Source organism: Sorex fumeus, unplaced genomic scaffold (assembly GCF_029834395.1).
Source record: "Sorex fumeus unplaced genomic scaffold, SorFum_2.1 ptg000006l, whole genome shotgun sequence".
Classification (NCBI taxonomy): domain Eukaryota; kingdom Metazoa; phylum Chordata; class Mammalia; order Eulipotyphla; family Soricidae; genus Sorex; species Sorex fumeus.
This window is the reverse complement of record NW_026606063.1, coordinates 62988524-63059704: the sequence shown is the minus strand read 5'-3', so window position 1 is coordinate 63059704 and position 71181 is coordinate 62988524. Positions and strand designations below refer to the sequence as shown.

Below are 71181 nucleotides of genomic sequence, written 5' to 3'. Positions count from 1 at the left end.
TGAATAAATGGCCACTGATTACCAACCAACTTGGTGACCCTGGTTCCTTCGTGTGTCTGTCGTGGTCGGCCACTGGGGGGACGGTGATCAGTCCCCAAAGCATCAAAGGGATCCTCAGGTCACAGCACTTGTAACAGTGACACTCCCCTCTCCCCGCCCCCCGGGAATAGCAACACTAACCAAAGTGGGAGACTGGAGGTTTTCAACATTTCTAGAAGTATTGACTGGCACCAGTCCATGGATTTCTGGTTAAAAACCAGTGCTTTTAATAATTTGGAGTGAATTTGTGAAGGGGGGGGGGAAGACAACTCAAATAACTACTTCCTTAAGAGTTTACCATAGAAATTGTATGTGTAAAATGCCACAAGTTTGTGGATTCATCTTTTCTTCCTGGAACTTTTCAGAAAGTTGGCTTCACATGTGATACCACTGTGTAACTCTGACTTAGACCTGTAAGCAATTGCATTAGATGAATCTACAGTTCCTTAGGTTGTCTCTGTTGGTGACTGTTAGGAAGAAATGTCAGTCATGTTTTTTTTTTTCAAAGAATTTTCTAACTTAATTGACAAATATTGACTTTATTTTCTTTGGGTTCCAACTGAACATGTGAATACAGTTTTAGAGTATTAGTACTTGGTGCTGGTCATCTACTTCAGAGAGTTAACATTCTCAAACTAATTCTAGGCTTCTGTAGTTCTTACTGGGCATGAAGTAAACTCCTGAGGGCAACCATGCCCATCCCTGCCTTGCTGTTTCTCTATGCAAAGAGCAAATACTTGATCCATTTTAAAAAATGGATTCTTTTATTTTGGTGGTGCTCAAGGCTTATTTCTGGCTCTGCATTCAGGGACCACTGCGTATGGGCTCGGGGTACCATCTGGGATGCCTGGGATTAAAGCTGAACTGTCCTTCATGCAAGGCAAGTGCTCTCTCTCCAGCCTCTCCACCATTGTTTTAAAATGCCCTGATACTCATTAAATCAGGTTATCTTTTTCTTTATTATTATTAATGAATCATCGTGAGGTACAATTACAGACTTACAAACTTTCATGCTTACGTTTCAGTCATACAATGATTGAGCACCCATCCCTCCACCAGTGCCCATTCACCACCACCAATATCAATATTCCCAGCATCTCTCCCACTCCCATCCCCGCTGCCCCCCCTCCCCCCCGACTCTATGGCAGGCACATTCTCTTTACTCTCTCTCTCCTTTTGGGTGTTGTGGTTTGCAATACAGGTATTAAGTGGCCATCATGTTTGGTCTATAGTTTATTTTCAGCACGTATCTCCCATCCCGAGTAGGCCCTACAAGCATCCTTTACTTGGTGGTCCCTTCTCTGTCTCAGCTGCTAAAACAGATTATCTTTAAAAGAGACTTTTTTTTTTTTTGGACTGGGTCACACCCAGCAATGCACAGGCCCTACTCCTGGCTCATGCACTCAGGAATTACCCCTGGCAGTGCTCGGAAGACCATATGGGATGCAGGGAATCGAACCCAGGTCGCTGCATGCAAGGCAAACACCCTACCCGCTGTGCTATTGCTCCAGCCCCTAAAAGAGACTTTAAAGAAAGGTTTTTATTTATATTTTTAGACCTTGAACTTTTGACTTTGGGCCAGCTCTTAAGATCCAGCTGACCCTGCTGCCATATTTTTTGTTTGCCTGTTTTGGTGCTGTACTAGAGATGAAAGAGAGACTTTTTGGGTTTTGTTTTCATTCAATTTATATTAAAACTGAAATAGGAGTCTTATTCACATTCTTTATTGTTCTAGCAGTGTTTTTAATTTTGTAGTATATTTTTGTCTTTTATTTAAAAAATTTTTTTTATTGAATTACTGTGGCTGGAGTGATAGCACAGTGGTAGGGCGTTTGCCTTGCACGCAGCCAGCCCGGCTGAGCCGGGTTCGATTCCTCCGCCCCTCTCGGAGAGGCCGGCAAGCTACCAAGAGTATCTCGCCCGCAAGGCAAAGCCTGGCAAGCTTCCCGTGATGTATTCAATATGCCAAACACAGTAACAACGAGTCTCATGATGGAGATGTTACTGGGCCCGCTCGAGCAAATCCATGAACAACAGGAGGACAGTGTTTGTTTGTTAGTTTGTTGAATTACTGTGAGATAGACCTTTGCAAAACTGTTCACGATCGGATTTCAGTCATACAGTATTCCAACACCTATCCCTCCAGTATTTCTTTTTTTTTTAAATTTATTGAATCACCATGAGATAAAGCATTACAAAATTGTTCATGATTGTGTTTCAGTCATACATTGTTCCAACACCTGTTCCTTCACCAGTGTAATTTTCCAAGCACCGATGTTCCCAGTTTCCTTCCCCACCCTTTCAAGTCACCCCCACCTCAGCCTGCCTCTGTGGCAGGCAGGCACCTCTCTTCTCTCTTAAAAGAGAGACTTTAAAAATAGACTTCCAGGGGCTGGAGAGATAGCACAGCGGGTAGGGCATTTGCCTTGCACGCGGCCGACCCGGGTTCGATTCCCAGCATCCCATATGGTCCCCTGAGCACCGCCAGGAGTAACTCCTGAGTGCAGAACCAGGAGTAACCCCTGTGCATCGCCAGGTGTGACCCAAAAAAGCAAAAATAAATAAATAAATAAAAATAGACTTCCATTATTTTAATTTATAATCTTTCTTTTTATGAGTTCACATTGAGCATATTTGGGTACCACGTTATTTCCGGGTTTTGGACCACACCTGATAGTGCTGCTCAGAGATCACTCCTAGCTCTGTGCTCAGGAATGACTCCTGACAGGAATCAGGGGACCATATGGGTTGTCAGGGATTGAACCCAGGTCAGCTGCGTGCAAACCATACCCACCATACTATTGCCCCATACCCTGAAGGTAGTTATTGAAAACAGAAGACAGAACATAATTCTATGTTGCTAAGATATGGGTCGAAACATTTTTAAATAGTCACTTTAAACTTTTTAATTACAGGTATGCTCAGACTTTTGACAACTAATGACAAAATACGGGTAACATAAATATCTCAAATATCACACTACTAGAGACATCAACAGCCCAAGTTCTCAGTGTGTCCATTCATTCAGTGAACTTTTATCACATACCTCCGTAGTGACAGAACAGTATGAATGAGCAGCTGGGAGATGTAAAGGCAATGGATGGACCCTGCCTGAGAAGAACTCATCAGGCTACAAAGGAGAGGATGCCAGGTAGGGCAGTGTCCGCTACTCTCCCTTATCTCTGTTCTTGTCATCTACAGGAATCGAATACAAATGTTAATAAATAAAATCCTTTGAGGGGTTAGAGCTACACTTACCTTGCAAGTAGTTGATCCAGGTTTAGTCTCTGGTGTCCCCAAAAGGTCTCCCAACCCCACCAAGAGAGATCCCTGAGCACCAAGCCAGGAGTAAGACCTGAACACTGCTGGATATAGCCCCCAAGCAAACCGAAATAAACCTTTAGCACATTGCTGGGATATAGCTTTGTGGTAGAGTCTTTGAACGTGTGAGGCACTGGGGTTTGATCCCCAGAGCCAGAAAAAAAAAAAAAGAAGAAAATGGTGTTAACACAGCATTTAAAATTTTTTAAACATTATTATTATTATTTTGCTTTTTGAGCCAAACTCCGCATTGCACAGGGGTTACTTCTGCCTCATGCATTCAGGAATTACTCCTGGCGGTGCTCGGGGGGGACCATATGGGATGCTGGGAATCAAATTCAGGTTGGTCGTGTGCAAGGCAAACACCCTCCCTGCTGTGCTATCACTCCAGCCCCTAACACATCATTTTTCTCCCAATAAGATAGGCTGAGAAAACTGAGTAACTGTTCTGTTCAAGTCTCTACACAGAACAAAATTTCAACTGAGTTCTAACTTTCAAGTTCAGGCTCCTTCCAAAGCAGCTGCTTCACCACTAAAAATGGTACCTTCTGGTGTGGGGAATGGGGATACTACTACTAGGAGTGCAAATTTCATACTACTTTGAATTTTGAATTATTTTCTTGGGTATAGCAAATCATCACCATTATATACTTAACTCCAAAGTTAAAGATTTTCGGGCCTCAGGTCATATCCTCTCCAGAGCGCTGGCTGGAATGCTGCCCCAAAAGCAGCAGTCAGATTAGCCCAGTGGCTGTGATCACCCCGCTCATCAAATTAGACCATCCAAATACCTGCCTCAGCTTAATGTTGGGGAAGCCATTTCACCTCAGATGATGTTCTTTAACACTCCAAGGGAAGAACTGGACCATCTATTTCCTTCCAGCTCTGAGCCTCAGTTTCTAAACAAAAGTAAAACTGTAAAACACTGCTATGTCTCTTGTCTTTTCCATTTAGCATCTTATTTTAAAATGCTCTTTTAGGCTTGCTCTTCAAGTCCTTGCTCTCCCTTGAATGTGTCTCACTTGCGTGTCTGTCCCCCCACCCTCCAGGAGCCCATATTCATTTGAACACTTGAGTCCTCTCCTCCTCTCCATCCATGTTTAAGTTTATTTCAACAAAACCTATCCTGCGTCACCAAAAATATAAAACTCTTTCAAAGTCTCGTTTATGGCATTGTCAGATTGTTCATATTTTGTGGCCAATACCCAGTAAAACGACATCATTGAGGGGCTGGAGAGGCAGTATAGTGAACAGGGCACTTCCTTACATGTAAATGACCTGGGTTCCATCCCTGGCACCCCATATAGTCCCCTGAGCACAGCCAGAAGTGATCCCTGAGCACAGAGCCAGGAATAAGCTTTGAGCACAGCTGGGTGTGCCTCAGCCCCATAAAATACAAATAACAACAAGGATGCAAACCCTAAGTCCTTATTAGAACACATCTATACATTGGTTTTTCTTGTAGACATAGATGTTTATGTGTTTTAAATGTGCACAGTATTTGGGGTTGTGTATCTCCTCCACAAGGGATGATAGCAGTAAGTAAACCTTGTAGACGGCTGTCGAAACCAGCACAAGACCTGCGTGCAGGCTCTGCATACAGGAGACCTGGGTTCCATCCCTGGAACCACATGCCTCCTCACTGCCCAGCAACTCCGGTGGCAACCCGTGAGGGGGCCAAAAAAAAAGTTCATTATCATTATAAGGGATTATGTAATAGTAGCTACAACTGTTTGTTTAAAATGGTCGTTGTTTCCTTTTCGTTAAAGTGGAGGAAATGGACTTGGACGTCTGTGTGCCACTTGCTCCTTCCTTGACCCTCATCAACTGCCCTGGACCTATTCGCTGTCCTGCAGAACAAGCATTCGGGGACCTGGACCGGGCAGGGCTGTGCAAGGGTACAGAGGCACGCAAGATGTAGTCTCTGCGCACGGTGAATTCTTGCCCGTTTCTGGCGGCGTTTCTTGGCCTGTGATTTTCGTGGGCGATTTCGGTGCACACATGCGCAGGTTGAACATCTCTGGCCGCGAGTGGACGGCGGAGCAGCACACGACAGAGTCGAAAGCAACATGGACCGAGATCACCCGGGAGGTGACAAGGGGCCATATCGAGGCCCCCGCCTCTCCCGCAAGGCTGCGCTTTTGGGGACTCCTTTTGCGTCCGCCATCCCAGGCGCGAGTGCCCCGGCTTTGGCATTCCCCTCTCCTCCAGCAACACTCGCGGTGTCGTTGTCGTCTCCAGGCCAGACCTTCCCACTCCGTCCCTTTCGCCCCTCGACGCCTGCAAGCCGGGCCAGCCGCGAGCACCGAGGCAGACGCGGCGCGGCGCGGCGCTGCTGGATGACGACACAGCCCGGCGCCCTCCGAACACGTCACTTCCAGAACGCTTCCCGCGCGGAGCCTTGTGGGTAGCCGGCCCGGGTCTCCTGGAGACGACGATGGCGGGGTATGTGGGCGGTCGCAGTTGCACGGACTCGGAGCTCCTGCTGCACCCTGAGCTGCTGTCTCAGGAGTTCCTACTCCTCACTCTCGAGCAGGTCGGGCGCGCGGGGTCGGGTGGGCCTGCATTGGCGGAGGTGCAGGGACCTGAGGTCGCCCCGAGCTGTCCTCGGGCGGGCTGGGACCCTGCGGCGCGCCTGCTGCGGGTTCGGAACGGCGGCGCCCTTGGAATGTCAGCCCTCCCGGGTCCGAGTTCCTCTCTCCTGGCCTGCGTGGTTTCGAGAACTCCTGGGGAGACGCGCCCGTCGGAAGGGCCCGGGGCGGGCGGGCCGACGCGGGGTGGGGGACACCTGAAATGTGCCCCCTGTCCACCTCCCATCTAAAAGAAAAAAACAATAAAGTATCCCCCTTCCCCTCCCTGCCATGGGCGGGATCCGAGCCCCGTGGCTCCCGAGGCTTGTTGCAGGGCCTCGGGACCTCCAGGAGACTCGGCCCGAGTCCGGGAGGGGAACGGGCGGTATACTTATTTTTTTTCTTTTGGATGCACAGGGGTTACTTTTGGCTCATGCACTCAGGACTCACTTCTGGCGGTGCTCGGGGGACCATATGGGATGCTGGGAATCGAACACGGGTGGGCCGCGTTGCAAGGCAAACGCTCTACGCGCTGTGCTATATCATAGCGCCAGACCCATGGGCGGTAGTTTTGTTGTCGCACGCGAGTTCTGCAGCGCGGCCGGCTGATCTCGGCGCCCCGCGGAGTGGGTGAGTGACGTGCGGCCCCGCCGTCTCTGTCGACAGACCCGCGGGTCCACTCCCGGGGCTGCAAGCCTGGACCACCGCCCCGGGCAGCTCTTCTCGGGGTTCTGTGTATTCCGGCCGCCGCGGCGCTTCTTAACCGATGTAGCTGGCTGATGGGTTTCCCGCCTTCATACCGGGGCCTTGCGTGGAGGAGATTGCTTTTCCCAGGCTGTCAAGTCACCAGTGAGAAAAATCGGGGACTGGGGGCTTCCGTTTCAGTTGTACTGAATGTAAAGGCTTCCAGGCCTTGTCTGTGCTGGAGCCAGTGACCGCGCCCGGCTCCCTTCCCGGCGTTGCCAGCGTTTCCTGCTTCTATCTGGGCTGCTCGCATGATGGGGATCCCCTTGGAAGATGGGAAGCCGTGAGGACCTACAATAGGAAGGTCTGCACGATGTGCGGAGGACCCCTTGAACGATGGGGGCCGGGGTACAGTAGGAAGATTGGACTTGGGTGAGAGGCCACAGGCGTCATCCTGGAAACCCACCGCTCCCGCCGCATTAGGGACCTGTCAGTTACTGGAGGTGACCTCCAGTCTCCCTGCCTTCATCCGCATCCCTGCAGCAGTTCCTGGATGCTTTTGTCAAACTCATATTGTTAATGCCATACTGTTGGCCTGGTCAGGTTCCCCCCTCCCCTTCCTCCTGTCCCCCTCCCCCCTACCCAGTCCTGGGTCTCAGAGAGGCTGGCAGAGCGTGCCCAGCAGTCAGTGCTTTCCCAGCAGCAGGCAGGACTGAAGGCTGACAACCTGTGAGGGGTGTGGTCGTGTGTGGCTTGAGTGCCTATCTGGGCCCTGTTACTAGATGAGGGATCCTTATGACAAAGGATGCTGTTTTGAAATCACCTTTGCTTTCTATCCCACAGAAGAACATAGCGGTTGAAAATAACAGAAGCATAAACAAGGACGAGCTTACTGATCTTTATGTTCAGCATGCAATACCATTGCCTCGGAGAGATTTGCCAAAGAACCGATGGGGGAAGATGATGGAAAAGAAAAGAGAACAGCAGGGGATAAAAAATGAGGATAAAAGGTAGTTCGTTTGTTTCTTTCTTTCTTCAGATACTCTTGAGTGGTTTGGGCTTTCATCTTACATTGATAGAGTAGTTTTGTTTTGGGGCGTCACACTGGGTAGTACTTGGGGCTTATTCCTGGTGGAACTGGAGGGCCTTTTGGGGTTCTGGGGAATCAAACCTGAAGTGGGCCATGTGAAAGGCAAGGCTCTATCTGCCATACTGTTTTTGGCTCCTGACTGAATAGTTTTGTCTCTCTGTTTACTCAGGCAAAAGTTACTTCAGCAGCTGTTTATGTAGAATTTCCTGCTAGTGTTTTGAGAAATACATAGTAACAGGTGAAGTAAAATCTGTTTATGTAACAGTGAGAGAAAAGTAAAGGGACCTGGCAGAACCTAAGTAAATCAAACTTGCAGAGAGTAACATCAGCAATCTGCCCTGGAATGCAGAACCCTGCACAGCCACCCCAAGCAAATAGCTGCAGGGCTGGAGTGCCCAGGGAAATGGCCAAAGGGTTGAAACTAATTAGGAAGGATGTTAGTTGTTTGGAAGTTCAATTACAAGTTGAAATGGAGGAGAATATTGTGTAAGAACAGTGACTCCTACGTGCTCTTAGTGAAGATGGTGGCTTCTTCCCTTAAAGCAGTGAGAAGGTTTGGGCAGATCTATGTGAAGATACTAACTGGAACCAGCTGCATTACTGAGAAATTACTGAAGATCGGGACACGGTGATAGTCGGAAAGGATTGCAATTAGAACTGCTGAAACCCAGCCAGTAGGTAGTTATGAGTTTGATTCAGGTGCCAGACTTGATGCTAATAATTAGTTGAGAACTGATCTATAGAAAGTGGGACCCTGAGACAATGGTAGTGGGAAGCAAATTCTGACTAGTAAGGTTGGAATATTGTATGCATGAAACTATCTTGAACATTGTTGTAAATTATGGTACTTGAAAAAGATACGTGTGTATAAAGAATATATGTAAAAGATACATATATATATATATATATATATATATAATCAGGGTCATAGAGCTAGTACAGCAGGTGGGGTGCTGGCCTGTGTGTGGCCAATTTAGGTTCCATCCCTAGCACTCTATATGGTCCCCTGAGCCCTACCATTAGTGATCCCTGAGCGCTAAGGGTGTGGCCTAAAATAGCAAAAAAATCATTTGAGTTCTGTATATCTCTTTGTAGAAAGGGCCAGTAAGATTGCTGAATTATAGGAATAAGACTTTAAGTCTTAATCATAGCACAGTGAAAGTTGTAGCGTTTCAGGTATGCCATTGAAAAGTTTTACATTTCAGATTTTTTTAAAAAATTTTTTAATTTTTCTAAATTTTATTGAATCACCATGAGATAGTTACAAGCTTTCATGTTTGGGTTACAATCACACAATGATCAAACACCCATCCCTCCACTAGTGCATATTCCCACCGCCAATCTCCCCAGATACCCCGCCTTTCCCACCCTCCCCCTGCCTTTGTGGCAGACAGTATTCCCCATACTCTTTCTCTACTTTTGGGCATTATGGTTTGCAATACAGATACTGAAAGGTCATCATGATTGGTCCTTTATCTACTTCTGCACACATCTCCCATCCCTACCGGTTCCTCAAGTCGCCAATTTCTTAGTGATCCCTTCTCCATTCCCCCTGCCTTCTGCCCTCTGCTCATGAGGCAGGCTTCCAGCTATGGAGCAATCCTCCTGGCCATGTCTATCCACTTATAAGCAAATTTCATGACTTTATCTCTCCTAACAGCCGCATAGTACTCCATTGTATAGATGTACTAAAGTTTCTTTAACCAGTCATCTATTCTCGGTCACTTGGGTTGTTTCCAGATTTTGGCTATTGTGAACAGTGCTGCAATGAACATTTAGGTACAGCTGTCATTTCTACTGTGCTTTTTTGCATTCTCGGGATATATTCCCAGAAGTGGTATTGCAGGGTCGTATGGAAGCTCAATTTCTAGTTTTTGAAGGACTGTCCATATTTGTTTTCCAGAAAGGCTGGACTATTGGGCATTCCCACCAACAGTGAAAGAGCGTTCCTTTTTCCCCACATCCACGCCAGCACTGGTTGCTTTTGTTCTTTTGATCAGAAATTTTTTTTCATAAAATAGAAGCATATTAATTTGTTTAATATCATTGGTTAATGACTGGAGTGTCCTAAGAGTGGGCTAGTTATTTCCTTTCCTGTTTTATTGCTGGTGGATGCAAGTGACCGATTAACAACTTTCGGAGGCCTCTGTTTGGGAGGCACTATCTTCGCAGTCCCTGTTGCCATGGGAAAGGATGTAGTAAGAAAGACTGAGGAGAATCATGGAGTTTTAAGTGGGTTGGTTTACTCTCTGCTTATGAAGGGAAAACTACCTCAGTAGGGATATTACTACCTCATTATGATATATACATTTAGTCTTCTGGAAATTAAATATATGTACATCCTGATCAAAGGATCAGGAGCCCAGTCTGCTGCCTGTGAGCCTGGGGTCACATACTGATTGGTCTGGCTACTGTGTACCTTCTCCAGAGTGGAAAGAGGCAAGCAGAGAATCAGAGACGAGCAACTGAAATATGTGTTCGAGGGAGAACACAGGTTTGAGGAGCAGGCCTGGCTTGATTCTTTCTAAGGAAATACTTTTCCTTTTTGGGGCTACTGTACACAGTTTTGAGAGGCTACTCCCAGTGCTCACTGGTCCCTCCCAGCAAAGCCTAGAGTACTGGGAATTGATTACCCAGCTCCTATTTACAAAGCATGTGTTTCAACCCAGTGAACTCCCTCCTGCCCGTGATGATATTTCTTTCTGGTCTGCGTATTCAGGCACATTGACCCAAGTAAATCTTTCAGGATTTTTTCTATTTCAAAGCAAATTTTTAAAAATGTTCTCTAAATAGTTAAGGATTCAGTCAAGATAGAAGCTGGTGGATTTAAAAAGTTATTAATTACCCAGATGCCGGCCTGGGTTCGATACCTGACACTTCATATGTTCCCCTGGACCCCTCCACGACTTATCCCCTGAGCACTGTCTGGGGTGTGTGTCCCCCAAACAAAAAAAATAGAATATTAGATTAAGCTCCAGAGTTGGTTGGTGGATGTACTGTTGAGCTGCATGGAGGACTCCAGATTTGATCACCTGTACTGCATAGCTCCCCCAAGTGCTGTGAGGTATGATTGACAACCTCCCCCCCCCCCCCATAAAAAAAAGAATTGGATGGTGTTTTCAAAATGAAAGTGGTGTATGCATTAAAAGGTGACTTTTAAGTTTCTTGTCAGCAAATACTTAAACATTTAAAACACTAGAAGACTATTGCTTTATTTCAGAGAAACATAGAAAATTTTATTTCTGTAGTTCTACTTAGATGAGTTACCAATAAATCTAATTTTGGTCTTCGTTGTTTGATTTTTGTGTTTGGTGCCTCATATCTGCAAAGGTTATGTTCCCCCCCTGATCTCCGTCCCCTGCTCAGGTTGGTTTCCAGCGAACTGGTTCTTCATTAGTATGGTATTTTTCTTTGGTTTTAGGAGTGGCTCTGTGGACGGATTAAGGAAAAGACCCCTGATTGTATTTGATGGAAGTTCGACCAGTACAAGTATAAAAGTGAAAAAGACTGAGAACGGAGATAATGACCGACTCAAACCCCCGCCTCAGGCAGGCTTTACCAATCATGCCTTTCAGAAATTTGCAAATTCCTCCTCCTTGATTTTGTCTTCCAATTTGCCTATGAACAATAAGATGGAACACGATAATGACAGTAAACAGAATCATGACTTAACACACAGGAAAAGTCCTTCAGGACCTCTGAAGTCACCACCTTTGTCCCCAGTTGGAACGACTCCGGTGAAGTTGAAACGAGTGGCCCCTAAGGAAGAAGCTGAGGTGGTAATAAGTGCGGGATGGGCTGTGGGTTACATGGTGCTGTCCGTCTCAGCTGGTGGCGGGGTGGGGTGGGGGCGCGCAGCTGTTTCGTGAACTTTGGATGATCTATCTGGTTTTTACATGTAGTTTCTCTGTGTTTCAAGCCCTTGGTGATAGGATCATTCTTTCAAAAGTGCATTTTGTTTATTTTAGCTTTAGATGTGTAGAGAAACACTTTGGCGGGGTCAGAAAATTAAGAATTTATCTGGAGTCACACACTTGTTAACTTTTTGAACATTGTAATTGGCGGGAAGTGGGGCACTTTGCAGCAGTGCTCTGGAACTGCGGCCACTCCTGGCGATTCAGGCCCAGCTGTACAACCTGATGTATGTGCAGCCTGGCTTTTATACAACCTGGCGTTTGTACTACCTGATATTTATACAGCTTAGCATTTGTGCTACCTAACAGTTGGTGCTCTGGCTGGCCTCAAGGTGCTGGGGGCCCCCAGGACTATGCCCGCCAGTGCTCCTGGGGCTGTGAGTGGGGAACCTGATCCCTGATCTGTGTGCTCCACCCATGTAAATTAGCTCCCCTTTTTCTACATATATTTCTCTACATATATTTATTTAAATAGCATTTTTGAGTTTGACCATAACTTTTTGTATTTTGTACTTTAAACCACACTATAAGGATCTACTGCCTCATGGCCTCCTGATGGAGGAAGTTGTAGTTAGTTGAGGTAACTTGGGGGAGGGAGATCTACTAAATTACTGTGTGTGTGTGTGTGTGTGTGTGTGTGTAGAGTTTTAAAATAAATTTATTTATTGAATCACTGTGAGAGCAGTTACAAAGCTTTCGGGTTTAAGTCTCAGTCATATAATGATGAAACACCTGTCCCTTAACCAGTGCACATTTTCCATCACCAAAAACCCCAGTATACCACCCCCCCCCATCCCACACCCTCCTACCTGTGGGGCAGATGATTTCCACATTACTCTCTCTCTACTTTGATTACTTTCAATATTTTGACGCCAGACCCACCATTATTATTTGTGATTTTACCCCAACACTCAGATCTGCCGAAAAGGCAACCGTAGACTATTTGGACTTCTGAAATCTTAATAATTAAATCTGGAGGGGTTTCTGCCAAAAGCTGCTGGGTTCCGAGATTTGTTTCTGAGTCTTTGGAATTATGGCTTAAGCAGCTTGAGTAGCCAGAGGGCCTGTTCATGGGCAGTGACTCAGTATTCAGGGTCTCGTTGAGGCGGGGGAGTAAAGCATTGAGGCAGGGGAGTATAGGGCTGATTCCACCTCCATCCCGTGAGGCTCTGTGTGTCTCGTCACTGTGGACCCCTACCTGGCTGTCCGTTGGCCTGTGGAAGATGGTAGACCCCAAGCCGCTAGGCGGAACAGGCTGTGTATTTGATTTTTACTGTGCTCCAAAGTTGTGCCATGGTTCATGTAAGCACTTACATACATGATTTCATAAGGTAAGGTAAAGGCCCTCCCGTTGTTCATCGATTTGCTCGAGCGGGCCCAGTAACGTCTCCATTGGAGACTTTGTTGTTACTGTGTCTGGCATATGGAATACGTCACGGGGAGCTTGCCAGGCTCTGCCGTGTGGGCGAGATACTCTCGGTAGCTTGCCGGGCTCTCCGAGAGGGGCGGAGGAGTCGAACTCGGGTCGGCCATGTTGGCTGCGTGCAAGGCAAACGCCCTACCACTGTGCTATCGCTCCAGCCCCATTGGAGCGATAGCACAGCGGTACATGAACATGATTTCATATGTTGGCAAATTTGGTAGTTATTTGAAGAGATGATTTATCTATACTGTGATATAGACCGATTGATATGTACAGATGTAGTCTCCCCAGGGTTCTTCAGAAAAGTGATCTCACTTTAAAATATGCAGCAGCTTTGTAGCCTTCCTTTTCTTGTTCTCTCAGTCTCTCCTGTAATGAAAATATCTGACTGGATGGTCAGACAAGTCATTTGCTTCTTCAGTGCTCTCCAGCACTGGGAAGTGCAGAGGCAAGGCTCTGGCACACTCATTGTCTGGCGGTGTCTTCCACTGCCAGGTCTTAGCCAACTCTTCACTTACTGGGGACCACATGGTGGAAGGGACAGGAACTCGTGTCTCTTAAGGGACCTCAGTCCCCTACATCCCAGCTTTGCCTTCACCTCTCCTGGGCCTTCAGACACGTTGGTGTTAATGATTAATTTTCTTTGAAGTGTTGCTGGGGATTGAACACATGCAGGGCGAGTGCTATACCATTCAACCACATCCTTTGGTCCCCAGTTTGTAACTTTTGAGGCGTCACAAACAGTCCACAGCATTCCGTGGTATGCTTTGACATTATCATTGCAGATCATATCAAAGGGATCAAAACAAAACTGCTGACTATTTCACCAGAGTTATTTGTGTGTGTCAGGGTGGAGGGCCAAAGAGAGGGGGGAGACTGGGTCTTGTTTATACAAAAACTCAGAATTCTACTGAGTTAAATCTCTGACCTTCAAGCTTATTTTTTAGTTAATTGGATCCTTTCACCAACCTTAGGATTTTGGCATAATAGTTACTCCTATTTCATAGATACAAGTTTAGAACATTAAAATAAATTCATCCAGGGTTCCAAAGTTAGTAAGTGGCCAGACTGCAGTCTGAACTGAGGTCTGTTTGACTCCATATCATGTACTGCTTATAACACCAGGCTTTCTCCATAGTCGGTAGCCCCAAGACGGGCGCAGATGTGTGTGGGGGGATTAGGAGCCAATAGAATGGGCCAGAGAGGGCACAGCAGGGTAAAGTGCTTGCCTTGCACATGGCCAACCCAGATTTGATCCCTGGTGTGACACATGATCCCCAATGAGCCCCATCAGGAAGTGATCCTTGAGCACAGAGCGATTAGTAAGCTCTGAGCACTTCTGGGTGTGACCTCGAAACAACCATAAATTTTTTCATATTAAGATCTTGGATGGTGAGAAGCCGGAGCAATAGTACTGCGGGTAGGGAATCTGCCTTGCATGTGGCCAGCCCGGGTTCAAATCCTGGCATCCCAGGTGGTCCTCTGAGCACTGCCAGGAGTAATTCCTGAGTTCAGAGCCAGGAGTAGCCCCTGAGCTTCGCCGGGTGTGATCCAAAAAAGAAAAAAAGAAATCTTGGATGGTGAGATTGGGGGAGATGTGAGTCAGGAAGAAGGAAGCAGGTCAGGAGCTATCAGTGGTTCTTAGCTCCGAGTAACCTAAAAACCCAGACAAAGCATTACTCCCACTCTGCTTGGGTTTATTTTATTGATACTGTGATAAGATTCAGTCCGCATATTTGTAAGTGCCCAGGGCAATTATAAGTTGGAAACATCTGACAATGACTGTGAGAAAAATGGGAGCCAGGGCTGGGGAGATAGATGGCTCAAGAGCTGGAGTACGCATGCTGCCTAGTGTGTGGCCCCAAATTCCTGTGTCTAGCCTGAATGGCACCCCAAGACTGCTAGCTGTGGCCCCGGTGCCTCCCAGTACCTCCAGGCCCAGGCAGCATCAAGCCTCAGACCTTCCAGCCTAGACCTTAGTCACAAGTGGCCCTGGTGTCCTTTGCTGAGGAGGAAAACCTTATTGAAAATGGAAAGGAAATTATGAACCTGGGGGATTTCCTTGTTTATCTAATTTAAACATTCTTCCCCACCAGGGGGCAGCACTGCTCTGCTGGTAATGCTAGTAAACTTGGGCCCTTTTTTTTTTTTTTTTTTTTTGCTTTTTCGGGTCACACCTGGCAATTCTCAGGGGTTACTTCTGGCTCTGCACTCAGGAATTACTCCTGGCGGTGCTGGGGGGACCATATGGGATGCTGGGGATCGAACCCAGGTCGGCCGCATGTAAGGCAAACGCCCTACCCACTCTGCTATCACTCCAGCCCCTAAACTTGGGTCTTAACTAAGTCATTTCAGTTATTTCCTGACAATTTGTTTCTCTGTTCATAAATTGATTTTTATTTATGTCTTTCAGAACAACCTGAAGCCCCCTGAGGCAAAGAAGAAGATACAGCATGTTACGTGGCCATGAAAGAAAGTTTCTAGAAGTGAAAAAATAATTTTAACTGTTGTTTTTAAAGACAAATTCACATATCTGACAGTATTTACAAACATCCTGATTTTTGTGGGAAATTGTTAAGTTTATAATTAGGTTCGAAAATCATTTTCCTTTCCTTGTCCCTTTCTTTAAAAAACAGCCCTCTGGCTTTTTCTGCCCCGGTGAAGAGTTTCGTTCGTGAACACATGACTCCAAGTGTGTGTAAAGCATCCAGTGGATTTTAGGGATTCTCTTTAGTCTGCTCCAGTCATTGGGGAAATTGGAGATTTGCTTTTATTTGAGTAGTTGACAATTTTTACCTTTCCTAAACATTATCAAACAGTTGTTCATCACAATATTTTAGTAAGTGCGGCCACTGATCCTAAAGGTCCACCAAGAAAAATGTATTTGTATTGCAAGCAGAAAAAAAGATGCAAACCACACAGACAAAATTGCTGTTCTTTAAGTGCTTACATTGCTTCCCATAAAAATCAAAAGGGAAGTCAAGTGTTTACTCTCACTCCTCCAAATTCCTAACAGAATTGGAGGTCTTTTGGAGCTGACTGGTCAGTTTTGTATGTAGTCCACCATGTATTCCATGTAATAGCCCATCAGTGGTCTGTGTTCACATTCTGTGATCCTGGGGTACCCTTCCCAGGAACTGGAACTTTCCAAAATGAAGCTGGCTTTCAAATTGTCAGGTAAGATAATCATGGCAGAGGTCATAAAAAGTGGTGGCCGAAAATTGAGGAAAGGAAGAGGAGGTCAGAATTCTAGAACATTCAGTTCAGGAAGTAAATGTTCAGTAGGAAAACTCTGTGATCTGGTATGTGTGAGCTGAGGAGCTGCTGGGCTCTTGTCACCAGAGTTGAGGACAGAAATGCAGGGCCAGCTGGAGGAGCGCCTGCCAGTGGCTGAGGAGAGTTTTGGGCATGCTGTCACACGCTGCATCTACTAAGGTGTGGTGGTACCATTCCAGCTGTGCATTAGAAGGTGCTGGGAAATTGGTATTGCTGGCATTCACGAGTTTTACTGTCTTTTCTGCTTTATGTTCTAACCAAGTACAAAAGATACTTTACACCTCCTGTAAGCCTGTGATTTTCAAGTTGGTGTTTGCCTATGAAGTAGTTTAGAGGAGTCTGTTCCGCTTTCGATTTGTTAAAGCAGCATGTAGATCATGGTTGGAGCTTAATGATTAAATGCAGTCTCTTCATGCATGAGACTCTGGGCTCAATCCCAGCACCAAAATAATAATAATAATAATAATAATAAAATAAAGTAGCATTTCCATTCAGCTAATAGCCTTACCAAAAAAAAAAATCATTCAGCCTTGCAGGTAAGTACTGTGTTGTACTAAAACTTTAACCCCATAGTTTTTAGCCATTCTGCCTTTATCCACACTGTAAATCTGTACGTAGGAGACAAAATTGATACTTACTAACTGTTGCACCAATTATTGTCATAAATTGGTAAATATTATTTGCACAGCTGATGTATGTCATATTATTGAAGGACACTGTGATTATATACATCCATGTTAAACAGTTTTGAAGTGCAGATTTTAGGGTAGAATCATGAGTTATATTTTATATTTGGTTGTTCCCTCTGCTTCCATCCCTATTTTCTCTTAGTTAAGGGGAGAGTTAGCTATCTGACAATTTTAAGTCAGTGGAGACTGACTTTAGTTACTCAGAATTAATTTTTAATTTGTACATTTAACTTACAAAGTAGGTTGGTAAGAACAGCTGAACTGTGTAACATTGTTGCTTCAAATTGAAGTTTATATAACTAACATTCAGAATCAGTGCTCATATAGCAGCATATAACTGAGTGAGCTATTTGAGTATGGGGTATGGAGCAGTGAGAAACTGTATTATGTGTTTCTTGGCAGAGGATGTTGTGATTTCTCCCGGTAGATTGACACCACTTATGTTTCTCAGCATAGCAAAGCCCGCTGAGGGCTGGGCATCTGAAACATAATTGGGGTGCTTGCATGTTGCTGTGTTGCTTTGGTCCCCTTGTAAAGGTTAGAAGGAGGACTTGATTGGAAAGGTCAAAGCTTTGAGTTACTATTTATTCGTTATCACGGATGAATATTGTACCCCTTGATTCTCTATTCCTGTACAGCCAGGCTTTAATTAACGTGGTAAGTAAATAAAGCCTTTTGGTCACTGAGTGTGGATTCCAGGCTGTGCTTGGCAGGCACTCCACCCCCACCTGCCTTTGCTGGCAATCTTTATTCTTTTTTCCTCTCCTTGTGTCTTATTTTCCTTTGTCCTCTCTGCCCCTCGTTTTCACTTGCTTCCTACCGTTCTGTGGACCCCAAGCTTCAGTCTTAGGTTGCCAATTCCATTGCTTGACCCTACCTGTTCACTGAGGGGTGTGGAGGGCCATTCTCTTAGATCTGAAAGGTCTTCGGCTGCTTAGAATTATGGGAGACCTCAGGACCCTGTCACAGGAGGACACTACGTGGTGTGAGGACAATGCAATTGGTCAGAATAGCTTATTAACCCCGACCGCTCCCAGACACTTTGGCACGTTGGAGCAGTTACTACTATGAGGCATAGTACTTTGACTAGTATCGAAATTCTTCAGCATTAATGATTTGAAAATATATTTTGGTTGACTTATATTTTGAGAGAAGATTCTAAAGCTGATCTAATAGAGACTCATTCAATAGCAATGACCTTTAAAAAACTTACATTAAGTAAAACTGCCAGTAGATTAAATTGTATGTATGTAAGAGCCTCCTCTATTTACTACTGTGGAATTTCAGTAATTTTTAGAGGCTGCAAAATGGTTAAATGTTTTTTTAGGTGTGCTCTTTTATTAAATGCTTGTGCAGGTTTTATAATTCGCTACAAAGAGATTTAACCTTGTACATTTTTGTATGTAAAAAGTTGTAAGTAGCTTTATCCTTATTTAAATAAACGAAATAAAATAATTGAGTAAGTCTGTCATTCATAAAAATGTGGGGAAAGCCACTCTTAATGACTTGCCCTCTTTATTCAAACAAGTAATTTTTTTTTTTAGAGCAATAGCACAGTGGAGGGCATTTGCCTTGCAAGCCGCCTGCCTGGCCGAGCTGGGTTCGATTCCTCCGCCCCTCTCGGAGAGCCTGGCAAGCTACCGAGAGTATTTCGCCCGCACGGCAAAGCCTGGCAAGCACCCGTGATGTATTCGATATGCCAAACACAGTAACAAGCCTCACACTACTGGGTCCACTCGAGCAACTCAATGAACAACGGGAAGACAGTGCTACAGTGCTAGTAATAACAAGTATTTCTTTATTAGTTAACAGTTATCACTATACCAATGAGATTTTGAAGGTAAAGGACTATATCCATAATTTAAACAAGCAATATTGAAAGTATCTTCTGAGGGTTTGGCATTCTGGGCCCAGGGTGATTGGGATCATGATGGATCCAGAGTCCAGTCAATCTTGGGGGCCTGCTGGAAAGGACAGTCCCATCCATGTGTTGGAGCTGCCATCACTGTCACCGGTTTTGCAAAATCTAGAACCAGAATCCAGCTCCTGTGACCATTCCTCACTGGGACAAACCAAGATCTTTTTTTAAATTTATTATTGATACTTACTAACTGTTGCACCAATCATTGTCATAAATTGGTAAATATTATTTGCACAGCTGATGTATGTCATATTATTGAAGGACACTGTGATTATATACATCCATGTTAAGCAGTTTTGAAGTGCAGATTTTAGGGTAGAATCATGAGTTATATTTTATATTTGGTTGTTCCCTCTGCTTCCATCCCTATTTTCTCTTAGTTAAGGGGAGAGTTAGCTATCTGACAATTTTAAGTCAGTGGGTACCCATCCCTCCACCAGTGCCCATTCTGCACCACCAGTGATCCAAGTAGCCCTACCCCCCACCCCCCCTCTGTGGCAGGGCATTCCCTTTTGCTCACACTTTCCTTCAGAGTCTTGCAGTTTGCAATAGAGGTATTGAGTAAGATCTATGTTTGGGGTGATTTTCAATTAATTTCTAAGTTGGCATTTTAGTGATAGATAATGCAGCTCTAAATTGACTGAATTAGAAAAGCCTTGGGGTAGATGCCTCCCCCCTTCAGTCTGGACAGAAAGGACAAAAATGCTTATTTCTTTTTAGATTGTTTTCGGGTGCTTTTTACTAAAAAAAAAATAGTGGCCCTACTCCGTCATTTATTAAACTCCATTGTCTTATCTAAGGCAGGGGGAAAAATTCTGTATTAATGGTGGTCCTACAAGAGAAGACAAGTGAGCAGTGAAATGCTGGGTTATCATAGTGACAGAAAGTCAAACCGAGTCAAGGATAGAGGAAGGCTGGGTGCAGAGCTACTTGAAAAAAGTGCATAGAGACCTGGAGAGATAGAATGGGGGCAGAGGGCACTTTACACTTGGCTGACAACCCATATGGTTCCACAAAACCTGCTAAGAGCGATCAAAGTATGGGGGCTGGAGTGATAGCACAGCGGGTAGGGCATTTGCCTCGAACGCAGCTGACCCGGGTTCAATTTCCAGCATCCCATATGGTCCCCTGAGCACTGCCAGGAGTGATTCCTGAGTGCAAAGTCAGGAGTAACCCCTGAGCATCACCAGGTGTGACCTGAAAAGTAAAAAAAAAAAATTTAAAAACATGGAGGGTTAGGGCTATGATCTAAAGTGCTGGAGCACACACTTCCACATGTGAGATCCCTGGATTTAACCCCTGGCACCAACCCTGAATCTTGTTGAGAGCATTCCCTGAGCACCTAGTTAGGAATACCTCCTGAGCTTTGCTGGGTGTGGCCCCCAACCAACCATCTGCCCAGGTTTAAAAAAAAAAATGGAAATTTGAAGGGCTAGTGAAGGAGACCAAGCCCTCCCCACCTCCCCCCCCCCCAACACACACACACACACACACACACACACACACACACACACACAAATAAATAGAGGAAATGGGAGAAGATGACTACAGCTTTTCGTAAGTCTGGGAGCTTAGTCATGATGGTTGTCTTGGGTGGTTTTCTTTACCTGCCTCTGCTATCTTGGCTTCATCTTGCCAACTGCGGTCAATCATCCCAAGGACCTTTCTCCACAAAGAGGTGGAAAGCTCTTCTTTCCCTGAGGGAAGCCATACAGCTGTCATCCCAGAGTGTTACCACATAGCTAAGGTTGGTCTAAGTACACTTGCCAGCTGAGTGAGGGGAAGGAGAGCCCACGAGGAGTGGAAGCGGGGAGCAAACAGGCTGGCAGACCTGGAGCTAAGATTAACCCCCAGTGTGGTGGCAAATGCAGGGATGTGGCCTGGAAATAGTTAACTAGTGACAGAGTCAGCGCTAGAATTAAGTGAAAATTCCCGGAATCTTCAAGGGAGCAGCACACTGAGTGGGAGATAGAGAAGGAATGTCAGGGATAGAGAAAGCCCCACCGTTTGTACGTACTGCCACAATTGGGTCATGACTGAAGATGTTCGTTTGCAATGCTGAAAGAAGACAAACCTTAAAATGATCTAGTACAGTGCAACAAACACTTTCACATTTATTCTTTATTGAATTCTTAAATACCGGTAAGTCTTAACTACAGATAGTGAATTTCTTCAACTGAAATATGTGAGTACTCTCCAAATACACAGCAGGAAATGGCATATGTTTTGTTAAAGATGCGACATCTCACACTTCACACCGCTGATATACCAGCAGTAGCAACCACATTGGATGGGATGTAAAACAGAAGGCAATCAATCTTGTTTAAAATATTTACACGTAGGGCTTAACCTGTAACAACAATCTCTTATACAAGGGCTTCATTGCTCCACGGTGAGATCAACAATCTTCGCACACTTTCTTCTAAGGAAATCTATTAGGGCCTTTTACCGGGGCAGTCTTGGGTTGTGGTTGGGAAATTAGGAAGTAATAGTGGTGGGATAGGTGTTGGAATATCGAACGTAATAAATCATTGTGAACAACTATAAAGCTAAAATTAAGTTAAAAAAAAATAAAGGTGCAAAAGTGCCTGTTGTGGGCCTCTTGGGCTGCATGGCACTCAAATAAGCAGCCCTAGGTGTGTCCAGTTGAGGCCCTTCACAAGGTGGGGCCTCCCAGCCACTCGATAAGCCTTGGGCTACATAGCACTCACATAAGCTCACAGGGTGGGGCCTCCCAGCCAATTGATAAGCCCCTGCTACTAGTACCTGGTCCCTGAACAGGCTGAGTGTCAGAGTCAGGATGTGCTGTGCTTCTCTGGCCTGGCAGATCTGTCCCTGGAGTGCTTGTGGCATCTGGTGCCAGGTCCATACTTGGGTGTCCTGTATACGAAGCTCATCTTCAACTCTCCCTGGTACCCAAATGAATTTCTGGTTCTTTTTTGGTTTTTTTTTTTTTTTTTTTGCTTTTTGGGTCACACCCAGCGATGCACAGGTGTTACTCCTGGCTCATGCACTGAGGAATTACTCCTGGTGGAGCTCGGGAGATCATATGGGATGCTGAGAATCAAACCCAGGTTGGCTGCGTGCAAGGCAAACACCCTACCCACTCCAACGCCTCAAATGATTTTTTCCCTGCTTCGTGTTGCAGCAGAAGTCTAGGGCCTATGCTCGATCACTGAGCCACAAACATGGTCCCTCACACTAATTTTTAAGAAAACCAGCAGTGAGGGTCTATAGGAAGGGAACACCTACCTTGCCAGTGTATGGTTGAGTGTTTGGGTTCCGCATGGGTCAGGTAAGAGTCTCCTCCCACCCCCCACCCCCAAACCATCTCTAGCCATACCGCACAGCCGGAGGTGCAAGCACCATCCACACAAGAAAGGGTTGGGTTGTTGATGAACATCTGTAACTGGAAAGATGGTGAGTGCCATGGCCCATGTAGGACCCCTGATGTGCAAGTCTGGTTGCAACCCCCAGAAGGCACCACCCGCCATAACTCAACCCAGTGCACTCCAGGGCACCACTACCAGGTGTCAGTGCTGGCTGCACTGTCAGCCTGGCAGTCAGCTGCTCCCAGGACTGAAGCCAGTGGTGAAGAGGCCATCCGCTGCCTGCTGTTGAATACAGGACCTCGCGTGTGCCACCGTTCTGACTTTCTGAGAAAAATCACAGTTTGGTCTGATAATATTTATGTCCTTTACATATTAAAAAAATTTTTTTTGCTTTTTTTTAGGGGGGGGTCACATACTCCTGGCTCATGCACTCAGGAATTACTCCTGGTGGTACTCAGAGGACCATATGGGATGCTGGGAATCGAACCCGGGTCAGCTGCATGCAAGGCAAACGCCCTACCTGCTGTATGAACAGGCTTCTGCTAAGCTAGGAGTGCTCCAGGGACCCCTTCTGCCCACCCCTTGGGTGCCTGATTGCGCCCCTCTTTGCCATTTTAATTTTACCAGGGGAAATGAAAAAAAGAAGCTCTAGGTCCTGAGCAGGAGAAGGTGAAAAGTGGCTTGCACTGACCGCGCCATCCTTAGTCCATCTCCTGCTCCTCAAGCAGGTGCTCAAACTACTGCACCAAATGCAAAATGTCAAATTAAAAGAGGAAAAGAGCTCTGGAGCTGGGGCAGAGAGGAAGGGGCGAGGGAGGTAGCGTGGTGCTCCCTGAGGGAACTTTTCTGCCAAGGGTCCTCTGGATATCTGAAACTGGGTTTGTGGGTGATATAGGACAGGCAAACCATGAGACTCAGCCATCTGGTGTACCCCATCCCAGCTTCAAATGAAAGGTAGTGAATATGAGATACTAGTGAACAGGGACCATCAGACCTTGCATCCATACCATGATCAGGCGAACAGGCCAGAAAGTATAACTACTTATAACTTTCATGTCAAATGGTGAGTAATTCATCACGCCATTCCCGGCAAAAGTTTTGTCCTGAAGGCCTTTATTGTATGTGACATAAATCTTGACTTCCACTGTAGCAGGGAGTCATACAATTGTTGATACCGACACATTTGCGGCATGCTCATTGCACTTGAAAATTAAATACACAGTGTTGGGGCGGGGGGGAGCGGAGTGTTGAGGTGGGAAGAGGGGGGGAGGGAGGGAGGAAGAGAGAGAAAGAGAGGGGGAGGGAGAGAGAAAGAGAGAGAGAGAGAGAGAGAGAGAGGAGAGAATGGTACAGAAGTGGAAAGAGCACTGGGAAGGATTTTTAGACTGGCATGTGCTTGGCTTGATTATGAGAGTTCAGAATCATTGTCTCACCTAAAGCCTACCGCAGTTTTCTCCAGCCCTGGGACAGCACTAGCACAAGGAGGAAAAGGGTTGCTTGGACGTGCAGATCACAGGGCATGGGGGGCGGGGGGGAGGGGGGTAAGGGGGTGGGGTGTGTGTGTGTGCAGAATTGGGCCTGGTGGTGGAGCCGAGCTGAGGTGGAGGCCAGGACGCAGGCAGCTAGCAGGGAGACACGGCGCTCAGATGTTCTTCCCACAGTCAGGACACAGGATGTCGTCCTGCTCGGTGAGGAAGCCACGTCCCACCAGCGAAAGGGAGCACTTCTTGCAGTTGAAGCAGTTGTCATGCCACTGCCGGTCCTCGAAGGAGATGTACTTGGTGCCACCTATACCTGGGGACAGAGAACAAGCCCGGTGAAGAGAAGCTGCTGCTGAGGTAGGAGTTTAGAAAGGAGTTTCAGGGCCTTCAGTCTGGAAGCTCGTGCTGGGTAGTGGGGGTGGGGAATGATTTGGGGCTGGGCACCAGAACCCCCAGGGCACTGACATGCAACAACACCACAGAGAAATTTGGTCATGAAACGATGTGCTCAACCAATGCTCTCATTTTGAAGTCCTTGTTGTATTTACCTTTTGTTTTTGTCTGTCTTTTGGGCCACATCCAGCTGTGCCCAGGGCTTACTCCTGACTCTGTGCTCAGGAGTCACTCTTGGGGGTGCTCAGGGGACCATATGTGATGCCAGAGATTGCACCTGGGTGCGCAAGGCAAGCACCCTACCCATTGTACTATCTCTCCGGCCCTATGTGTTTACTTATTAAAGATGTATTTACTTATTCACGTAGGGTGAAACTGCAGGAGATTAGCATTTTGTTTCTCCCATACCTTCACTCAGTGTCTTGTGCCCCTGCTAAGACGATTTGTGATGGGTGAAGTTATCAAAGCCATGTAGGAGAGGGCTTTTTTTCCCCTCTGTATAGGCCATGAAAGGTCTCCCAAAAGTGATATGGGAGGCTGGGGTTAGGCAGAAGGGATTGATATTCTTGCACAGTGGGTGGCACGTGACAAACTGAATGTGTAAACTCAGATGACAGAGTTTGGTCAGAGTCAGAAGTCCCATGAGCTGGGAGCAAGATGCTGCAGCTACTGGAGATGGGAGATCGCTCTGACTCCGCATGGGCAGAAAGAAGCTCCCCTCCGATATACAGTGAAATAGAAACATCAGTTCTGGGGGGCTGGAGCGATAGCACAGCAGATAGGGCACCTTGCACGTGATTGACTTGGTTTGGATTCCCAGCATCCCATATGGTCCCCTGAGCACCACCAGGAGTGATTCCTGAGTGCAAAGCCAGGAGTAACCCGAGCATCATTGGGTGTGACCCAAAAAGCAAAAAAAAAAAAAAAAAAAAAGTCAGTTCTGCTCAGAACCTGGCCTGGGCCTCCTCACGCTCACCTGCTGTCACTCCTCTCCCCCATCTCCCCCACCCCGCGCCCGTGTGCAGGACCCTGAGGCTCACCGCTGATGGGGTTGGTGCAGCCGGCGCATTTCTTGGCGTGCAGGTCGCAGAAGCAGTTGATGCAGTAGGCAGAGTCATCCCGGGACGTGAAATGCTGTCCTGACAGAGGCTTCCCACAGACGGCACACACGAAGCATTCCTTGTGCCAGTTCTGTTCGCGATAGCTGATGCCACTGGTGATGATGGGCTGGGGGTGCGGTGGGGGCGGCCCACAGAGGTCAGTGTGCTGTGCACGTGTCCTCACCCCCAGCGCCGCCCCCGCCCTGGCCCCATTGCATCTCTGCTGACACCGGCTCTCCAGCCCAGAACTCTGAGGTGGCGTTCAGGACCCACCCGGGGACTCTGTCCCTTCACTTCACGCTCCCACAGAGGGGACTCGTGTTGTTGAGGATTGTCAGGCCCTGCCAAGTGGAGGCTGGAACCCCACCCTGGTCTTGGGCCTAGCACGGGCAGGCCCAGCACAGGCTTCCCAAGGCAGTGCTGCCTCTTTCCAGCCACCAAATAGAATGATTAGATGGGGAAGAAAAAGGAAGAAAGTGCAACTCATTGCCTTCGATCTTGAGAAGAAGCAAATGTGAAGAGTGAGCAGCGGAGAGGTCCTGCAGGAGTGACCAGTCCTGAGGGGGCAGAAACTGGGGCATGGTGGGGGCGGGGGGGCGGGACAGAAGGTCAGAGTGAACGAATGAGCCTGTCACACATGGTTCCCACCGGATGGACGAGCTGCCCGTCCACGTGCAGAACCTTTCTCAGCACTTATTTTCTCCTGCCCTCCCAGCCCTGCCGGTCCTCCACACTGAACTAGAAGCTCCTTGGCGATTCAAGTAGAGCATGGACAGTTCAGCCTCAGGACACTGTGTGAGTCCTTCCTTCCCATTACCATCAAGGCACCCACAGAAGCAGAGATCTGGAAGCAGCCTCAGTGCAGGATGGCAGAAAGGCGGCTGAGCTCAATCGCACCTGAAAGCGGCCTCAGTACCCACGTCTGTCTCCAGGCACCATGTGCAGAAGCACCTACCTGGCCATGGAGACGCCTCAATGGCCCCCTACTCTCCTCCCCGCAACTCCCACCCCCATTCCCAAACACTGCCAGACTGTAACATGCCTCCTGCAGAAAGGAGGAGTCGAGGGCCAGGGCCCAGGGTTGACGACAGCTACCTTGTGGCACTGGATGCAACGCATGGCATACTGCTTCTCATAGCAGGGCAAGCAGTAGTTCTCATCGTCCTTTGGGATGAAGCTCTTGGTCCCAATCGGCTCCTGGCAGTGATGGCAGACGAAGCACATCTCATGCCAGTTATAGCCCTTGTACTCCATCTTGCGGGTACCTGTCCCAGAGCCAGAGAGGGCAGAATTTTTTGGTTAGAAATGACTGGCTTGCTCCCCCACCCCAACAAGACCCTGAGATGATGCCCACGAACGACCCCTGGCTACTTATTAAACTCCTTAATGGCCATGATCCCAGAGACACACAAACGAATCTCGGAACCGAGCGGTTCTTGGCAGAGATCTCTCCAGACCCTAATTATTAAAATTTTAGAATTCCAAGACCTTGCGGCCATGCAACATCATATGCTATTCATAACCAGCAATGGAAAACAAATTGTCTAGCGTTGCCTTTTCGGCAGGTCAGAGTTTTGGGGGAAAAGCCAAAATATTAATGGTGGGAGATATAATGGTGTCGAAATACTGAATGTAATCAAAGTAGAGAGAGTAATGTGGGAATTATCTGCCACACAGGCAGGGGTAGGGTTGGGATGGGGTTTTTAGTGGTGGAAAATGTGCACTGGTGAGGGATGGGTGTTTGATCATTGTATGACCGAGACTCAAGCATGAAAGCTTTGGAACTGTTCTCACAGTGGAGCGATAGCACAGTGGGTAGGGCATTCGCCTTACAAGCGGCCAACATGGCCGACCCGAGTTCGATTCCTCCGCCCCTCTCGGAGAGCCCGGCAAGCTACTGAGAGTATTCGATATGCCAAACACAGTAACAACAAAGTCTCCAATGGAGACATTACTGGGCCCGCTCGAGCAAAATAAGTAAATAAATTAAAAAAAAAAAAAGATTGGCTGCAAGGGGGGAGGGGTGTATGTACATACATGAGAGAGAAAGGGGGGAGAAAGGGAGAGAGGGAGAGAGAGAGGGAGGAGGGAGGAAGGGAGAGGGAGACAGAGAGTGTCAGGGGGTGAGGCACTGGCCTCACATGCAGTCACCACCGCAGGCTCTCCACTTGCTACTGCATAGGACCCCCGCCCCTCCCCATCCACACCAGGGTTGTGTGCCTGAGTGAAGGCCCGGAAGAAAGCCCAGGGCACCGCTGGGTGAAGCCTAAGTAAGCAAAACTCCAAAAAGAAAAAGAAACACCAGGTCAAAGTACCAGAGAGACAGCAAGTGGCGGGGGGCGGGGGGGGCGGGGGGGGTGGGGGGGAGGAGCCAGGAAACTTGCCTTGAACACAGCAAACCCTGGTTCCATCCCTGGCACCACATATGGTCTCCTGAGCATTGCCAGGAGTGCTCCCTAGGCAGAGCCAGAAGTGAGCCCCAAGCACTGCTGATTGTGGCCTCCCTAAGCAAACAAAACCCAAAACCTGGCAGTCTGCATGCCCCTCTCATCATTGGTTTTGGAGACCAGACTAGTAACTTCATAGTATTAGTATTCACATTATTAGTATCCACAGTATTAGTATTCACTAATTACTCCACAGCCCAGTATTCCAAGACAGGTCTGTGAGCAGCTTTGGTGTGAAGCTAAAATTAAGAATTTGGGAAGAAGCATAATGGATGAAAAGGTAGGAAATTGTTTCTAGTACACTGGGTTCAGCCTGTGGCCAGTCCCGTGTTGCCGTCTGTATAAGCAAGTATGAATGCACAGCAATCCCATCCTCTATGTGGTCCGTGGAAGCTTCAGCTCAGGTGGTGGAGTGGTAGTGAGTGGGTGGGCGGGGGGGGGGGGTGGTTGTGGCTGTGATGAAGACTGTCTGGGCTGCACAGCCAACATGCCTACTCTGAAGGAGAAGACGTTCTCACTTAAAGGATAAGGCTGACTGCAGAAGGATGGACACGGGAACATGATTCAAATTGGAACCAGGGACAAAGGGGTCTTAGGACCACAGCAGCAGCCATGGTCTCTGCACACCCACTTTAGCTCAGAGCAAATGTAAGCCCATTGCAAGGCTGCGGTCAAAGGCCTAGTCCATAGCACGGGGGACAGAGAGGAAACGTCCTGTCTCAAGTGGCCAAGATGTGCAGGGGAGTGGGGGGTGGGGGTGGGGAAGGAGGAGAGGAAGTCACAAGATTATTTTGGAAGTCACTCTGGAGCCAGTTTTTCAGTTTCCTGTCCTTTGAGAGCAGACATTAGGGCCCCCCCCCCCCCTCCCCGCTTCACCCCACTGCAGTGTCTCCTGGAACTGCATGGGTTTGAGCAGTGTGGTGCCACGTGCAGACTGTTTGGTAAAGAGGCTATAGAGGTAAGTTACAGAGATAAGGTACCCAGAAATACAGTCCGGTATCCAAGTCTATTTTTCTCTCACCTTCTCCCTAATGTTTTACTTGTCTAGTTTTAGTGTAAAAATATGGTAAAGGCTGGAGAGATAGTACAAGAGTGGAAGCAAACAGCTTGTCTTGCAAACAGCTGATCCTCGTTGGATCTTGGGCATCCCATGGGGTGTGCGGAGCCCACCAGGTGTGGTCTCTGACTGCAGAGCCAAGGAGTAAGTCCTGAGCACCGCCAGGTGTGGCCCGATCTATCTCCACCCCTGCCAAAAAGAATATGGTGAGTAATATGTATATGACATGTATGTGGATCATCTGTTTGTGGAATCGGTATCGCTGCTTTAGTAAAGTTTTTACTTTAGTAAAATTTTGGGGGGACCTAAATTTTTAACGAGAACTTTAGACTCGTTTTGGCATGGGGGAGATGGGTGTTCCTACCTCCAAGTAATTCAAATAAAGGTACACTGTATCCAACACTTGAGTAGATGGTAGAGTAGAGCACAGGGAAGGGGGCACAGAGAGTGACCCTCAAAAATCAGAGAGTTCAACCAATGAAACAAGGGAAGTTGTCTTAAATGCCTGGATTTCAGGTACTAGTCTAGGAGTTGCTATGATCTTCTCCTAACTCCAAGGAATTTATCCCCCACTGACTCCCGGCTCCGCACACTTTCATTGCTCAGTCTCTGACCTTCTTTCATCTCTGACCTTCCCTCTGAGAGGACAGGCCAAAGGATTTTATTGAGGAAAACAGAGCAATTAAGATTTGTGTGAAAGACCCCAAACAAAGCCATGAGTGTGCCCTGTCGGTGTTCTGGAAGAGGAGTCAATGCCAGCCCGGTTCTCAGGGAAATCACTGTGCAAGGACTGGATGGGGAGGATGGCTGGCGGGTAGAGGGTGTCTAGTTGGGGAGGAGCTGGGAGACAGCCCAAAAGCTCAGGAAGCCTGTGCAAGTACACACAGCTGCCAGCTGGTGGCAGCAAAGCACCCCTCACAATATCCCCCGAGGACAACCCGGCAGACAGAGCCCACATGGCCAGGGTGTCCAACAAGGACCCCAACACTCAGTGAGTGTTAGCGACAGGTATGCCTGCACACTCTGCTGCCTAAAACCATACAGTATGCACCTGCATCTGCCTGAAACCTCCACCAACTGCTTCAGCATGCAGAGGCCAACAAGCTGGAGCCCCAGGGATGGACTGGAGGTCTGGAGATGGACTCGGTCAGGAGATGGACAGGTCTGGAGATGGACTTGGGCAGGGCAGGGAAGCAGAGGTCATTTTTTCAGCACCTAGTGACCAACTTATGCCTCTCTGCATTGCTGCTCTGAAGAGCTACATGTGTTAGCAAGATCTAGTAAGGTTTTTACCCTCTTTGTGTGGGGCCTGGTGGTGCTCAGGGATTTCCCCCAGCTCTGTGCTCAGGGATAACTCTTTGAGGGGCTCAGCAGAACCATATGGGGTGCTGGGGATTGACCCTGTTCGGCCACATGCAAGGAAAGTTCCCTACCCACTCCAGCCCCAATCTCCTCCCATTGAACAGTGGACACAGATAGGGCACTAGGGGGCCTCCTTAGTACCCACTGTGGCAAACACAGGCTGTCACAAGACGTGTCCATGCATCAAGAGGCAAACTTCATGAGGTGAGAGTCACCATCTCCCCAGGAGGGCAACCATGCCTTGTCTTAAGTCATGGCTGAGGGACAGGTTGTGCAGGTGGAGCGGGAGGGCGGCGCTTCTGACCTGGCATGATGGTCTTTGTGCAGAGCTGGCACTTGGACGAATACTCGTGGGAATAGCACTCGATGCAGAGCAGCTGCTCCTCTTTGGAAGCGAAGGGCTTGTCCACCAGTGAGTTCTTACACAGTGCGCAGAAGAAACAGGTGTCATGCCAGTGTCGGTCCTTGTAGGACAGATCCTGCAGGAGCAACGGAGCAAAGTGAGACGGGGGCATGAAAGGGGCAATGGGGCAGTGACGAAGCCTGTGATGGTATTTTGTGCACTGGGCCCATCAGCAACTGCGAGGTATAAAATTCCCCTGCTTTCCCTCTGCTGCAGTTGTAGCAACACTTGACTATGAGATGTTTTTGTGAGTCTGAGTGTGTGTGTGTTAGAGAGAAACAGATACAGAATGAAGAGGGTGCTGAAAAACAAACGGATTTCTGTTTGGATACAGGAGAGAACAAGCATGAGCCCAGGAGCCCAGGGCTTGCCGGATCCCTGCTGGAGAGAAGCCCTGGGTAAGAAGGTCCATGGAGCCATGGGGAGCTCCCCAGTCTGCAGAGAGCCGCAGGAAGGGCAAGGATCTGACCATCCAAGCCCAGCAGTGGCAGAGGCCCAGGGGTCTGAAAGCGGCTGGGAATAGAGATGTACAGGCGGCCAGGAGCAGTGGGAGAGATTCTGGGTGGACCTGGATGGGGCTGAAGGCTCAGCCAGGCCCTCAGCAGGAGGCAGAGTAGGTGCTGGAGGTGAGGGGCATTCTGGGGTCATCTCAGGAGAGTCCTGAAGTGATGGAGCAGGAGGGCAGGTGTGTACCTTGCATGTGACAGACAGATGGGGTGGTGGGAGTGGGGCGCAGAGGTGCTGGGTAGGAGGGTCTGCTGGGCAGGACAGTCATGGTGTTTACAGAATAAAAGGGAGAAAGGGGCTAAGTAAGAGAGGAAGCAGCGTGGACACGCCACCACCCTTACCAAGAGAAAATAAAGTAAACACATTGGGGTCCATTCTCAAGGGCACATGCGTTCTGAAACTGTGGGTTCACCGTGAATGCAGCCCCTATGTTCAGTGAGGTCTTAGAGGGGATTCTTGTTTGGTTCCGTTTTGGTCTGGGGGCCACATCTGTCTGTGCTTGGGGCTTAGCTTCTGGCTCTGTATTCAGGGATCTTTCCTGGAAGGGCTCAGGGGGTTCTCTGTGGTGGTGGGGATCCACCTTGGGGCCGGCCACATGCAGGGCAAGGTGCTTGCTACCTGCTCGTCCTTCATGTTCCCTGCTGTGTCCTGAAGCCACAATCCCTTTAGGAGCAAGGCTGCAGAGCCATTTCCTGGGTTGTCGTCCACACCATGGGCAGTCTGAACTATCAGCCACATCTTTCCAGAGACAGTTGTACCAAGTGGCTGCTGGAGCGGGGCCAAGTTAAGGGATGTGCATGGCCCCCCTGGGCTCCCTTCTTGGACTCTCTCACAGATCCCCGATACTTGGTAAACTACAGAACCTACGCAGAACAAACTGTTCTCTGCTGAAATACCACAGGGTGGGAGCTTGTTTTCCCAGGTCTTTGAAGCAGCAAGCTCAAGCGACTTCAGAGTTTGAGTTGAGGGTTCAGTACATGCAAATGTTGAGTCATTTGGACAAAGCTGGGGAACGGCTGAGTAGCAAGGATGCTGGAAAACCTCCTTGGCCCTCCTTGTCCTGGGGACATTGGAAGGAGAGTTGTAACTCTGAGGTTCACAGGAAAGCAGGTCAAGGGTTGTACAGACTCAGCCCCGGGCCGCTGCTGAATTTCCAGAATGCCTGTCCACCTTTATCCTATGTGAATCCAGTCTCAGCACATGGGCAGCTCCTGTGTTCCCATTTCTGGCCTGGAGTATTTTCAGAAATCTGAGGGAACCTGTGCTTTATTGGTTATTCTGACAATGGAATAAAGCAAAACTGCCTTGAGTTGTGGGTTGCAACCTGTATTGTTTTTTTTTTTATTCCTGCAAAGGAGAAAGGAATTACTCCCATGTTGCTTCAAGACACTGGGCTGTTTTGAAGTGTAAATGTTATTACTGAGGCTCATAAAAGTTAGATAACTTGCCAATCTTGTACACTAGGAAAGTTCAAGTTCAAGTCCTTTTATACTGAAAGCTATGTCCAGTGAATTACATACTATAAAATCCTAGTTCAGATTTTGCTACATTTTTGTTTCCCTTGGTGAGACTGTGTATACTCAGTGGAAAAAAGAAATTAGCAACAATAGCATATTTTATACTCAGACAAATGCTTTCAGCATTACCTTTGTTTTGACTTTTAATAAAGTCCCATGATCAATTCAAAACTTGTCGAGGAGACTGGAGTGATAGTACAGTGGGTAGGGCACTCATCTTGCACATGGCCAACTTGAGTTCAATTTCTAGCACCTTACATGGTTCCCTAAATCCTCCCATGAGTAAGTACTGAGTGAAGAGCTAGGAGGAACCTCTGAGCATCACTGAGTGTGGCCCCAGAACAACAACAACTAAAAAGCAGTACCCCTCCATCCCCCGTCCCCCAAACAACAAAAAACCATGTCCAAAGTATAGCAGGTAAGGCAGTTTGCCTTGCACATGACCAACCTGGTTCAATTCCTAGCATGATCCTTGAGCATAGAGTCAAGAGTAAGCCTTGCACACTATACAGTGTAGCCCCATACAAAAATAAAACTGTAAATCCTTTCTGAATGTGCTTGCTGTGGAGGCAAGCTGGAGTAAGGGGCAGGGAGGAAAACTGAGGACACTGGTGGAAACTGAGGACATGGCCTGGGATGAAGCTGGAACACTGCCGAAAATTGTAGGGTGGGCAATTTTGTAAATTACAGTTCCTAAACCAGATACTGAAAACTGAAAATCACAAGACAAGGATGCCTCTGTGGGAAAACTGCCATTTTCCACCTCCCTACATTTCCGGGGTGTGGGGGTGAGGGCAGTGCCTGGCTGAGGCAGAACATGAGGCAGGGGAATGGCTGCTTTCAGGAAGCGTTGTCATAAAGACAGGCAGAAAGTGGGAGGCCTTCTGCAGAAGGAGGGCTGATGTTTGGGGAAGCCCGGGGAAAGCAGTCCCAGGGAGCACCCTGACCATCATGGTCGCATAAGAGATGTGTACGCAGTGGCTCACGTGACCAGACAGTTGCAGAGAAGCCACACTGATGGCCCCTTTGGAGGTAGAGCGCTGCTGAGACCTATGGTGTCGTGGCCAGCAGTGCTTCAGGGAAATATGGACGCTCCATGCACAGTGCTTTCAGGCAGGGAGGGATCATCTGCTGATGGACACCTAACACTGGAGCCCTATAAACCCTGGCACTGTTGCCACATCCTTGCTAGGCCTTAAGCATCGATGTCAGACTGTTGACCTCCCCAAGGTCACTTTGGCCATGGCCCAGGTTGTCACTGCAGGTACCTGGACGCTTTCCCTCTGCGAGGAGCTCCGACCATCAGGGAGTTCATGTGTGGCACTGAAACCAAGGAAAGCTGGGCAAGGAAAGCTCCCGGGTGCCCCTCCAGCCTGGAGAGCTGGGTTCAGGGGCTGTTTCCAGCTGCAAGTCTCTTCCCACCAGGGCTGAGCTCACTCCATTCCTGTCCTGGGCCTCTCTCCACCTGGCACACACAGGAGCATCAGCCAGAGCATCAGCATCAGCTACTTTGTTTTAGGGTCTCCGCTTACTCTCAAAGCTTCCAGTACTGATTCCCCCTTGGAGATAAATCTCACAAAGACAATGGCCCTAGATTTTATGGTGTGCAGCTAATAAAAAGGCACTAAGTAAGCTCTAGTGTTGGTGGCTCTGAGGATGGGTCTGTTATAGTCCCAGAAGGCACTTGATTTTCAGGGCCAATGAGATCTGCATGACTGTGCTGGAAGGCCTGGGCTGGCCCTGTGCACCTCTGCTGAAGCCAGCAATGCCCTCTGGGATGCAGAAACACACACCTGAAACACCAGAGGCCTTTCATCCTACTGCTCAAGTGCACGACTCAAGTCCTGCTTCTGCTGTTGGATCAGCTACATGGCTGTGAACCAGTTCTCTGGTTACTCAGGTTATAAAGAGGAAAGAGAGTAGCTGCCACTCACGATTGTGAAAACTAAATGAATGAGTCATCTGTAATACGTGAAGAACACCTTTTAGGGGCCAGGAGATAGTGTGGCGAATAGGACACAGGCCCAGCATGTGTTCTACCTGTGTTGACCCATGTTCCACATGGTGGGGCATGGTCCTGGCATCGCAGAACCTAGGCAGTACCACAGCCTCAGGCTCTAGGCAACCACTGGGCCAATTGGCCAAGTATTGTTGGAAGTGGTTCCCGAACCTCCTGAGCAGCACTTTCGAGGTCCCCAACACCTCTTCCCCCCAATCATTTTAACCTAAATTTTAAATGAAAGCATCTATACCAGGGATATATGACCTGCTTCTGTCACCACTACTGTATTGTGTTAGCATTAGTTATGATTCGGATCAGAGTTCCTGTTGAAATTGCTTCAAAGCATCACTTGCTGAAATTAGATTTACTCATGATCATTCTCCAACGAGCTATGATAACGGCAATGAGAAGGTTTCTCTCCTCGCTGTAACGAGCCCACAGAATCATAGACAAAAACTCTTACCTAACCAATTGTGCTCCCGAGTGTCCCTGGAATTCTCTTTCTTGGGATCTCTCTAGATGTGTGTTTTACAGGAAGAAATTCATGTCATGGCTTCCTCATGGATTAGCTTCTTAAAAAATCCACAACACATGGGAAGTGAGACTTGGCTTTACAGCAAGTGAAAGGCAATCAATATTGCCAGCTCTGCTTTTCTGAGGCCCTGCCAGAAAATGTCTGGGTGCCAGGGATCAAACCTGGGTCAGCTATGTACAAAGCGCCTTGTCAATTGCACTATCTCTCCAGTCTCGAGTGTAAGCTTTAAGTACACAATTTCTTGAATTTAGAAACAAAGTAGAACATACACACACACACACACACACACACACACACACACACACACACACACAGTCAAGAGGCTGGAGTCCAATTTGTTAGATCTATAAGCCTAAACAGTTATTCTTGATCCTATTTTGATTTTATGAAAAGTCTCAGTGATCAATGGCCTTTTCCAACTTGGTTTTCACAGCTCCAAACAGTTTCTGTTTGATTGTCGGTACCAAACTAGTCTTATCTAGTTTAATCCTGTTTTGCAGGGCTCACACTATGTGGGCCCTGAGGATTTCCTTCAAATGCTGGAGCTACTAATTCATGTCCAAATTCTCCAGAGAATGAAAGAAAATAAAGGAGAAGACCAAATTAAAAACACCTCCCTTTAAAAAGTCCAAGGCTAATCTTGTGCTCATAAAAATGCCATAAATTGCAGTAAAATGTAATAAACAGTGTCTGATAAGTATCAGCTCAACATTTCCTTTCTGCTTTTCTATTTTCTCATTTCAGAAACACTCCCAGTGCAACTTGGTCCTGGGGGTGTTGAGTTGAGTTCTGACAAGGAGGAAGTGGCTTATGTCCCCCTACTCTCTCCAAGCTGATGGGCTCTGTTGGGCGGCTGACTCCTTCCTGGCATGCTCATTCACCTGGGCTAGATTTCCCTAACGCTCCAGACTTCCCTGAGGAAATGGATTCTCAGTGCCACCCATGCTCGGCACTCTGAGAGGATCAAATCAGCATGTTCTCAGCAATCGGCTCTTTCAAGTCCTCAGAAATAAAGGTGAGGATGCACAAAGAAGAATTAAGTGGCAGCTTCACTCCACTGTGGCACCATCAGCTCTGCCTGGACTCTGAGATTTCTCCCCCCCAGCAGTTGAGGAGATTGGTGCCCCACTTCCTTGTAGTCATCAAGGTACATAGTGGGAGACTACTGATCCATATCATGCAGCTGGCTGAAGGTGTGCCCAGGAGAGGTGGCTCAAGTCCCACCTGCCAGACAAGGCACACAGCCCAAGGTATATCTTCAGCCTTTTGGCTTCTCACGCACTGAGAGGTTCTTCTATCATCCTCCAAACAACTTTGTTCCTAACTCTGAGGGTCCTCTTCTATTCACCTCCCTTCAGAAACAAGTTTCCTGTTTTTGTTTTGGGGGCTTCACGTGGCAGTGAGGTTACTCCTGGTGGGCAGGAGGCACCATATGGGATGCTGGGGAATTGAACCTAGCTTGGCCACATGCAAGTCGCTCTGTGCTATCTCTCTAGCCCTCAGATTTGAGGGAGATGTCAGCATTTTCTCAGTGTAACTTAACAGAGATGAAGAACAAAAAGAAGGGACAGCATGGACATGAAATGCACATGCACAAAATATCACTGTGGAGCCAGAACATCAAGTCTCATCTCTTACTGAGAAGTTTATCCATACTCATACAGCAGAGTTCCTACAGACTTTTGGAAACTACACACACACACACACACAAACACACACACACACAGAGGCGTGCGTGCACATTCACCAACCCATCCACACACGAGTCCTTCTGAGGGAGTGGGCAGGCCCCAGGGGCTGAAGCTATTTTCAGCAAAAAGAATGGCACTAGATCTGACAGCTCAGTCCCTCTGCAGAGAGCCCGCCTGCCAGGCCTTTGGCTTGACTTCCTGAAACAACAAACATTTTTTTTTTCTGTAGCTGCTTCCTCCACAAAGTCAATGACCTAATTATTTCTGAAATTCAAGAAAGCCTTTCCAAAGAGTCAAAAGCCCTACATGGCCCGGCCTCAGTTCAAGTCAACATCTTTCTCTCCCACAAGGCTGAAAATCACACAGCATCACACTGCCACGTACTGTAAACCTTGCCTCTGGGTTGAAAAGTTCAGGATGATTAACTCCTGACTTTGCAGCAGCCTTGTTGATTTTGGCATCATTTGGGGGATTCTTGTTAATATGCTCATAAAGTATGTGCTGACGGAGAAGGAGTTTCAAGGGTCCTTCCATTTAATCATATTGGAGAAACGCTCACCCATGCTTCAACCTCAGCCAGCAGTTCAGGGCAATGAGCTACCCATCGCAGGGTCTCCTTCAGAGGTGATGCTCTGCGTCACCCCTGACATCTCTCTCAGCTAAAGCTTTCATAAAATCCTTCTTTCCTCTCTCTCTATTAGTTATTTTTTGAACCTTAATGGTTTTACTGTTGTTTCTGTAATAAAAGGTGATAAAGGAGTGTGTGGAAGAATAAGAAAGGAGAGAGAGGAGGGTTGGAGTTTATGATACAAACATACTATTGGCTGTTCTCTGGGCTCACAATGACCTTACCAAATGGGTACCTCAGTTTTATCTCCACTTTATATATGTGAATGCTGGTGGGTGCAGAGGGGCCAGGTAATTGGCCCAAATGCCCACAACAGTGAGACGAGGAGGTAACTGTGGAAATCAATGGCTTGTGTCTGAGCTCATGCACTCAGTCTAGAACAAATGGAGGGGGACTGAGAAAGTCTGTTAGGAACAAGAAGATGAATGCAGATAAAGCTGGAGACAAGAGCACATTCAACTACTAGGCTAGCAAGAACAGTTTTGTTTTTGCCCATGGGAGCCAGATGTCTGCGCATTTTTATTTTGTTTTTGTTTATGGATCGAATTGTTGGTTGATTAGGCACCATACTTGGTAGTGCTCTGGGCTTACTCCTGGTTCTGTGTTCACAAATCCTGGCAGTGCTTACGTGGTCCTGGGGATCAAATGGGCTCAATTCCAAGGTAAGTGCCATCACTGCCACCCCGTCTGTCTCTCCAGCCCTACCTATGCACTTTAGTTTACATGGGACTATGGAGGTATTGTATCTCTCTACCGTTTAGCATACTCTGGCATGATAAAGCAGCAGTTTGGTTTCCAGTTTCAATTCCAGTTTCAACTCTGCTCAGAGTAAAGCCTTCATTCTCTACAAGATGGAAATCTCTCCTTGATGGCCACTGAATACCTAGTGAGAGAAACTGAGGGGGTTGCTTGCTACCTTCTGCCTTTCTGAGAAACAAGGGACAGTATAAGCAATGTGCATCAAAGGTGCTTAAATGTGGCCCAGTACAATTGGTCTGCATTGATGTGTTGATATTCATAAGCAAAAGGAAAGGGGTGAAAACCCTAAAAGAATGAAAGCAATGAGTATGAAAAAAAGAAAGAAGACCATTTACCCTGAGTACCACGGAGTTACTGGACAGATTCTGGAGTGATCCAATTTGGTATCAATCACTCTTTTTACAAATAAAACATTCATTACTGAAAAAGCATAAAACTTGTAACAGGAGTAAACAGTAGAGAGCAACCGTACATACCATGAGCAAATACCATACTTGATGGCATAGTGCTGAGAAGTGTGTCTTATCTTTTAAAGAAGTTCCTATAGTGCTTCATGCAAAATTGTTGTACCAATTCCTATCCTTTGGTTTGGTGTTTTTGAGTCACTCCTGGCAGTGCTCTGGTGTTTAGGGGCTCCTCCTGCTAGTGCTCAGCAGACTATGTGGTATTGAATTTGGGTTGGATGTATGCAAAGCAAGTACCTTAACTCTATCTCTGGCTCATTTTGAAACAATTTCTAGAAGGATTAGGCAGGCAGGTTAGAACTACAGTTGTGCAGATGAAGATATCAGGGATCTCAGAAGTGTGGATGGACAACCCCAGGCGTCTCTGGGCATCCAAGCTGGACTGAGGAAATGTGAAGAAATTCAAGCCAGAGTTCTGAATACACCTCAAAACCTACGACCACCAGTGATCACGGGCTGCTCCGTGGAACTGATATACCCTCCACAGCAGAACCAGTACTCATTGCTTTGGCACAAGTCTCTCCGTTCCAGCAAAGAGTCATGCAAATTCTGAGCTAAAGAGCCCTAGCTGTGTCACTGAATCGGGTGTTTGCATGGTTTTGAACATCTGTTAAGTGGCTGTGTTTCACTCAAGCACATATTCACTCATCAAATATTTACTGGGCAGTACCTGCTTCCCGTAAGGAGGGTAGACAGGATAGAGAGAGAGGTGCTTTTGAGAAAGCTGCAACGTGGGGAGCTAGATGGAGGAGAACAAGCACACCGGGACTCTAGTAGAACACAAGGGGTATACTTAGATGCTTGGGAGAGGGACTGTGAAAAGGTGTAGCCATTCTGCAAAGCAGCTTGGTGATTTCTCAAACAACAAAACAAAAGCAGCACAAACAAACCCAATCAAACAACCAAAGAAGAGAAATTCCAAAAATGCCCAGTTTTTCACCCCTGGATATATGTTGAAAGACCACGAAAAAGTGAATACAGAGAGATATGCACTCTGAGCTCATGGCGGGGCTACTTGTAAGAGCAGAAAGCTGGGAACAGCCCTAAGTGCAAAGGACAGATGAGTGGATTAAGAAGATGTGATTAAGAAGATACACACAATGGAATACCCTTAGGATATAAATAGATATGGGATCCTGGGGCTAGGAAGTGAGCTCAAAAGGCTAACTCCCTTAGTAGCCCAGGGATGATCCCTGAATACTGCTTGGGAATGCTCCAATACGCTCCTCTCCCCCCACCCCACCCCCCCATCTCCTACTACCACCACCAAGAGAAATAAGGAAAAGATAAAATGCTCCCATTTTCAACAGAAGAAGGAGATCTGGTAGGTATTGTGCATATGGAAGTCAGACACAGAACAAGTATTGTATGATTTCACTCATATGTGGTCTCTAGAGAAACCAAACGAAAGAAATAAAACAAAAGCAAATAAGCGGTTATCAGAAGAGAAGCAGAAAGAGCTGCAGGTGAGATGGGCAGAAGGAGAATCTGTAAGGCAAGGGACAGAACTGGACTTTCAGTAGTGGGCACAGTGTGGGGTATATACACAGGCTTATGGGAATGCTCCCAGAAACTCTGTATGGTGCTAATACAGTGTCACTGGGATAAATATTTTCTTAAAGAGATGTTAAACCAAAATATTTGGCAAATCACTGCCCAAGTTCAATGGAATAAGGTGGGGACAAGTCATCTGGGAAAAGAGGATCAAAAAATCTTTTATGTGTGTGTGTGGGGTGGGGAAGAGATAGAATGGTGGGGAAGGAGTTTGCCTTGAATGCCCCTCACCCAGGTTCCATCCCTGGCATCCCATATGGTCCCCTGAGCCTTACCAGGATTGATCCATGAGTGAAGAGTCAGGAATAAACCCTGAGCACTGCTGGGATGCCCCCCACCCTCCCACGCCCCACCCATCAACAAACAAAACAAAAAGAAAGCCTTTTTGAAGAATTCAAGAGGTAGAGTGTTAACAGATGATAAGGATTGGTTCCATAGCAGTGATCTTAGGGTGCTTAGGGGTTCAATTGGGGTACCTTGCAGTCACATCCAATGGGCTTGCCACATTCCTCACATGTGCTAGCGAAGAGGGTATCGTAGCACGTCAGGCAGTAGGGGTTCTCCTCCCATAGGACGTATTTCTTTCCAAAGAGAGACTCTTTACAGTGGTAACAATCAAAGGATTCATTCATCTTGACACGAATGTGTCCACAACCTATTGGAAAGGAGAGAAAAGCAGGGTTCTAGTGAGCATGCCCCAAGTGCCTTCCCCCTGCCCCCCGCCCCCCTGCCCCACCACACACACAGGGGCACAGACATCCCAGTGAGAATGTCAGTCAACCAAGGCAAGGCTGACTCCTCCAGGCCAATCACAGAAACTCATGCTTCAAACAGATACAATTTTACTTGAAACATTTTTTTTTTATTGAATGAAACTTATTTAGAACGATATGAAGGGGCTTGGATTGGAGACAGGGCACTTTTCTTGCCCTTGTACAGTAGACACAGCATTTTTCTTGCATATTGCTGATCCAGGTTCCATCCCCAGCATCCCATAATGGTCCCCAACGCCTGCCAGGAGTAAGTTCTAAGCATTGCTGGGTGTGACCCCAAAACAAGCAAACAAAAAAGGGAAGATATGAAGGGAGAAGTAAGAGAGGAATTATGAGTTCAAAAGAGAACATGGGTTTCTCCAGAGTGGAGAAAGTGAGCAAAGATACATCATAGACACAAGCCAGTAAGGTGCATGGGCAAGGGAGAACATAGGCTTGAAGAGCAAGCTATGACAGATACCATTTTCCTGGCCCTCTCATAATCAGTTGTAGGTGATGTTGTGTCTCAATGCATGCTACTCCTCAGAAAGTACCAACTGTTGTTGAATGTGTCTCGGTTCTGGATACAAGTAAGCAGTTTGCACCAGAGGCTTCATCCTTGCCTTACCATGTAAGTCTACGCCTTTGCTTACATCCTCCTTCCCATGCTCTCCTCAAGTGGAAAGGTAAAGATAGAATCCATCTGGAATCTTCTGATGAGGTTTCCCATGTGTTCCTCCCATTTGACTGTGGATGTGAACAGTAAGAAACCGCAGCGGCAAGGGTGAACCCAAGATAGATGGTGAGAGAACATGCCCCTTGACCCTGAGTTGGCATGGGAGGCACAATCTCCCTTTGCATGAGTAGAACTATCCCTTAGGGTGAATCATATTTCCCATCTTTCTGTGGCCTGGTCACTGAGCAGGATAAAGGGAAGGCTGGCTTCTACAAGCAAGGACTATCACTCAGTGGGAGAGCAGTGTTCATAGTCCAAGTGCTCTCCAAGTTACACCTTGTACCTTCCCAAAAGGGACAGAAACGTGTCACTGGGCCAGTGACACTGCATTTTTTTTAGGGTAAGCATGAGTGTATCTAAGTAGTCAGGGTGAGGGTGGTTAGAGGGCCGCAAGAGGGGGTGTTTTATTGCCCCCAGCTTAACCTACAAAAATGTCTTAGAAGGATCCAGAAGGAATGAGTCTCTTATGGTCATAAAATCACAGTTGTCAGCAATATTTTCTCATGTGACCATTTGCTGAAAGTGAAAGGCTTTAGAAATGACTAGATATGTAGAGACTAACCATGTTAATGGAGTACTATCTCACCAATTCTAATTAAACTTGATTCAGTCGTTAGTAATTTCCCACCATTTAAGAGTGAAGTCCAGACTAAAATCCTAGGATGCAGATTAAACATTATGGTCTGGCTTACAAAAACAGCAAATTTGATTATGTTTATTAATTTTGTTCTCCTGGATAAACAAGATCCTGAACAGCTGAAAGCAAAGAAATGAACAGCTTTCAGGCATTCATTTTTTATCCTATCTGTGTTTATAGAATACTTTTCTCATCTAAGAGATTTACGCATATAGTTGGACACACATGGCAAGACCCAGCCTTCTAAGTCGCTCTTGCTGGAGTAAAAGAAAACACTGTCTGGACATTCCTGTGATAACATCACAAAATGAGGCGCTTGAGCTTTTGAATTATTGTTCTGGAGTCCAACATACAAATATGCTTTGTAGTAAGGCCATCTCGGGTTACAGCAGCTATACTGGCAGAAGATGCAACACTTTCCTGTAACTCTGAAGTTTTTGGCCTCGAATGTGTCTATCTGGAACTGGAGAGAAAGTACAAGAGTCAAGGCACTTGCCTTGCAGGATTCAGGCCAATCCTGGTCTGAATCCTGGTAACACATATGGGCCTCTGAGCACTGCCAGGAATAATCCCTAAGTACAGAGCCAGGGGTAAGCCCTAAGCACACCTGGGTGTGACCCAAAAAACCACCCTGCACCCTTTCTCCCGCAAATGCCTATCCTTAAGACCTGTCATACCAGCACTTACATATATATATATATATATATATATATATATATACATTTTTTTTCAGTAAAGGTTGCCATTTACTTGTCAAATCATAGGCTTACTCTCTAGTCAGTAAACACAGACTAGAGTGATTAGAGAATCTGAAATAAGAACAACAAAAGGAGATTGAACGAAAACACTGTAGAAAGTCTCAAACTAGAAACAAATCCTGAGATTATTTTTGATGCTGAGCTCATTTTGCGGATTAAAAATTGTGGCACATGGGAGGACAAATAAAAAAGAAGTTCCATATGAGCTTTCTCAAAAAAACTTAGAAATAAAAAAACAAACTTCCAATTCAAATCCAAGGGTAAGTGGTGTCGGTGGTATAGAGCTGAGCATAGCTGCTTTTCAAATTCAAGGGCAGGGGCTGAAGATAGTACAGTGGGTAAGGTGCTTGCCTTTCTCATAGCTGATACTGGTTCGATCCCTGCACCTCATATACTCCCCCAAGTACCGCCACAGGAGTGATTACTCAGTGCAGAGCCAGGACTAAGGAATGCTGGGTGAACTCCCTTCATCCCCCAAAGAAACCCTCAAAATCTGAGGGCAGCCACACTAGCCACAATAGTTTTGGAGAACATTGCTGGGAAGGAATGTGGGCCACAGACCATAGCAATACTCTCTGGACAGCACCACTTCCTGTTCAGAAGCTCAGAAAAAGAGACCTTCTTCTAAGGTGAATATCTTAATGCTCACACACCTGGTGGGTTTTCCCTCTTCTCCGAGTTCACAGAAGTGAGACGGAAATGATCTAAGGAGTCAGCTCAGAATCAGTAGTTGAAGGAGAGCTCAAAGTGTGAAGCCAGCAAGAATGGAACGTGCCATGACAACTGCCTGCTCTGAGGGTCTGGCTGGGAAGAAGCACGTAGCTTTGCAGCCTGGCTCCTGGTGTCTGCTGAACCATTTGTGATGATGAATCTTGTGCTCCCTCCCTATCTTCTCTGAGAAGTCACTCAGATTTACAGGTTAATAGAGTTTTTCTGCTTAAACCAACAGGTCAGGGTGGAAAACAAGCACTTTTTACTAATTAGGAACAGAAGCGATACATTTGTGAAAATCCTTTTCTGGATTTTCAGAAATATCTATGATGCCCCAACCCTGGGAGGCAGAGGAAATTGCTCACACATGCATGAGAAAACACCCACTATGATGAAGTGTTTCAAAACCCATTCAACCTAGATGTCTAATGACAAATGAATGAATTATGAAAATATGGTATAAAAAAATGACACACTGCAGCTGAAAGGAACAATAAAAATTGTGCAATGTGCTGCAATCTGGGTGAAACTAGAAGAGATCACATTAAGGGAGGGGAGCCAGAATAAGAAAGACAAACACAAGATGATCTCACTTATCTGAGGTATACAGAATGACGAGATAAAGGAAAGGGGAAACACCTTTGGCCCCAAAGTATAGGGAGGAGCACAGAGAAGGAAAGACACATTAAGGGGGAGTGTAAGAAGATGAGGAAAGAAAGTAACAGGGAGCAGGGATCAGGGGCCCTGAGTATATCAGTACTGTAGAAGAGTGATACGGCTCTCTATCCGAATCTCAGAGTCAACGACCTTGAAAACATGAGATTCAGACTACAACAACAGAACCTTAAAATGTGCCTGTCTGCTGGGGGAAAAGGCAACTCTGATAGAGAAGGGAGAACCAAATAAAGGGTGTTTGGAGGATCCTCCCAGGATGGGAGAAGCATGCTGAAAGTAGACTACAGATGGAACATGATTGCCACTCAATGCCTCTTTTGCAAACCACAACACCCAAAAGGAGAGAGAGAACAAAGGGAAATGCTCTGCCACAGAGGCAGGGTGGGATGGGGGGTTGGGGGGCTGGGAGGGATAGTGGGACCCGTGGTGGTGGAAAATGGGCACTGGTGAAAGGATGGGTACTTGATCATTGTATAATCGAAACTCAAGCACAAAAATTTGTAAGTCTACAACTGTACCTCATGGTGTTTCACTAATAAAAATTAAAGAAAATGTGCCTGTCAAGGTAGCAGGCTGCTGGGACGGGGGCAGGAGGGAACTTGGGAACACTGGTGGAGGGAAGTTGACACTGATAATGGGACTGATGTTAGAACATTGCATGTCTAAAACTAAACTATCAATAACTTTGCAAATCATGGTGTTTTGTTATTTATTTATTGCTTTTGGGGGGTCGCACTGGTGATGCACAGGGGTTACTCCTGGCTCTGTACTCAAGAATCACTCCTGTTGGTGCTCAGGGGATCATATGGGATGCTGGGAATCAAACCCAGGTCGGCTGTGTGCACGCCCTACCTGCCGTTCTATCGCTCCAGCCCCAAATCACAGTGTTTTAATAAAAAATATTCTTCCTTAATTGCATGCTACCCAATAAAATAGCAATAAAAGTGGCATATTAGGCATGTCCTTCAAGCCCATGTTCTCCCTTGAATACATATCTATCTTGCTTGCTTATCTCTATGTCTCTTTGTTTGCATTTTTCCACTCTGGGGAAGCCCATGATCTCTCTTGAACACGTATTTCCTCTCTTTTTCTTCTCCCATCTTTCTAAGTAAGTTTCTTTCGATAAAACCTATCTTGCCTCACAAAAAAAAGCCCATTTGAAGTTTATATTATCAATCTTCAGTTTTAATCTTAAACCTCCTCTATTAAAGGGAATAACCTCTCACCCTACACTGAAGATCCCTGTCCTATACAAGATCTAATTATTGCTTCAGTCAAGAAGCATTTACTGAGTTGAAACTGATTATGGAAACTGGAAAACACATGGACGCATAGGATGAGAATCTTTCTGAAGACACCAAAGAGAGAGGGGGAGGAAAGTGGACGATATGATTAGGTAAGGATAAAGCTGCCACAGAGATGCACGCTGAGAATCAGAGGAGGAGCCCCATGGGCGGGCAGAGTAGCAACTCAGAGGGCTTGCTAGCTGCATTGGGACAGGACAAGCCAGAAAGGAGCAAGGCCAGGGTCCAGGGCCAGAGGCATGGAGATGAGCCACAGTCAGGGAGACAGGAATGAACCAGCAGAGATGAACTAATAGACAGCAATGGCAAAGGGTGTATGTGGGGAACTTCGTGGAGAACCTGGACTCTCTCTCTCTCTCTCTCTCTCTCTCTCTCTTTTTCTGTGTGTGTGTGTGTGTGTGTGTGTGTGTGTGTGTGTGTGTGTCTCCTTTTGGGCATTGTGGTTTACAATACAGATACTGTAAGGTTGTTGTCCTCAAAGGTTTTATGTCATTCTTATCCATGACCTGCACCCCCAATGCTAAAAAGATTAAATAACAGCAGCTGAGGCATGTAACTGCTGTCATTTAGTTGAGGGGACTTTAAATGACAGGGTCCTGAAGTTTCCAGTCTCTGAGCTTTTCCCCTGAAGCTCTCAACAGTCGGGGTACTTGAAAATGCTAGGCATTAGGCCCTGCAATGGGCATGGGGGCAAATCCCAGGTGCGTTGTCTGATCTGGAAGGGCCTGGATCTGTTAGCTTCATCTTCCCAGGGATGTGGGGAGGCAAAGATGCCCTCATGCATAGAAAGTGTAGCCTTTCTAAAAGCCATGATTCTTTTTCAAGGTTCACGCATAGAAGTGAATTTTATCTTTCAGAAACCAAAAAAATCTCCCTCTGCGAGAGGGATATATCAGCAGAAAAGAGATGGCAACGAGAGAGGGGGAAGGAAAGTGGAAGAGGTGGAGGTGAGGGTTAGTGAGGGAGGAAAGAGATGCAATATAGCCCAGGCTTAGAAAGAAAGGCAGGAAGCTTATGAAGTTCCCTCTCAAACTGAAAACGTGGGCTGGAATGATAGTGCACTGGGACAGGGCACTTGCCTCGAACATAGCTGGGTTTGATCCCTGGAATTCCATATGGTCCCTTGAGCCCTTCAGGAGTGATTCCTGAGCACAGAGCCAGGAGGAAGTCCTGAGCACTGCTGGGTGTGCACCCCCCCCAAACAAAAACAAAACAAAACAAAAATCAGAAACATATCCTGAGATGCAGCAGCCTCTGCTGGGCATGCAGGCCCAGCTGGCATGCCCAGTGCTTGATTTTTCCTTCCCTGTGGGAAACCTGCTCGGCCTTGAGGGCAAATCTGCGAAAAAGTTTTGGTTACACAGTTCTTTCAATATGATCTTTATTTTCCCATCTACTTGTAACTGACCCAGTACAAAGGTCCCATCCTGCTTGTCCTTGAGATCAGTCTTTCTACATCAGACTCTAATAAAGTCAGTTCTAAGAGACCAACCTACAGAGAGCCTCAGGACCCCTCCCACTGTGCTGGAATCAGATCCCATCTGGCATGTGTCCCCGATAAAAGTTTTCCATTTAATTGGCACCAGGCTTTCAGATAGCAAATACCACTACTTAACAACCACCAGCCAGAACTTCAGAGGGTAAAGAAAATTAGTCTGATACCCGTGGGCTTGTTTTAAGACTCTTGTTCGATAGACACTTTCATGGTCCCTGTGATGTCACGCTGCCTGTGTGTCCCATTAAAGGGCTGCAGAACTGGCACCGTGGGCAACCAGCATCTCGTCGGCAGGAAACGCAGACAGGCTGAGCCGCCTCAATAATACTTGTCAAATGAATGAACAACCGGATGAGCTCAACTTACATAAGCAAAACTGAAGGAGGATTTTCTGCACACAATCCATTTTGTACAACCCAACCAAACTGAAATGCACTTTGGCATGTGAGGCAATGAATGTGCCTAGTGTAACAGAGTCTGTGCACCACTTTCCTCCCCTCCTCTCCTCAACTCTGCTCTTTTTTTCTGCTCTCCACATAAACTGCTGCTTCCTTAGTGGGTAGAACATCTCTTATTATTTCTGAATACTTAAACCCATGTGAACAAAATTACGTGGCCAGGTTAAGGCCTGCGTAGGTCAAGAAACAAAAATGCCAGTAAGAAGACACCCTGATCATCTCTGGAAGAATGTGCTAAATGTCCTGACACAAGTCCCAGTGAATGGCCCAGAATATTCTGTACATACTCTACAGGTCCGTGATCCCACAGATCACTATGCAAAGACATCATCGACAGGCATTAAGAAACTCAGAGAGGGGCTGGAACAGTGGGTAGGGTGTTTGCCTTGCACGCAGCTGACCGGGGTGATTCCCCCGAGCACTGCTGGGGGTAATTCCTGAGTGCAGAGCCAGGAGTGACCCCTGTGCATTGCCAGGTGTGACCCAAAAAGTTAAAAAAAAAAAAAAAAAGAAAGAAAGAAATTCAAAGAACAGCCCTCATGGGGGAAAGTTGGAAATGCTGAAAGCTCATGTGTGATTCTGGTCTGGGCCTTAGAACCAGTAAGATCAATGGAGTCAGTGAAGCTCTAGTTCAAAAATCTGACAGGTTCAGCAGGAGAAAAAGTCCAATGGTAAGACACATGCCTCAGACCCTGCAGTGTATTGTTCCCTGGGCAACCACCAGGGGCCACTCCTGAGCACTGAGCTAGGACTAGCCTCTGAACTATGCAAGATGCCCTGGCCACCTTCCCTCAATCCCTCATCCCTGCAACATAACCAAAGACACAAAACAAAAGCTGGCAGGCTCAAAACCCACGATGAGCTGTCATCACAGTGTGAGTCAGAGTGCTAGAAAACACTAACATCACCATTCGGTCCAAAATGCTTCAGAGTTCTCTCAGGCTTTTTTTTTTTTAAATTTTATTTTTAAATTTTCTCTCTAGGATCTTCCCCTCTTCTGTTCAAATCCAAGGATGTTAGAAGACTGATGTCCAGGCCTGTAAGTCAGCAGGAAGGAATTCTGACTTGTACATCTTGTTTTGTTCCTACAGCCTTCAAGTGATTACCCACCGACCAGTTGAGAGGGGGTGGGAGGGTTATCTACTTTATTCAATCTACTGATTCCCATGTGAGCCTCATCCAGAAACAGCTTCACAGATACACCCAGAAACATGAAACAAATGTCTGGATGCCTATGGTCCAGTCACATAAAACTGATGTTCACAGGGGCTAAAAGTGAAATCCACAAATCAGGACAAGATGGCCATTCATTTATCTTTCTCTCCCCTCCCTGTCTGGAACCTCGCTCCCCTCCTGCCATCAGTCACAATGCCAACTTGGTCCCCAGGAAGAATGGGCTCTGAGCCCATGTGTATTGTTCAAGGGGATCATTTTGAGTAAGGAGCTTTACAGTATAATTTCATGTGATAAACATGACTCTGATAAAAATTCTCATAATAAAACCACACAGGAAGTACCTACTATCTAACAGTCCTGCCAAGCTCCAGGAACCCTCGTGTCTCTTTGCATCTGGATAACTAGGGCTCAGGGCAGGGCAGGAATAGAACCCTGCTTCACCGGGCCCAGTGAATGGCTTTCGCTATCCGACTGGGTGTCTGTGTCTGCTCTCAGAGTTCTTTAACGATTCTGGGCAACTGCCTGCAATGGTCACTGTGACATCTCTGTGCTTTGGTGGTCTGGAAAGGTGAGTTATTATCTGGGATATACGCACTGCAGATGATGCAGTAGTTTCATTGCAATCTTGCAAGCACAGTACAACCACACCCCACTTTCCAGTCCGGAGGAAAGCAAGGCACCAAGCAATCAAGAGCATTGGTCAAAGCTGAAGGACTCCCGTGGGTTCGGCCAGGTGGCCCAGCTCCTATCCAGGGATGCTCTAGTCTATCCCAGCTCTAAGTGAGGACCGGCTGTGGGAATTCACTGACGGTGGACCTGACCCTCAATGCTTGCTTTCCCAGTCAAGCCCAATGGAGGCTTTCTACCAGGAAGCCCCGTAAGAGCATTTTGAAACAGGACAAAATTAACATCATGGAAACCCTTTGAGTCAGGGCGAAGGCTGCGGAAAATTTTGCTCCTGGCTTGGGGCGCTTAGGCCGGGGGGACACACTGTCGGTCGCGGCTGAAGCCCTCGCAGCAGCGCGAGAAGGGGACCCCCGCCCCTCTTCGCCCCCCAGTACACACTCAGCCTTGTAGAACGGATTTTCCTAGCGGCGCGAACAAAATGTGCGCAGAGACGAGGGCACGCCGGCCACTACCGCGGGGATCTAAGAATCAGCGGGTCTTCCGCGCAAAGCGAGCCTGTTCACAAAGACCAGATGGCCTGTTGGCCTGTTGGGCTGGTCACAAGGGAACCCCGTGGCACTGCCAGCTGCAATCCCCGGGGACGTGCCCGATCCCGGCTTGGGTGAGGAGCAGGGCAGCGGGGGGCGCGGAGCCTCAGAGGTTGAGGCGCTCGCGAAGGGCTCGCGGACACGGGGGTGTGTGCGCGATAGGAGCGATCGGATCGGGGAAGCGGGGCACCGGGGCGACGGCACCCTGGCCCGCAAGGAGCTCAGTTCCCACTTGGAGTTGGCTCTGCGCTCCCTCCCTCCCCTCCGAGTCCCGAAGCAGCGCGATCCCCCTCTGTGTTGGGGTACTGGGTGCCCCCAGGCACCCGGGCTTCCTTGGGCCCCGCTCCCTTCTCCCGGGCTCCGCAGAGAGGCCAATCTCGCCGCGCGCTCACCGTTTCTCGGAGCCAGGATGAAGATGCGCTCGGGGTCTCTCCAGCAGCCGATGGGGAAGCGCTCACCGCTTCTCGGGGTGCGGATGAGGCGCGCTCACCGGGGAGCAAATGAAGCGCGCTCACAGTCTCTCGGGGCGCGGATGGGGGCGCGCTCACCGGCTCTGGGGTGCGGATGGGGGCGCGCTCACCGACTCTTGGGCCACGGATAAGAGGGCGCTCACCATACTCGGAGCCTGGATGGAGCGCGCTCACCGACTCTCGGGGCACGGACTGGGGGGCGCTCACCGTCCTCGGAATCCGGATGGGGACGCGCGCTCACCGTCTCTCGGGGGCGCGCCCACCGGCTCTCGGGGCGCCGATGGGGGCGCGCCCACCGGCTCTCGGGGCGCGGATGAGAGGGCGCGCTCACGGTCTCTTGGGGCGCGGATGGAGGCGCGCTCACCGCCTCTCGGGGCGCGGACAGGGGCGCGCTCACCGGCTCTCGGGTCGTGGATGGAGGCGCGCTCACTGGCACGCCCTCACGGCCCTCACGGAGCGGGCGCGGCGACTGCTGCACGCCGGAGAGGACGGCTGTGCTGGCCCTGAGACCCCGCCCCGCAGCGCCCCCGCCGAGTCACTTGCCCATATTAGGAAAGGCGCGTCTCCCAGGCGCCGGCTGCGCGGGATAGGAGCGGAGGTGCAGGGTGGTACCTTCGGAACCCCCGACTCCCTGCGGCCTTCTGACTTCTTCCGGGTCAGAGCTTTTCTTTTCTTTTCTTTTCTTTTCTTTTTTTTTTCTTTTCTTTTCTTTTCTTTTCGTGAGCGGAGTTCGTGGGGCGTTGGTTTTAGAAGGTGGGGAACGGGGAAGGGGGTTACGGACTGTTGCGCCCCTTACCTGCGGGCCGCCAAGACCACCCCCAAGCTGGCTTCGAGGAGCTGGCTAGGTCCGCAGTCTGGGGAGCGCTCGGGGGTGGGGCTCGCCGGCACCCCCTCTAAGCAGGCATCAGAGGGTACCAGCCAGCTAGGGCCAGACAGTGTGGGGGCTTCTTGGGCGAGAGAGGAGGGGCTCTTCGCCCGAGCTATGCAGAGATGAGCGAATGACGCTGTTCTGCTATCCGGTTGGGCCTGGGGAACACAGAAGAGGGGGTGTGCTCCACCCACACTTAAAGCTGCCCCCCACCCCAGGCCCCGCGTAAAACTCTTACAGGCGTCCAGCTTTGCTCCCGCTGTTATGTCAGGGGAAGGGAGTTTCGCTAGCACACTGACCAGACCAGACATGAGGACGCAAATGCAGGGCCCTTTTATTATTAGGGTCCAAGTCTCTCATGCAACGGCAGTGGAGCCTTGACAAGGACCCCCAACTCCGAATTCTGAGTAGTTTATAAAGGGTTTGGTTACATAATAGTATTTTTTTTTCTAGGAATTGGCAATATGTTTCCAATTGTGGTCCCAGTCCTGTCCTATAACACCAGGGACCAACACTATGTTTCCAATTCTTAGTCCCAGTCTTGTCCAGTAACTTCACTCCCTGGGCCTTCTCTGCTTGGCTGGGCGCCACTGCCCATGCCCCCTATTCTGATAGGCTGTTGCCACAGGGTGATTTATCTGCTCAGGATGATATGTTTTTTGAGATGTCAAGACTTTCTGATAGGGGAAACCAAAACTTAGGCTTGCTGAGTTTTGATCTTAAAGTGGAGTCTGTCATGACAGAGTCTGTGACTTCAACCTCACACCGCCACCTAGACCGCGGACCCGCAGAGGTGGGAACTGGAAGTTGGCAGGTGGCAAAGCCTGCCAGTGTCTTAGAGGACTGGAAGCCCCTTGGTGTTGTCTGTGCAGGCCTGCAGATCACTGAACCTGGCCACAGCTGGACGGAGCTCCAGGAACGGAAGTGTGGGTTCAAATCTGAGTCCCCACCACTTTCTAGATAGGCCTGGGCGTGACAGTCAGAGACAGGTGCGTCTCTCCAAAAGCCTTTCACCTCTAATAGTTACCTCCCTTTGTTGGGGGTAGTTAGAAACCACAGACTGCTTACTGGGTAGTTCTCAAAGAGTTAGTCTAAGGTTTTGGAGGACACAGATTTATTTATTTATCTTTTTGGCTTCTGGGGTCACACCTGGCAATGCTCAGGGGTTACTCCTGGCTCTGCACTCAGGAATCACTCCTTCTAGTGCTCAAAGTACCACATGGGTGCCGGGGATCCAACCTGGTTCAGCCCCTCCCCCCCACCCGATGCAAGGTAAACACTCAGCCCCACACAGATTAAGAATACAATGAAACATTAGTTTCTACTTTTTCTGTCTTCTTTCTTTCTTTCTTTCTTTCTTTCTTTCTTTCTTTCTTTCTTTCTTTTTCTTTCTTTCTTCCTTTCGTTCTTTGGAACTGAGTTGTGTAATTTATTTTGATTGTTTTTTTTGGGGGGGGTTGGGGGAGTCACACCTGGTCGTGCTCAGGACTTACTCCTGGCTGTGTGCTCAGGTATCACTTCTGATAGGGGATTTTGGGGAACCCCATGGGGTACCATGGATGGAAGCCAGGTAGACTACCTGCAAGGCAAATCCCTTACCTGCAGTTATTATCTCTCCTGCCCCCCTATATTTCCATTTTTGTTTTTGGAGTTGTTTAGGTCTATGAATAAATAAATAAATAAATCCAATAAAATGAACTAGTAACTTTTGGTAGGTTCATCTGTATCCCACAGATGCTGATATGTGGTGTGTATTAACTTCAAACAAATCATGCGATTTAATTTTGTGTTTCACCATTAGACCTGAAGAATAAAGTAACATGAAATGAACTGTGTGGCTATGATCAGAAAGATCCAGTTCTGGAAATAGGTCTGCCCAGTTTTTTTTTCCTTTCCAGGGGCAAGGGTGAGGAGCATGCTCCCAGGGGCTCCTAGGAAGCCATAAAGAAATGAATCACACCATAAGCAATGGCACCATCTTGGTAGGCGGCAAAAATAAGAAAATCCAGCTAGTTCCAATTCTTGGAACTGAAACAGTTTCTATTTCCAAGAAATCAAACAGTTCATAACTAGCCAACCTGACCCCACCTGGAAAGTCCTTGGGCCCAGCAAGTGGACTCAATCACTCACCATGCGCCTAAATTGTCTTTTGTTAACACAAAGGATGAGTAGTTTATGTAATCATATGCTATATAATGCCCTCTGAAACTAGAGACAGAGTCTTGGAAGTGGCTGTGTCAGTGTCAGTGTGGATTTGGACCCTAGCTCGAACTAGCAATAAAATTCATTGCTTTTGCATCACAAGAGTGTTCCCTCTTCCTTATTCCGAGGCCCTGCGAATACTTTTAGTTAAACAGCCCCAACCCCTGGAGCACTGTGTAGTCCAGAGGAGGAAGATAGGGCTGCTCCACTCCAGGCCTCCAGGGATGTACTCCTCCCCCTCCCCTCTCCACCCAGCCCTGCCCCACCCCAAAGGCTCAGGGGAAGGATGCTGGGGACAGAGCAGGGTTGACATCAGGCAAGGCAAATGCCATAACCCCTGTACTATCTCTCTAGCCCCAGATTTGCCCAGTTTGACTACTTAGGATAGTAAATACATAAATAAATAAAGGTGCAAACCAAGAGATTAACTCAGAAAACGAAACTCAAGAGCAATGAATGAATGTAAACTGAGTCTAAAAGTACAAACTATTAAAAGATAAGATTAGTTCTGGGGCATATGACACAAGCACGACTTTACAGCCTTCATGCGTCATTAATTTATTTAGCTTTGGTAATGAAATCTTCCCTCCCTTCACACACAGGCAGACACATACTTCTAAAACACTGATTTTTCTGAATAGCACCAAAATATTTACCAATGAATTAATATAATTTCTGGGGTTGTTTCAAAATCAATTTGTGGTGTGGGAAAGGACAGATTCTATGTGAACTAAGTCAGCCATGGATTAATAGTAACCATTGAAGTGGGTTGACTGGTATGTGGAAATTTATTATACTCTTCTTTTGTAATGCCTGAAGAATTCCAGTGACAATTTTGCAAATACAATCCATCCTTAACTCAACATTTCCCCTTACAGAAATAATCCTATATTAAGTTGATAGACCTATAAGAAAAGTCACAATTCTACTAAAAATGTAGAATTTTTAGTAAAAGCAAAACATTGGACTGTGCTCCATGTGCATTATCACAACCTAGATCAAAGACCATATCATATATTTTAGAATTACAACTATACACACCTGTTAAAAAAAGAATAAGTTAACTATAATAACTGATTTGGTCTTAACTCCAAGCACTGAAAGAAAAGTAGAGAGTGCTTTGTAGATGGTAACCAACCATTTGTGTTACTAAAACAAAGAGAGGAAGACAATATTTACATATAGTGGTGGTTTTCTTTGGGCAATCTGGTGGCCAGGAATCAGAGATGAATTTTTCCAGTACACTCTGCTTCCTTGGAATTTTAAGCCATGGAGCATATTATTTATTCAAAAGGAAAAATGTCCCCGGACAACATATTCTCCTTTAAGCAAAAAATTTATTAAACTGAGATTTATAGACTACCAAAGGGCAGGAATGTTATAGAAACAGAAGAAAGAGGAATGAAATGCTGGACATAATGACATGTGTACTTCTTTAAACTTTTATCAAAGGACAGTCTCAAAAAATTAAGTTTTCATGAAACTTCTGGGAAAATGTCTTCTAAAAAGTAGAAGACAAAATAATCATTTTAATAGATTATTTTTTAAAATAGCAGAGAGGAAATTATGGAAAATGTAGCTGTTTATAGCAGTGCAGCTTCCTCTCCGGAGTCAGGCGTGGATATGAGCCTCTATCTCCATGATGTCTAGTAACCACGAATTCTCCCTAATGCTCAGTTTGATCCCATGGAAAATGGACTAATACACTTTGTCAATTGTTGGGAGTATTCTTTGAGATGACACCTCTAATCTACAGAACACTGTTAGGACACTCCTTGGAATACAGTGTCAAAGGCATTGAAATTGTAATGCTCCTGACAGATAAAAATATGATGTAGATCAATAACTTGTAGCGGCACCAGCTGATGAAAAGGAAGAAGCATCTGAGATCACCACACCACACAAGCAAAGTGGGGGCAATAACTCCAATAGTTCATTCAGGTTCTCTTGTTTGTTTCAGTTCTGTCATTTTTCTTTCAGCAATGACCTAACTTCTTCCTTTCTTGATGGGGAAGGAGAGTTCAGGGAGAGGCCTAGCTAGGGATGAAGAGAAAAAGTGAATGCTTTATGGTATAGGTTGGTGGTTCTCCATGAACCTGACCTGGATCACCAGGAAGCATTCCTTTTCTTTTCTTTTCTTTTCTTTTCTTTTCTTTTCTTTTCTTTTCTTTTCTTTTCTTTTCTTTTCTTCTTTCTTTCTTTCTTTCTTTCCCTTCCTTCCTTCTTCCTTCCTTCCTTCTTCCTTCTTTCTTTCTTTCCTCCCTTCCCTCCCTCCCTCTCCCTCCCTACTCCCTCCCTACTCCCTCCCTCCCTTCCTTCCTTCCTTCCTTCCTCCCTCCCTCTGTCCCTTCCTTCCTTCTTTCTTTCCTCCCTCCTCTCCCTCCTCCCCTTCCTCCTCTTCCTTCTCCCTTCTCCCCCTCCCTCCTCCCCTCCCCCTCTCCTCCCCTCCCCCATCTCCTTCCTTCCTTCCTTCCTTCCTTCCTTCCTTCCTCCTTTCCTCCCTCCTCTCCCTCCTCCCCCCCTCCTTCCTTCCTTCCTTCCTTCCTTCCTTCCTTCCTTCCTTCCTTCCTTCCTCCCTCCCTCCCTCTGTCCCTTCCTTCCTTCTTTCTTTCCTCCCTCCTCTCCCTCCTCCCCTTCCTCCTCTTCCTTCTCCCTTCTCCCCCTCCCTCCTCCCCTCCCCCTCTCCTCCCCTCCCCCATCTCCTTCCTTCCTTCCTTCCTTCCTTCCTTCCTCCTTTTCTCCCTCCTCTCCCTCCTCCCCTCCCCCTCTCCTTCCTTCCTTCCTTCCTTCCTTCCTTCCTTCCTTCCTTCCTTGTGATGAAAAGGACCTGACATTTCATTTACATACATCATTCTTGTCTGAAATGTAATCTACAATTTCTTGTAGACACATAAACTTCTCTGCATCCATAGTAGAAATTTAGAACACGAATTCACCCTCTTTGGCTCTGCTAATCCCCATTTATGTCTAAGTCCAGGGCTTTCATGCACTGGGAAATGATGAAGAGCCTTCCTGCGTCCATTTTGCGGCAGAGCTTCAGGATGCAGAGAACCAGGTACTTGACACTTCCCCCCCCCCCCCCGCCGCCCCCCCCCCCCCAATACAACGTCAGAGGGGGATGCTCCACTGCACTGCGGCACAGCTGCGCTAGGCTGCTGGGGTCCTGAGCGTGCCCCCCCCCCCCCCCCCCCGCCCCTAGACAGGGGCGCTATTGAGTGGTCGGGCCATGGCCAGCGTGGCCAGCTTGGGGAGCCGAGGAAGCTGAGCGAAGGCCCCGGGCGGGCAGCGGTGGACACAGGCGTAGAGAACATAGCCGCCTTGGCTGCACCATCTCCCTCCCCCGCTTTTTTAGTGCATGCCTCAGTCTTTACTCTCTCATTCTGCCCACAGCCTCCATTATAACAGCGCTGGGGCCTGGCTCCCTGGGTCAGAGGGACACGGAAGGCGGGAGTTGGTGTGCTGCTGTGACTCTCAGGTGGCAGAGGCTGGGGGACATTGGTGGTGGGAAGTGTTCACTGGTGAAGGGATGAAATTTGGAACATCGTATGACTGAAAACCAATCATGAACAGCTTTTTAACTGTGTAATTCAATAAAAAGAAAGAAAGAGAGAGAGAGAGAAAGAAAGAAAGAAAGAAAGAAAGAAAGAAAGAAAGAAAGAAAGAAAGAAGGAAAGACTCAAGCTGGACGTGGACATGCGGTCATTTTGGGGGAGATATGTGGCTCTGCGTGGGGACTACTCCAGACTTGAAACTTGGGGGTTGGGACTCACTTCCAGCAGAGCTGAGAAGGCCGTGCAGTGCTGGGAATCAGACCCAGGCATCCCACAGATGGAGCAAGGATTCTACCTGCTGCTTTCCCTGCCCCTGAGCTCCATGTTGGGTTGCTGGCCATTCTTTTAATAAGACCTTCATCTTCTGGCTGAAGACAGTAATTTTTTTTTCCTTTTTGGGTCACACCTGACAATGCACAGGAGTTACAGCTGGCTAATGCACTTAGAAATTACTCCTGGAGGTGCTTCAGGGACCATATGGGATGCTGGGAATCGAACCCAGGTCAACCGCGTTCAAGGCAAATGCCTTACCTGCTGTGCTTTCGTTCTAGCCCCTGAAGACAGTCATTTGAGATAAAATACCTCCTAGAGAGAGACTACCCCTGGGAACAGTAATTTAGCAGATACCTAGGAAACACCTAGTAGGAAACACCCTGTGGGGGAAGAGAAGTGAACAGAGAGAGACTATGCAGAGACTTGGATTCTGTACCTACAAGCTGCTTCATCTACTGCACTGCACTGCACTGCACTGTCCTCCCATTGTTCATCTATTTGCTAGAGGGGGCACCAGTAAGGTCTCCATTGTGGGACTTGTTACTGTTTTTGGCATATCGAATACGTCACGGGGAGCTTGCCAGGCTTTGCCGTGCAGGCAGGATACTCTCAGTAGCTTGCCGAACTCTTCGAGAGGGGCAGAGGAATCGAACCCAGGTCTGCTACTTGCAAGGCAAATGCCCTACCCGCTGTGTTATCGCTCCAGCTACATCTACAGGGTGCTTTATGAGAGGGAAGAGCAAACCTAGAAAAAAAATCTTGTTATGAGGAAAGGAGTTTCCGTGTGTCTCAGAGACAGCATCAGGAAGCCCTTGTTCTCTGCTCAGAGCTGAGACTCCTTTGTGTGCTTTCCAGGTCTGGAGGAAGTGGTCAGGGCAGGGTAAGAGTTTGTGGGAGGCTGACTTCCACTGGCCCTTGGCCACCCCAGTGTGACTGAGAGACATTGCCAGCAGCCCAGGAAAGGTGGCCCAAGAAGACACAAACTTTTCTCCTTGATTTCTGACTGGCCCTTCCAATGAAGACATTTTGAGTCACTTTTCTTTTCTTTTCTTTTCTTTTCTTTTCTTTTCTTTTCTTTCTTTTTCAAGGAAAAGGAACATTTTTCATTTATTTTTTAATAGAAATATCACCGAATAATAAAAATATGAAGCATTATGATTAAAGATATTGTAGTAATTATATTGTAGTTGGATTAATCCTAGGAGTTCCACAGATAATATTTGTAACTATACCATTTTTCTCCTTCTATACAGTAATAATTTTTTTTTACAATAGCAACATGATTAAATTTTTAATTGTTCAGCACAGTTTCTCTATATCTCCATCATTTGAGACCTTTGATTTCAGTATATTGTTCTTGATGAAGAGAAACAATATGGTTTGGTGACTAAATCATCCCTGAAATCAATTACTGTATATTTTATTTTCAGTTTTACACTTTTTTTTTATTAGTGAAACACCATGAGGTACAGTTATAGACTTACAAATTTTGTGCTTGGGTTTCAGTTATACCATGATCAAGTGCCCTTTTTTCTTTTTGCTTTTAGGGTCATACTCGGTGATGCACAGGGGTTACTCCTGGCTCTGCACTCAGGAATTACTCCTGACGGTGCTCGGGGGACCATATGGGATGATGGGAATCGAACCCAGGTCGGCCATGTGCAAGGTTAATGCACTACCCACTGTGCTATCGCTCCAGCACCTTGAGTCACTTTCTCCCTAGTGTAAAACAGGATTTTCCCTAGACCTTCCTGTGTATACAGACCCAGGCAGGAAATAGGTGGATGACTTGTTATTGATTCAGGGAGAATCGTTCTTGATTGCCTGAGAGGTTTAGAGAGTGACTAAGAGCCTACGATCATAAAAACTGGGAGGAAGAGGGCAAATTCCACCCTGCTCCAGGAGAGGAGTGGGCAGACTCAGGCAGACAGCTGGACAGACTCAGGCTTGTGTTTTCTAGAAGGCACTTGCCTGATGGAGCAGGCCACCTCTAGGCAAGACCAGTGAACCAACCTTTTCCTAGTTGCTGTGCAATCGTCCCCTCCCACAAAGAGGAGCTATGTCTGGTTCTTGTAAGTTCCAAACCAAACATTGTTATGGTTCCTGCACCTGTTAAACTTTCACAAAAAGCTCAGTCCCCCACAACAGGTACATTCTTTCTTTCCCTCCCTCCTCTGCCATGCTCTGGTTGGAGGGAGAGAGACAAGCATTCTCCTTCCTCACCAGAGCATGCTTGGCTTTCTTCTTTCCAGAGGTAAAGTTTCCACATCCCATTCCTTTCTGCTGTTTCTGACCAATGTATGCAGAGTCAATGTTTAAATCTTCAAAACATGGCTGACTTTGAGCCAAGCCCACAAACAACAACCACATGCTTCTGGCAATCCTCAGGTGAATTTTATTTGGAGTACTTGTGGCTTTAACAACTCATTTTGAAAAGTTCTATTTGGTGGCTTAAGGATCAACACAATCAAACTGTACAGAGAGCAAAGGGACTGACCATTAAGTCAGATTTGGAGGCCAGTTGTGAAGAGGAAATGTGCCAAACTGTTTCTTAGATGTGCCTGGTTTCTAATAAGGATCCTCAAAAAGATCACTTCTCTTGTTTGACCTCTTTCTATATCTGAGTTTATTCTTTCCCACTGTAATCCATTCACCTCTCTGATTGCCAGTGGCTATTATTTGCACCTCTGTCTGCTATTACAAAATTCTTTGAAAGGAGTGTTAATGTCTGAGGTATGTGCATATCCAGTGAGAGCTCATTTTGAATGAACTCTGTTTGAGCTATAAAAGACCAAAGGCACTTTCACGCATGGCCCCTGACACCATTTCCAGGAAGCCCTGACACGGAAGTGCCTTATGCTTCACTTGCTGCTCAGAATTTTGATTTGTAGCCACACTGAAATGGCAGTCATTTTTTGTGAATTAACTTTCTGAGTCAACACTGGCACTTTCAGGAGCACCTTCTCCTGTGCCACCAAAGACTTTATCTGCCATTTCTGCTTTGATCAGGGTCATTAACGTAAAACCAGCAACTACCCAGCTAGCAGGAGCCTGAGCACAGTGCTGAAAGTTGGGCTCCTCACCTTGGAACTCCTAAGTTCCAAGTTACCTCTCTGTGTGACTTTGGTGAACAAATCCCAATTCTTTCATGTTCTTCTTACTCTCAAAACAAAGAATATGTCACCACTCTTTCTTTCTTTCTTTCTTTCTTTCTTTCTTTCTTTCTTTCTTCCTTCCTTCCTTCCTTCCTTCCTTCCTTCCTTCTTTCTTTCTTTCTTTCTTTCTTCTTTCCTTCCTTCCTTCCTTCCTTCCTTCCTTCTTTCTTTCTTTCTTTCTTTCTTTCTTTCTTTCTGAGGGAGTGGAGTTTGGGTCATACATGACAGTGCTCAGAAGCTATTATTAGCACCCTGGTGGTGCTCTTGGGACCGTATGTGGTGCCAGGGATCAAATTAGAGTCAATGGAATGCACAGAAATTGTCTTACCCCCTATTCTATCTTTCTGACCTCCACTTTTTTCTTAATACTTTTCTTATAAATATTATTTCAAATACAGCTTTTCTTCCAGTCATTTTTATGGTTAATCAAGAAGAAAAAATTTTCTATAACCATCTACTGAAGATGATTCTTCCCCATGGTAGAAATAATATGTGATGAAAGGTGTGTTCTGTGTTATGTTCAGTTCTGCTGGGTAATTAAGAAAGGAATACCTTTACCTATTTAGGTAGTGCTGCACATTGGACCCTGGAGGTATGATGGTGCTTCCAGGAATGCTGTTTTTCTCTGCATCATTGCCATGGCAGTTGGCTGTTGAAATACCAGTAAATGAGTTTTGTAAAATAGCTGATTGAGTATTATCATGGCAATGCTATTATGTCAAAATGAAACCTGCCAAATCCGGGGCTAATTTAACTGCTAATTTAACTGCTAATTTTGGGGAGCTTCTTCACAGTTAGAAATGCTGAATGATTCCTTTGGGACAGTATCCATTAGTTCTTCCCCTCTCCAAAGGAACAAAGCCACCCAATGGCAAATTACTGTCAGATTTCCAAAATGCTCATCCATCAGCTCTTAATTTTAAGGTGCCTCTGATTTCCCTCTTTCTTTACTTCCTCCCTCCCTTGTTATTCCCCATCCTTCCTAGCAACAGTTTGAAATTATATTTTTCATCTTGCAGTCTTGCCATGAGATAAACTGGTGCCTTGATCTCATTTTCAGGCAATGTCCCCCTGTTTTTTCCCTCCCATCCTATCTGTATGGAGTGCCTGGGTTCTTTGAGTTTCAATAACTTCTGAGTCATACTTGAAAGAGATGAAGGAAATACTTGGTTTTATTTCTGGAAGAATATTTTTGGAAAGCTATTGTGCTGGAAAAGGGGGTTCTGGAATCCTGAGGTAGGTGGTCTTTGCAGCTTTACCTGCTCATTCTCCACCCCACTCCTCTCCCAATCTCACTGCAGTCAGGGAGTGGGGGTACCTGCCATCATGAATGACTTTCCTAGCTCGTTTTGCCCTGTGAGCTTTGAGATATCTTTTACAAGACAGGTAAAGAGCTAGAGATGTGTAGCTCATATATAGAGCACTTGCCTTGCATGTATGAGGTTTTGGGTTCCTGGCACTGGTAAAAAATTAACAACAACAAAACTGATTGTTAGGGATCCTGGGATATAGCTCAGTGGTAAAGCATTTGCCTTGGAAATGGGATATCCTGGATTTAATCTCCAGCATTGGGGAACACAGCAAAATGAAGAAAAATATTAGGGGAAATGTCTCCATTAGGAAAACTCAGAGCCTTGCCCATGAAATCAACACACAGACATCGGTTGAATTTCTATACACAAATAATGAGCTAGAAGAAAAAAGAAATAAGAAAGATAAACCCATTTAAAATAGCATCAAACACAGCAAGTTTCAAGGAATTAACAAAGGATATATATGTAAATACTTATACAGAAAAAAATTTAAGTTATTATTGTAGTAATAGAAAAGGACACCAGGACATGGAAAAATAATCTATGTTTATGGATTGATAGAATTAACGTAGTCAAAATGACCATCCTACCCAAAGCATTACACATATTTTATGCCATCTCCAGCAAAATTCCAATGACATTCTTCAAACTCTATTAAACTTTACTAAAATTTGTATGGAATCATAATATTCCCCACATAGTCATGGTCATTCTGAGAAAAAAAGAACTAGGGAGACATAACATTTCCTGACTTTAAATTATACTATAAAACTACAGTAATAAAAATGGTTTGATACTGATATAGACTCTTAGACTAAATGAAACAGAATTGAAAGCCCTCAGATCTATGGACAGTTAGTCTAGGGCAAAGGAACTGGAGCATGCCTGAATTGGAGCAAGGAAAGGGAAAGCCTCTTTAACTAATAGTGTTGGGGAAACTGGACAGCCACATGTTAAAAAAAAAGAAGAAGAAATAACTGGATCCATATCTCACACTATTAAAAAATGTTAATTAAAAATAGATTAAAGATCCTGAGATTAGATCAGAATCTAGGAAAACACATTGAAAAAATATTGGCAGAATTATACAGAATTATACAGGATTTGGACCTCAGAGGTGTCTTCAGTGACTTGATTCCAGTGTCAAAGATAACAAAAACAAACAAACAAGGTTATCTCAAATTAAAAACTTTTTGCATGGTAAAGAAAACTCAAGCCAAAATAAAAAGACACTGTACTGAATGGGAGAAAATCCATAGATAAAAGGTGACACAATTCATTAGATACTATAGGATTAACACTAAAGATACATAAATCATTCACAAAGTTCAATAACAATAATACCAATAATTCTGTAAAAATACAGGAGGAGAGGTGAGAGACATTTCACTAAGGAAGACATATTGATGACCAATAGGCACATGAAAACTGTTAATTGTCCCTTATGAGGAAAATACAAATCAAACAATGTAATATTATCTCATACATTGAGATACAGTGAGAATGGCATAAGTATGTATATATGTGTATATATATATATATTTTTTTTTAACATGGAAACAACCAGTTGTCTAGGATGTGGTGCAAAAGGAACCCTCATTCATTGTTGGTGGTTCAGCCTGCTTGGGGATCAGTATGGAGATCCTTCAGACCCAGCAATACCACTTATGGGAATATATCCCAGAGATGTAAAAAATACAGTAGAAATGACATCTGCACTTTATGTTATTACTGCACTATTTACAATAGCCAGAATCTGGAAAAAGTCCAAGTGCCTGGGAACAGATAACTGGTTAAAGAAACTTTGGTACATCTACACAATGGAATACTACACAGCTGTTAGAAAAGATGAAATCATGTAATTTGCATTTAAGTAGATCGACATGGAGAATATCATGCTAAGTGAAATGAGTGAGAGAGAGAAGAACAGACATAGAACGACTGTACTCATTTGTGGAATATAAAGTAACATAATGGGAAATTAACACCCAAGGATAGTAGAGATAAGGGCCAGGAGAATCTCTCCACAGCTTGGAAGCAGCCTCACATGCTGGGGGGAAAGGCAGCTGAAATAGAGAAAGGACCACCAAGTAAATGATGCTTGGAAGGCTCACTCAGGATGGGAGATGCATGCTGAAAGTAGACTATGGAGGGGTATGGTGCCGCCAGCAGGTCAATCTGTACCTGTGAGGCAGAGCATCAGCAGCCTGATGGCACTGTCAGGCTTTCAGATACCCCAAAATTGCTGCTATGCCTTTGGCCAGACCCAAAAAACTTGGGGAAAAGTTTACCAAGAAAGTAAACGACCAAAAGTTAGGTATGTGGGAAACACATCCACAAACCACCTCTGGCTCAGCTATATAATTGGAGGTATGGCCTCTCTGGTTCCTGATCGAACGGCTTAATGGCTATGATCCCAGAGACTCAGAAATGAATCTCAGAACCCAAAGGCCTTTGGCAGAAATGCATCCTGTTACTGGCGCTGGACCACTCCAGGTGGGAATAGGTTTTGTGCCTTGTCCTATTCCCCCTGGCGGCCCGGTGACCACCATCCTCCATCCTCCAGAGGTCACTGGACAGTCAGATTTGAGCCTGCAGTGATGAGACATGCAGGGCCTCACCAGATGGGGGTGGAACTGGCCCTTTCCTCCCCATCCCAACAAGACCCTGAGTCACCGCCTACAATGACCTCTCTGGCTCCTGATCATGCTGATTAACGGCCATGATCCCAGAGACTCAGAAACAAATCTTGAAACCCAGCGGCTTTAGGCAGAAATGCATCTGGATCGCATACAAGGTGGCCACTGTCTCAAAGCTTACTGGAAAGCCAGGTATGAGCCAGCGGTGATGGGGCAACTGCAGTCTCATGGGAAAGGGGGTGGTACCGGCTTGTCCTTCACACCCTACTGAAGTCACGAGTTGACCCCCCCTTCCCGTGGCTCTCTGGTACAGCCATAACACCAGAAGCACAGAAACCAATCTTGTAGTTATCTGGCTCTTTGCAGAAATTCAAAATCATTATATGATTCTCATAACTAGCTATAGAAAACAAAGTATTTCACAATGCCTTTTCAGCAATTCTGATTGTTGTGGGGGGGGGAATTTTAAATAATAATGGTGCATCTTTTGTCGAAATAATGAATGTAATCAATGTAGAGAAGAGTTCAGTAGAAATCATCTGCCTCACAGGCATTGGGAGGGGTGGGAGGGGGGTATACTGGGGTTCTTGTTGGTGAAAAATGAGTACTGGTGAAGAAGGCGTTTGATCATTGTATGACCGAGACTTAAACCTGAAAGCTTTGTAACTTTTCCCATAGTGATTCAATAAATAAATATTAGAAGAAAGAAAAAAAAGAAAGTAGACTATGGGCCAAATATGATGGCCACTTATATTGCAAACCATAACACATCAAAGTAGAGAGAGAGAGAGAGAGAGAGAGAGAGAGAGAGAGAGAGAGTAAAAGGGAACGTGCTTGTCACAGAGGCGGGAGGTGGGGAAGATCGGGTGGGGATGTGAAAGCAATACTGGGAACATTGGTGGTGATCTTACTCATCTGTGGAATTTAGAGACAAAACAAGGGAATAGAGTTCTGAACAATGATAGCCTCTTGATCTTGGCTTACATAATTTAGTTCCATCAGTGAGGGAGGGGTAGGGAGATGAAGATCAGTCCAGAGGGGACATAGGAACAGTAGCAGAGGGTTGTAGGGTCTATGTTGGTGGTGGGGAGGTGTCCAGTAACTTTATACATCACTATCATAAACTTTAATATCTTAACCATGTTACCTAAATTGTAATAAAATTAAATTTCAGTAAAAAAAATAAATGTAAAAGAGGAAGAAACGTGCATGGAGCAAGGCTTTGTATGAAAGGTGTAGATGTCTTTTGGGAAGAACCATACCGAGGAAAACAGAGGGGGACTGCTGAGAAAACAGAGAGGGAGCAAAAGGTGATAAAGGCAAATGAGAAGGGGAGGGTGGGAATGTGAAGTAAGTTAAGACAAGGCAGCTTCTGGGAGGGGAGTGGGGAGGAATCTGCAATGGGCTCTTACTGATACTCCTCGACTCTTGGAAGTTGGGAATTGTTTCAAAGAGGTGGAAGTCATGCTAAAAACTTTCCCTGTGACTTAGTTTTGTGTGAGTTGTCCCAAGACTGATCGTGACAAGATCAGTTCTGTGAGGAAGGAGCCTCAAGAGAGGGCAGAGGGCTTTATCAGTCCCTGATACCACTACAGTAATTTTTTTTTCAAAAATTTTTTTCAATTTTTTTTTTCTTTTTGGGTCACACCTGGCGATGCTCAGGGGTTACTCCTGGCTCTGCACTCAGGAATTACTCCTGGCAGTGCTTGGGGGACCATATGGGATGCTGGGAATCGAACCTGGGCCGGCCGCGTGCAAGGCAAACAATCGCTCCAGCCCCTACAGTAAATTTTTTTGATCAGTGTGACTGTGAATGGAACTGAGCCCAGTACCCACAATAATTCCTTTTTTTGCTGATGGTTTGGAGTCCTGTTTGTGATGCCTGGTCAATTAAGGGATGTAAAGAGTTAAATGCAATCAGCCAAAAGCTGCCCCTGGGTGTGGGTTCAGTTGCCCTGGGCCCAGTACATGTGAGTGGGGGACTAGAAAAGCCTGGAGCCACCGACACTTTTCTAGGGGAGCAGCTAGGCCTGATGAGCTCTGTGGGCACTTTCCTAGGGGAGCTGCTAGACCCCATGAGCTCAGTAGGAGCCTTGCCTCACAGAGGGTAGAATGGCCAATGCCTGCCTGCTCCCGACTCAACCCAAACATGAGGACCAGGGGCAAGTTCACTAGAGTGAGGAACATTCCAGACCATGAAGTGTGTAAAACTATCCCATGCTCAGAGCTGTGGAGCTGTGTAAATCCCTACTCTCGGGCTGCGTAAGCCCCTCACGCACCCAGGGATTACATGTGAAAGGATATTCGAGGGCTCTCCGGATGGCTCTCTCTCGCTGCCTGCGTTTGGTGCTCTTGAGCCAATTCTCCACCTGGGACGGTTGTTGCCTTGGACGGATGAAGGAAGAGCAAGGGCCAAGCTGGTTTCTGATTAGTTGCCGTTTATTCAATCTCTCATCTCTCCCAGCTCTCTCCAACCCTCCCCTCTCTCTTTTTTTTGCTTTTTGGGTCAAACCCGGTGATGCACAGGGGACAGGGGTTATTCCTGGCTCTGCACTCAGAACCACTCCTGGTGGTGCTCAGGGGACCATATGGGATGCTGGAACTCGAACCTGGGCTGGCCGCGTGCAAGGCAAATGCCCTACCCGCTGTGCTATCATTTTAGCCCCACTCTCTGTTTATCTCTCTCTAAGCGCACAATTCTTTCTTCCCGCTGTATCCATCTCCTTTATCTTTCTCTTTGCTGTCTCTGTAACCATCTCTCCTTCAATCAATCAATCAATCAATCAATCAATTAATCCAACAATTCGCAGCAACCTTCAATCAATCAATTCCTTAATCTATCAATCCCTTTCTTCTTCAATCAATCCATCAATCAATTCATTCATCCATCCGCACAACCCTCAATCAACCCCTAAATCCATCAATCCCTTTATCCTTCAATCAATCCATCAATCAATTCAACTTTCTCCCCACATCTGCTCTTTTTTATCCTCTCACCACGCCTCCCCATTGGAAGCATGATCAAAAATGTTTTTCCAGACTTCCCGACCACCTGCAGCCCGCAAGGGCAAAACAGCCCTTAAGGTGTGTTTCTCCTCTCCTTAGACCTGCAACTTAATTAGCATATTTAATTCTCCTTCCCAATATTTACCATTATGTATGGACACAGAAATAGACACTTTCAGGCTTGTAGGGTGACTCTCCTGGGGACATCTTACCACAGACTCAGACTACAGTGCTCAGACCGGATCAATCATTCCTAACCCCAGCAAGGTCCAAATCTACTTATTACTTTTGGATCATGACAGAATTTGTCCATGACCAAGCTCTTAACTTATAGTTAATCATTAAGGCACTTTGGCCAGGCCCATTTCAATGCCAGGGTAGCTCATAGCTCATCGCTTGCCCTGGGTCCAACCAGTCCCTCGTCGGGACCCTGCTTTTGTGGATCTAGGAAGTAAGGGAAGCTGAGACTTAAGTCCAGAGAGCAGATGTCCAGGAGGTAATCTTATCTGGAGTCAATCAATTCCCAAGCCACAGGCTTGTCTTTTTAATTGTCTTACTGTATCCATACAAAAAGCAATTGCTCTGAAATAACTAACCATGCAAAGGACATTAAGGAGAAGACAAAGACAATATTTACAAGTGTTAGAGCTGATCGGGAGACAAAGGTAATTCACAGGTTGGGGGGACAATCAACAAACACAAACTCCCAGCAACAAGGGAGGAAGGGCAAATCAATGGTTATCCTACAATGAGGAATCCCAGGATACCTAGAGAGCGCCTGGTAGGGTGGGGGTGGGGCCCTCAAATGAGTTACTGATGTACCCTGGCAGAGCTGAGTCTGGTGTGTGCACCATGGCCAGGACTCAGGAGTGCAGGAGACAGGAGAGAATAGAGGGCGGGGAGCCTCTTACCAGCTAGAAGAAGATATGGGTATTCCTCAACCCAGATAGCTTGGCTGGCATCACCTTTGCTTTCTCATGCCTGGCTTATCCTCCTCCTTTCCCTATCCCGACCATGTCAAGGCTTATGTCAGGGCTTATCTGACCTGAGGTGGACATTAAGTGCAAAGCTACAAGAGGACTGATCTGCTTTCTGCTCCTGGAGGTGGGAGGGGTTCAGAGCTGGTCTCCAGGCAGCAGGAGTGCGGAAGGTTGAAGCGGATATGAGTCTCAGAGAGTCCAAGGGTCTGTGTGTTTGTGGGTGGTTGGTATGGGTGTCCAGCCCAACGTAATCAGCACTCTCCGGAAATGCTGCCTCTGTAGTCGTGGCTGTGAATGTCGTGGAGCTGCTGCCAGCAGCTTTCTCAGAGTGATGCCTGTTGAAGTCTGTTCGGACTGCTAATCTCAGGGAATGTGTCCTCTGTTATGCTGCTTCTTGGGAGTAACATTCACAGCCAGTACTCTGGATTGCCTCCCTCAGACCAGCACAGGAGGATTTCTTGGTAGAGGTGACCAGAGGAGATGTGTGGTATGTATGACTTCTTGTAACAGCTTGAGCTTCCAGCGAGCTGGCAACCAGAGGGCCCTCATGAAAGGAAAATATGTTGAGGCTCAGCAAGGAGCTGTGAGTACCACTCTTCTCTCCGGTAGACACGAGCTAACAGTGCTGCAGAGCCCCTTGTGGGAGGCTGCCAGGATGGCTTAGACTATTGAGAAGTTAAGATGTGGATATGCTTGGATATTTGAGGAAGCCACAGGTTGATCTTAAAACACCTTCAAGAAAGGTGTCTTGGACCTTTCCCAAAAAGTTTTTATTTTAAGATTCCTAAGATTTTAAGGTAGGGCATTTACCTTGCATGCGGCTGACCCAGGTTCAGGTTCGATGCTTCGGTTCCTCTGGAGAGCCTTGCAAGCTATCAAGAGCATTCCGCCTTCATGGCAGAGCCTGACAAGCTCCCTGTGGCACATTCCATATGCCAAAAACAGTAACAATAAGTCTCACAATGGAGACTGGTGCTACAGAGGACAGTGCTACAGAGCTGCTTCTTTCTCTACAAAATGCCCACCCTACTTGTTTTGTTTTTATTTAGATTTTTATTTGTGGGGAAAATCCCAGCTGTGCTCAGGGCTTACTCCTGTCTCGATGCTCAGGGATCACTCCTGGTGGTAGTTGTGGGTACCATATGCAGTGCCTGGGATCAACGAGTGCATGTAAAACAAGCACTTAAACACCTGGTCTTCTCTCAGGCCTCTCACATATAATTTTAGATGAATTTAGATGAATTGGCACTGGAGGGGGGGTATGGCAAAGATGGGGGGTATGCCACCACTGGTTTTGATGGACACATATGTGTAACTGCATCATCACTGCATCATCATTTTACATGTTTAGATGCATTTATTCTAATTTCAGTCATTAAAACTGATCGCAAAATCGACGCAAATCAAAGCCTATTGTATCTTCATAGACAAAAATATTAAATAATTTTGCAAAATTTCCTAGTATTATCTTTTCAGTTAAAGTTTTTTGTTCATTTGCTTTTGAGCCACATCCAGCAGTGCTCAGGGATTACTCCTGGCTCTACACTCAGGAATCATTCCTGGCACTCCTGTGCTTGGGGGACTAAATGGGATGCTGGGGATTGAACTATACCAGCCGCATGCAAGGCAAACACCCTACTCACTGTCCTGTCGCTCTGGACCCTCAGTTAAAGTTTTATACACAAACCAGGAGCTATAGTTTAAGCAGTTGCAAAAAATATTCAATTTTATCATGTCAATATACAAAATCACTGTGCCCCACAATCAGTAAAGTGTCATAACCTTCACCACTTCCTGATTTCTCTTCTCATCCTGTTCTCCCTGATTTTGTAACTAGTTAAATGTTACTTTTAAAAATAAAAGCAGGGTTGGGGAGATAACTGGAAAGGGGACTTTATGTACAAGGCCTTGAGTTGGGTCCCTGGACCCATCCATGCATGGCCCTCTGAGCACCAGAGGGGGAGGCAGCTCCCTGGATCAAGGGTTGCTGGGAGTGTCCCCTGGACCCTTTCAAACACTGTCAGGGGTGATCCCTATAAAAATAATAGCACTGTAGCACTGTCTTCCCGTTGTTCATCGATACTCTAGAACATTATTAAAGACTGATGCCATCCCATTTAGGGCAAATTTCGAATAAAAATGCAATACAATATAAATCTCTTCCCTTATATTTTTGGTTTTGGTTTTTGGGCCATACTGTGTGATGCTAATGGTTTACACCTGGCTCAGATCTGGTCACTCCTGACAATGCTGAGCGTCAGCCATGTAACACCAGGAATAAAACCTAGGGATCCTACATGCAAAGCATGGGCCAGTTCTTTGAATCACCTTCCTTATGATTTTAATCAATTTGTTTCAAGCAAAAATAACCTTTATTTGGGGGGGGGGTGTCCACACTTGTTGGTACTGAGGTGTTACTCCAGGCTCTATACTCAGGTATCACTTGCTCTGGGCTCAGGGACCATATGGGATGCCATGGATTGAACCCAGATCAGCTACATGCAAGGCAAATGCCCTACCCACTATACTATTCTTTTTTAAATGTAGGAGTACTGCTATTTATTCAGCCACTGATTAGGCTGATTGAATTGTGCATGAACTCCGCCTTACTTTTTTTTTCATTTTTTATAATTTTATTTATTGAATCAC

At 46.6% G+C, this 71181-nt stretch overlaps 2 protein-coding genes across 2 annotated transcripts; one reads left to right on the top strand and one right to left on the bottom strand.

The window, feature by feature from the left end:
- The first annotated feature begins 5768 nt into the window (after positions 1-5768).
- On the top strand, positions 5769-16474 carry CUNH2orf49 (chromosome unknown C2orf49 homolog). Its single transcript, XM_056124426.1, has 4 exons — positions 5769-5896; positions 7458-7624; positions 11126-11483; positions 15455-16474. The coding sequence occupies exons 1-4, from the start codon at positions 5798-5800 to the stop codon at positions 15509-15511; spliced, it is 681 nt and encodes a 226-aa protein (XP_055980401.1). The 5' UTR covers positions 5769-5797; the 3' UTR covers positions 15512-16474.
- A 7345-nt stretch (positions 16475-23819) lies between these two features.
- FHL2 (four and a half LIM domains 2) lies at positions 23820-50568 on the bottom strand. Its single transcript, XM_056125428.1, has 6 exons — positions 50468-50568; positions 40636-40814; positions 30404-30578; positions 26329-26498; positions 25174-25360; positions 23820-24053 (listed from the first exon to the last, which is right to left on the bottom strand). The coding sequence occupies exons 2-6, from the start codon at positions 40789-40791 to the stop codon at positions 23902-23904; spliced, it is 840 nt and encodes a 279-aa protein (XP_055981403.1). The 5' UTR covers positions 40792-40814; positions 50468-50568; the 3' UTR covers positions 23820-23901.
- Between the last annotated feature and the right edge of the window lie 20613 nt (positions 50569-71181).

Coding starts and splice junctions, on each gene's coding strand:
- FHL2 (XM_056125428.1), bottom strand. CDS start 40,791: ATGAATGAATCCTTTGATTGTTACCACTGTAAAGAGTCTCTCTTTGGA. Junction 25,361..26,328: donor GTTGCATCCAGTGCCACAAG/GTAGCTGTCGTC, acceptor CCGCACCCCCAG/CCCATCATCACCAGTGGCAT. Junction 24,054..25,173: donor CTGCACCAACCCCATCAGCG/GTGAGCCTCAGG, acceptor CTCTGTCCCCAG/GTATAGGTGGCACCAAGTAC.
- CUNH2orf49 (XM_056124426.1), top strand. CDS start 5,798: ATGGCGGGGTATGTGGGCGGTCGCAGTTGCACGGACTCGGAGCTCCTG. Junction 7,625..11,125: donor ATAAAAAATGAGGATAAAAG/GTAGTTCGTTTG, acceptor CTTTGGTTTTAG/GAGTGGCTCTGTGGACGGAT. Junction 11,484..15,454: donor CTAAGGAAGAAGCTGAGGTG/GTAATAAGTGCG, acceptor TATGTCTTTCAG/AACAACCTGAAGCCCCCTGA.